Source organism: Plutella xylostella, chromosome 5 (genome assembly GCF_932276165.1).
Source record: "Plutella xylostella chromosome 5, ilPluXylo3.1, whole genome shotgun sequence".
In the NCBI taxonomy this organism is placed as follows: domain Eukaryota; kingdom Metazoa; phylum Arthropoda; class Insecta; order Lepidoptera; family Plutellidae; genus Plutella; species Plutella xylostella.
Window position 1 is genome coordinate 9,850,177 of NC_063985.1, and position 72,089 is coordinate 9,922,265.

At 37.2% G+C, this 72,089-nt stretch overlaps 1 protein-coding gene across 1 annotated transcript; it reads right to left on the minus strand.

Moving 5' to 3' along the window:
* Positions 1–3,234: 3,234 nt before the first annotated feature.
* Positions 3,235–49,437, minus strand: LOC105394925 (lachesin). The gene is made up of 10 exons (XM_038112438.2): positions 49,251–49,437; positions 35,803–35,928; positions 14,223–14,329; positions 13,177–13,362; positions 11,984–12,108; positions 10,888–10,955; positions 8,488–8,616; positions 6,335–6,454; positions 4,647–4,817; positions 3,235–4,143 (listed from the first exon to the last, which is right to left on the minus strand). The coding sequence occupies exons 2-10, from the start codon at positions 35,864–35,866 to the stop codon at positions 3,872–3,874; spliced, it is 1,242 nt and encodes a 413-aa protein (XP_037968366.1). The 5' UTR covers positions 35,867–35,928; positions 49,251–49,437; the 3' UTR covers positions 3,235–3,871.
* Positions 49,438–72,089: the final 22,652 nt, after the last annotated feature.

Sequence of the window (72,089 nt, forward strand, 5' to 3'; positions counted from 1 at the left end):
GCGGCGACACTCACGAGCGGAGCGTCGTCGCTGGCATCCTAATTGATTAATGTAAGCACTACATCTACGACGTCAAATCTATTTATTTGAAGATTAACATCGGTCAATGGTCAGCTTTTTTAATTATACTTATTAACATCGGAATGAAATTTTTGCAGTTGAAACTTTACTCTTGAGGCGCATAAATTGGTAACAGTTATTTCATTATTTATCATCATGCATGGATTACCTGAGTATAATAGTCAGTTAAGTCTTTATAATATTATTAATACTTACCTTTAATAAACTTAAAATTGCTGCTGGAACTTAAGAAAAAAAACGTTAAAACAATAAAAAAATGTTCAGAATTAAGTCCACTGTTCCCCAGCACTCTTGTTTAGAAGTAGTTTAGAACAATAATGAAGCAAATTAATAACTTTATGTAGCGCAGGCAACAATCAATAACTACAAAAAGCCAAGTGAAACTGAAACACATTACACGACCGAAATACCGAAGCAAAATGAATTTTCGATACGAAGTGTTTAATTTAGTTTCGTTCCAACTCATATTTTGTTCGCGCGATTCGATTAAAAGTTTCACAATAACAGACACTCGCTATTTACGCGGCAAGTTCATCCAGGTGGAAACACATCGGCGGCCCTATTCTCGAGCTCTCATGCCAACTGGTACTAGTTGCTATGAAAATTTAGTATCCTTATCACGACCCATCACGTTCCCACTGCTGGGGAACCATTTCCACCGAAAGAAGGCCCTATTTTAGCTTTGATGCCAACTGGTACCTACTAGTTGCTATGAAAATTTTGTATAGGTAAAGGTTTTCTCGATTTGACTGTTTACAAATTTTTGATTTTTGTAGGGGTTATATTAATAAGCATTATGTAAGACACTCGCATTACTGAAAGCTATGGATGGGCTAAGATTGATTTTAAATTCATATTTGTGGTAAGCTAGGTATTAGGTATATATTATGATTTTCAATCGTTCCAAGTTCGATATGACACCGACTCAAACTTAAATTTAATTCTTCAAGCATTAATTATATGAGTTTTATTTCCAGCATTGAAATTCGCAGCAACCGATGGCGGTTGGTAACTGTTGGAAAGTTGGAGAATAGGGGATCTGGTGGAAACGTATCTGACTCAACGTGTTGCAGGTGTTCGGATAAGATACAGCTGCTCTGCTTCGGAAACTCCAGACTAAAACAATCGAGTGCGAACTCAGTTTTGACAATTTATGTATTTTATGTTCGGGTACCTATACATAATGTAGTACAATGTAAGGAGAAACGCTGATGCTCAATTTAATTAACTTACAGTTTTAAAGCTACTATTATATTATTTAGATATGGACTTAATGAATATTGTAAAAACATTATAAATGTTATGAATATGTTTTGATATTATTGATCGTACAGAGGTAAGATTTCACTTAAAATAGACATCAATCAATGAAGATACTCCGGTGTTTATTTATTATCATCTTATAATCACCAATGTTGTTTCGCCAAAAAACATAGCGCGCCCAAATCACCCCAACACACCCATCAAACCTCGCAATACTGTTTGGCTAGCCAATGATTGGAAATTTAAATTCTGCCTCGAATGGCATGCAGTCAATTTAGGCAATTCGCGCGTCACTCGGCGCGTTCTGACGGCAGGACAATGCGCGTCACGGCAAGCCGGCGAGCCGTCACACGCGTTGTGCGCAAACATAATGTTGCCTTTAAAATTGTTGCCGTCCTTTTTTATCGCTGGGTGGTGGTAGTGAAACGGATCGGCGCGTTTTGGCTTCTGTTTTTGGCATAGAACGTGGACTCAGTTGTACTCAATGTTTAGACCCATAACTACTTCTTCAGTCATATTTGATAGGTAGTATATTGAACTGTTTGTCTTTCTGGTATATATTATTATGATGGAAAAGAGCAATGTTATGGATTTTTTTTGCGTGGACATAGTTTTAATGCTGACGGGTCTCCACTCTTAGGCTATCATTAGCTATTGATAGGAATATTTTTTTAGGCGAAGCGATATTTCGTATTGATTGTGGTTCAAATCCTGGATTTAATCCTGGCCTTTAATACTTACATATAGGTATTATTATCACGTGCTCCTCGGTATAGCAGTCGAGAGACACTAACCACAACACCACCCGGTTGTCATCCGTCTATGTATGAACTAAACAAAATTATGTTTCATAAAGGAAGAAAAAAACAAAATTGTAGAGCTGTACCAATTACTTTTATTATTTTAGCGGTCACGCATTTAAATGTACATTCTGAAGAATTTCGTCTATTCTATTTTATTATGAAACGCGGAAAAGTAGTTCGATTTCAGCTTTACTACACCGATGATTATTTTGAAGCTCAATATTCTGTGGCTTTGATAACAGCAATTGTATCGGCACTTACAGCAATACCATGTTTTATTGATACCAGTAAATAATCAAATTAGGTACTTCGTCAGTGTACCTACTACCTATATAACAAACTAAATAGGACATTAGTAGGTAATATAATATTTTAGTACGTCCAAAGTAAATCAACACGTTTATAAGATCCACATGTTAACACAAGTAATAAAAACATTTATTCGCATGAAATATGACCCAAACACTATGTAAAGTTTACGAGAAAACAGAAACGTAGAAGGTCTTTATGACGATAAAAACAGTACTTTTTATGTGTAGTATTGCTGAAAGCGACGAGTTTAGATTAAACATGTTGTAAACATTAATATGATTTATAATTGTAGCAAACAATTAACTAGTATAGTCATCTATAAAGGAACCAACCTTATAAATACATTCATTAATTTTATTTACAATTTAAACATTGACAGTAAAATGTTCATACAATGAGCAGTTGGAAAATTTTCACTCACAATATATTATTATAAGATACTAATAGCAATATACACAGCTTAACATACAATTTAAATTGTAAGTATGTCTATTAAAGTCACAATTATATAGGTACAAGATTATTTACGTACATTGAACTCTAGTTACTCCTTCAAACTGAAATTAATTTCTAAGTATCAGAATATTGTTAATTTTCGGCATGTACCTATCTTGGCACAAAATAAAATTCATTTTTAAGGGACGCGTGATGTAGACATTTTTAAATAAATGGGGTTCACGGTTATAATTAGAGTAAGTGGCATCAAGTGCATGGTTAACAGTGCTAGGAAAATGGTAGTTATCCCCGTTTATATTTGTAAAGATAGGATTATTATTATATACTTAAATATCAAACACAACATCATTCTCATCTAGAATTACGGGAACTACTAGAGTTCAAAGTATGTCCATTTAAACATTACATAAAACGGAAACATATAAAATACTGTCTGTAAATATTCGCTTATAAATTAAACTATACATTTCGTTATTAAACCTAATTATTATCACGTTACATGCTGATTGAGTTGTAATAGCCTCGGTTGTTAATGGTCAGTGAAGTTATGGAAGAGGTAACATCGACGTCAGTTTAATTGCAATGAGTTTTAAAGAGATCCAACTAAAATTTTGGATTGTCGAAAGTCATAAATAAGAACTATCAAAAAATCATATAAGTACTAGGTTAAATTATAAACACCGTTACCTAAAGATAATAAGAAACATTTGCGTTGTTCAGAATCGGCTACAGTTTGTATTTCTTCAAAAATCAATAAAGTTAATAAAAAAAATGGCTGGAGCTTCATTTGAGTCCTGAAAAACGCATTAACTGAAAGTGATATTCTTACTTAGCATTAGGAGTGTGATTGGGCTGTGACGTCGATCGAAAACATTCGTGCGCCCTTCAGTCTCACGAAATGGACAATCAATAAAGAGTGGAAAACACGGAAATCCCGAACGAGGTCCTATTACAATTTAACAACGAAAACTATGGGTTAGAATTTGGATCGCGCGCAGTAACACAATGAATAGAGCCGTCGATGTCGGTATTCTGGATGCGTGGTTGGTACTGAGGACGACTATCTTGCCGTTGTTCGCGTACCACTTGTTGGCGCGATCGGGAACCCTGTTGTTCTTCTCATCCTTATCGTCGCCGGAATCTTCGTACAGTTCTGTGCCGTATTCGTCGTCCAGAATAGGCTTCTCGTCTGGATATTGGTACACGTGGCGATCGTTCCCAGGTATTTCTGCGAAATTATTGTTGCTAAGTTGCTTTATCCTGTTTAGAATATATTATCTGGGCTAACGTTCCTAAGTGTATTTTGGTTTAAAATTTGTTTAACAATGTCAAGATCCTAGAAATAGTAAATTTTCCATATTATTCTATTTAAAGTTATGTTGAAGTTGAGGAAGAATTAATAGGCATGTTGAATTTTACCCTACTTTATCATAAACATGAGGTGTGTTGTTAACACATCATATTTTTATCAGTATCGAGCTCTCAATTTATTGTTCTAAATGTACCTAAATACTTAGTAACTATTCTAAATGCATCAATGTTAAACTGACTATAAAAATTAAAAAATATTTTTACGAAGTTGTATTATTATTAGTCACTTTCCTAACTTTCCTTATTCCATATTTAAATTCTACTTTTAACGTGACATAAATTTCATATTTTGCTTTCAAGATCAGCTATTGAGCAAAATATCTCAATATCTTGAAAGCAAAATATGTTTTTTTGTCTTACCATAAAGTCTAATTTTGCTCTCGACGTCCCCGAGCGAGTTCTTGGCGACGCAGATGTAGCTGCCGAGGTCCTCGCGCCGGATGCTCTTGATGGTCATCGTCATCTCCGCCTCGAATGTGGACTTCTGCCGCACCGCCATCTCGTAGTGCTCCGACGGGATAATCAGCTCGCCTGTGGAACCAACCACACATCATCATCATCACGACCCGTCCCCACTGCTAGGGCACGGGAAGTGCGGCACCTCCGCCCCGACCATTTACGAACACCACCAACATACATATTATACATAACATGCTCACGACTGTAATTCCCGAAGAGGCAGTCAGAGGTGACTCGCGAGAGTCGCGAGTCACCCACTTTTTGTTGTTACAGGTTACGAGCCGTACCGCCGTTTTTGAATTAGTACAATAGGCACATCTATTAGATGTGCAGGTTTCCTCACTATATTTTCCTTCACCGTAAGAGCGATGGTATACATTGTACTTAAATGCTAAAGAACTCATTAGTACATGTCAGCGCCTGGATTCGAACACCCCATGTCTGGCTTGAGAAGCGGGCGCTTACCGGACTGAGCTACCACCGCTCATGTTACTGGAACAGCACCCACTTCAAAATTCAATATTAGCATCCCACACCGCCAAGCGACGAAGTTTTATGAAAAATGTAAAAACTTTCCGCAACCAACGTTTTATGGTTGTCTTATAATTTGTTTCGGGTTTTGAGTAAGTAGGCGAGTCCGTTGCGGTAAGTAGGTCGATCAAAGTCAATCAGGGGAAAGTTTGTGGCTTATGTAAAGGGCGGGAAAGTTGCTGCCCACAGAATGACAGTTCCGGAAAGACTACTTTAGGTAAGGGAAAGAAGTTTAGTGATTCTTCGCTCTTTGCCTTGGGAATGTTTACAAGGTTTATCGGGATGGCGTCACTCACATATTATACAGCTACTATCGAACTAATCTCTCGGTCGTTTGTTTTGGTTTGTTAAATTATTTTCAAATTGAGTTTGTAAAGGGCTTTGATGAATAAAGGTTAATTGGAGTTTCTGAAATTGTTACGGCATAATTCCCTTACCTAGCAATTTTGTACAACTACTATGGTATGAGGAAAGTTATTATATTTTGTGGAATTGGTAATCTTAATGAATATCGTTAATGGATTATTTGTTTTAGAAGTTGGTATTGATTTTATATTATAGTACATTCCATTTATAAATAGCTATGACGTGCGACTGTTGTGAAATTATAATGTCTAATAATGGTTGTATATTTATGTACATAAATAGGAACATACCCGTTAATGCTGGGCAATAGTTACTATATGTAGTTAAAGACTACAGTACATCAGTAAGTACACATTAATGTCCGCTTTCGGTCATGGCGAGATACAAATGGAAATGGTAATTGTCCTTTGACATGAGCTGTCTAATAATTTGCGGATTAACCAATCATGATGGCAAAACGGAACCTGTCAGAACTCCAGTGTTAGCGATACATAAAAATGTACAATAAGCCCCAGTTCAGACTGCATGAAATCTATACTATATCTCAATTTGCGGTAAACACGGAACATTGGAGGAATGTGCATAAACGAGTTTATCTTCGTTGATAAAGATTCTAGAGAGTTACTAAAGTTCATTCTTAAATGGATTTCCTCAAGTGAAAATCTGGGCCTTAGTATCCTTATTTCTCTTACCAGGATCCTTGACCCAGTAGTTGATGGACTTGGGCGAGGACTCGACGTAGCACTCCAGCGTGACGTCGGTGCCGAGCGGCGCGCCCACCAGCTGGTTGGGCACCTGGATCACCGGGTGGACTGCGGGAAACACAATACTATTTATTATGCGCTAAGGATGGACTATGGGACTACTTTGGCGTTGAGTTGAGTGCTTGTCATAACAAGGATCGCTAGGTGGACTGTGCGTACACACGCGTATTTTTTGTATTAATTTTAGTGTTGAAATTGTATCACGAGATGCAACGATGCAAGACGCTTCAGGCTGGTAATTTGAGTGAGTTTAACGTACGAAGCTTGTCTTGTCTTGTCATGTCGTACACGTACCTTTTGCAGTCTGTGCTACACACACAGGCAAGATGTTAGCTTTGTGCCTTTAAGTGGAAAATAATTTTAGTTGATTAAACAAGTCACCGTCTAAAAGGATCTAACTCTGTGTCTATTAAGTACTGTTTGTATGTAGGTAAGTATATCCTGCAGTGAAGTAAACATTTTAAATCGCGTGTATAAATCTCCTTTGGCAGTCATTTGTCCCAAAGGTCTTTTTGATGAGCCCCGCTCTGGGCAACTTATCATTAGGACAGCTTAAACGGTCATGAGCTGACAAAATGACTTAAGTCATTAGGATCGTGTTGTTTACCGATTTCAATTGTCACTTGGACTACGTACGTAATTGTAGTTTGAAGTTTGTTTGCTGTCGATAAGGCTTTTAGTACACAGTTTTAGGGCTGAATTTAGCTAGGCATAGTTATACAGCTGTTTCAATGATAGTGGAAAGTCCCATCAGGCTTACTGATTTCATTTTAATTAGGGCGGATGTTTTGAGTAGATTAACCATATGTTAACCAGTATTTTTCATTCAGATAAAGTTTCCGTGCATGAGTGAATTATTAACCATGCACATTCTTTTATGAATAAGTGGAATCTAATCTTTATAGTGGTCAAAAAATAATTATAAAGTAAGAGTTGCCTTGCATGGAATGCATGGGTAGTTTTTTATTTTAATTACGTTCCTAATAAATCTTAGTACCTATCTATAAAAGCTTTGTAAGATGACTTAGGCCATTTTGTTGTGACGCCAAATTTAGGATAGGAATACCTATAAACACCCTGTATAAAGTGGAACAATTGTAGCATTTCACCGCTATCTACATAATAATATAAAATAAAAATAGGTCTGTAGCGAGACTTCAGCGCGGAATTAATTAAAACAAAATAACCGGAGCTGCATAAGGCACCGTTCCTCCTTTTTTAATGGCGAACCCTAAAAACAATTAACCGGACAGTTACAGAGGGTTCCGAGAAATGAATGAAAACTAAAATACAATGCTTTTAACGATTATTTCTTTGGGTAAATCCCATTCTCTCTTAAATGTACGGTGAATGGCGCTATAAGAGTCTATTTGTGTGTCTGCTTCTAGCAGTGTGAAGTGGACATTACTTCATTACTTTTTCTCAACAGAATGAAGAAAAGAATACACACACACAGTCACACAGGTCAAGTGAAATGTAAGCAAATAATTTTTCAGCTCTAACTTAGGTCGATTAGCCAAATTATTTAGCTGTGGTTGTACTGAAATTCTATTCTGGTGTCGATAGTAAATAATTATCAGTCTGGACTTTAATATCGATAATAAGCTATTCACTATCAAACTATCTGTCCACTACATTAATTATGTTAGCTGAAACTAATTTTGAAACAGCTCATTCGTAAAAAAAATATGTTTCCTGTGTTTTGGTAAACGTCCTAAAACACACTTTCCCATTCAACGAAATATTCTGTGAGCTAACACGATACCCGTTTTCTAAACTACGTGATATATTTACAGTGACCTGTAATTCCCGACGACTTGGTCATAAACTACAGGCACTATACCTTCAGTCAGACGGCAGTCTGACATCAGGGATCCATGGAGCAGTGGATCTAGCCGCTGCAGCATATAGCCACAGTACTCACAACGAGAGTCGCATCGGGGTGGAGAGACCCCTCCTTGATGTCCTGACAGGTGCCGGAGAAGTTGATGGCACGCTCACTTCATCCGGAGCACTCGTGTGTGAGCTAACTGTTTACATTATGTCAATCATGTAAATCCAAGTTTTAAAAAGATGCTCACAATGCACGCTGATGTGTATCCTCTTGCTGACGGTGGGCGGGACTCCGTTGCCGGCGATGCAGAGGTACGTGCCCATCTCTGAACGGGATATCTTGCTGAGCTTCAACACCTCGCCTTGATATGTCAGTACTGTTGACAGAAAAGGTGTTGGTTAAATGAGACTGATGGATAGGTATGCTGTGGTATGTCGCAAAAAAGGTAAAGTAAGGGGGTGATTCGAGGGGCCATTCGCAGCAACTTTTGGAAATTTTCGTAAAGAAATAGCTTCTCCATAGAAAATATGTTGGTCACGTGACTTTTTACTATCGGTACCTAGTAGACATGTTTATAAATACGTAGTAGATTTGTTTACACTCACGGGCAATGAAAAAGTTCCACTCACAAAATGCCGACACCAAACGACCCCAATTTATTCAAACATTTCATTTTAGGTATGAACAAAATATTACTGTTTTTAGATGGTGACATCCTGATGCTCTGATAAATGTACTTCAATGTTACAGAAGGCGTCATCATTAAGCCAGTCTTTTCAGTTTAAGAGTAATTTGGTGCTTTTCTCAGTGGAACTTGGTGGCCTTTTCATTGCCCGTGAGTGTATTATGTGCATAACTAAATATTGCAAAAAGAATGAGCAAATCCAAGGCCGATAAAGAATGTATTTGGGGTCGGATTTTGAATGACATCGGTCGGAAATTGAACTCGGGTCCTTTAGCGCAAGACGCAGGCTTTTTTTAAGTAGGTACAATTAAGCATATGTGTTGGTTATCTCTACCACTTACCATAAAGAATACTCCGCTACGTATTTCTTGACACTGACAATAACTATCATATTTCTAGACTCAGTAGGTACTTAAATCAATTCCTGTGATCCATCCATACAGACTGTCTATATACTGTATGATACAGTATACCTTCTATTATTTACCTTTAGTAAATATCAAACTTAATGAGTTATTGCGTACCTATATTATATTTCGAAATAACATAAACTGTAAATGGATTGTTTGCCCAACAGAAACAAACAATGCTTGTAAATAAATATTTCTCTCAAGTTTCATACTGATATTTTGTTCGTTAACTGATACGGCCTTTATTACGAGATAGCAGGCAGTTCAAATATTTTTGTTATTTATATTATAATAGATGTTTTATAAAGGTACAATAATATTGTTCTATTAATTACCAATTTATTTTCGCAATATTTAAATTTTTGTACATTTGGTAACCATAAACATTTGCACCATTATCTCTCCTTTTCGTAGTATTATAATAAGTACGTGGACAGGCAACTCAAGCAAGACACATGTAGGGACAACGTAAGTATTGTGCCAGTGAAGTGTATTACCTTGAATAAAGTTTGGCGTCCGCGATATAATTCAATGGCCGTCCACACGGAACAATACGCCTGGGGGTCTATTTAAGCGCAGAACTACTAATTACCCGACAAACTTTGAACAATAGTGGAAGCGAATCTCGTCGCGAACAAGAATAGTCCCCTCATTGTTGCACACAAATGCGGTCATATAACCGCGGGTATTATTCCACATTAATTCGAAAAAACAATGCCGTCCTTGCTCGAAAAATAAAGCAAGAAAAATTAATATTTCTGCCAGAGATGCGGCCGCGTCGACTTAAAAGTCAATCTTCAGCTGCTAGCTTTTTAATTGTTTTCAGGAAGACGCAACTTACTGCTGCGATGCAACTTTTCTACGATGAATAAGGAAGTATGAAGTAACGCTATATGTTAGCATTCGCATTCTGAACTATTTAAATTTCAATATTACGTAGGTACGTAACTATATTCTTTCACAGAAAACGAGCTGATTAAATATTCTGGAACACTCTCTCGTACACTTTTTGTACGAGGAGTTTTATACTGCCTGCCTTTATAATGTTTTTACTAATGAGCTTCATTTGGCACTAAAATAGTGGAATAGGCAGTAAGTCCACCAGCGCACTCCTACATCTTAATTTCAGCTGTCAGAGCGTGTGATAAATGTTGTGATTTTTATCCGAGTCACTTTAAAAGACTTTCATTTGTTTTAACTTCTGGAAAGCTATATTTTATTTTGAATAACCTACTACTACCTTATGTGTTTTAGATTAAAATGTTGTTATGCATCATACTATACTGTATAGTATAATGGTAGTGTAAACCTCTAAAGAAATACCTTAACTAGCAAGTACCCTATCCTTACCCAAAAGCCTTAGAGGGCATCTGTCAATATCTGCGGCCCTACCAACCTTACACCTAGGTCAATCGTAAACCGAAACTTCAGAATCGGCCTCGTACCATGTAAATTACATATACTTATGGTGTCAGGTAGAGTAAGTGAGGTGAGTAATCATGATATTTAGTAGGATCCACTTCAAAAAGCCTAGGTAATTTACCAAACGTACCTTTATTCTTAGATCCCGTATGGTCCCTCACCACGATGTCCTGTCCGTCTTCCCGCTTCCACATCACCCTGGCGAAAGAAGAATTAGTTAATTTATGGATTCAAAAAAGTCTTAAACTCATAGTCAAATAAACATAAATAAATATGTGTAACTTAGCAAAACTACTCTTTATTGCGTACCGCATTTGCGTACCGCAATCTCTAGATATTATTAAGATTGCTGTGTTAAACGAACTATTCAAAGTAATAATTTGAGAGCTTGGTAGAGCTTTAATCAAACCAACTTTGAGCCTTATGTACTGTGCATCTACAGGGTGAAATTAAATCAATGAACTATCCAATGGAAGCCGGTATGACAATATTGACCTGCGCTTAGTTTAATTGTAGAACATGATGATGCTAGACAGTGAAGCTGCTGTTATTAATTATAATTTTTCTATAAAAATATATTTTTACGGTGTATTGAATTATTATAATATTAAAAATCTAAAATTTTAAGTAATAAATGAGACGGTATGAAATGGCAGCCTCACTGATCGAAGCAATCTCTATCAGACAACCTTTGGAAGCAATAAAAAGTAATAAACTCGCGAGCAATGAACAAGTTCTAGTAACATACACTCGTAGCACCAATTTACTCGTAAACAGAAAAAACCTGTCTGCAACATTGAGACATTAGATTTAACAGTGCATCAGAATATTACCAACTACAAAGCAAATATTTTGTTTATATAGAGCTTTTTCATTGCGCGTGAGCGTATATTTTTGTTTCATGAGGACTGTCCTTTCCTTTTACCATATTTTCGTATCATAATGTCATCTCACCTATCCTGTTGTAGTATCGTTTAAGAATGATGTGGATACCTATAATGAGGCATACATATCAGTATTTTATAATAAGAAATACCTACCTTTGTATTGTTTTATATGTATGATGTTGGTGTTGCTTAATAAATAAATAAATTTACCCCCTTATTCATAAAAAAGTTACTGGACGGATTAGCTATTGCACTGTACAGGGGTACTGTAGAGGGACAGAACAGTTCAATAGTTAATCCGTTCAGTAACTTTTTTATGAATAAGGGGGTAAGTCTCACCTAGGTGGAGGGATGCCCCGGGCGCGGCACGCCACGCGCGCGGTACCGCCCTCCGGCACCATGGTGTCGCCGGACGTCTCCTCCGGGATGAAATCCGGCGGGATCACCACCTCCAGGTACCCCATCTGAGATAGAGAGAGGATTAGAGAGAGAGATATATACTGGTGCTGACAGGAGCGGCACTGAGAGGAATGGGGAGATTGGAGAGAGATGGTTATGTTGGGGATCACTACCTTCAGGTACCCCATTTGGGGAGAGAGAGAGGGGAGATTAGAGAGATATATATATACTTGTGCTGAAAGGTATCGCAATAAGAGTAGTGCGGTGATTAGAGAGAGATGCTTATGGTGGGGATCACCACCTCCAGGTACCCCATCTGAGAGAGAGAGAGAGAGAGGGGGTTAGGGAGAGATATACATATACCTACTTGTGCCTACAGTGAAGTTACTACCACCGAAGTAATAAAAAATATTTACGGATTGTTAATTGCTAATGTTTGGTGGTGGTACGGTATCTGGTACTGGTGGAGATTAGAGATAGATGGAGATGGTTATGGTGAGGTGCACGAAGGATTCGAAGGAATGTTAAAGGAAGAGTGGCCTATATCAGCTTTATTGTCAAATCAAGGCAATTTGTTACCACCCAAGGTTCAATGTGGCCACAGATTTACAACAACCTAATACTATTAGAATTAATAATTACTAATATACTATTAGAATTAGGTAGGTAGTTAACATTTTTGCTGAATACCTAGTATTTAGAATTCCAGCAAAATATGCAATCACAAATATGTCAGATGTGTAACATGACGGGCAGTACTACCGAAAAATGGGTAATAACGAAATAGTGCGAGGATTTCGGTATTTTTAATATTGAACAACAAAATATTCTAAATACGTAGACTAGTCTGTTTAATGCGACGACGCATTCAGCGTTTAAAACTAAAAGTAAAAAGATACATCGGAAATGGTCCATACGAGTAGAATGGTCCATTCTTCAGAATATATTTAAGATTAAAGTTTTTTTTGACTTTACTCTATATTCATAATTATAACTGTTTCCGTTTGCAGATGGGAAGTGCATAAGAAAGTAATACGTTTATCTAAAATGGTCTGAATTTATATGGCAAACTGCCTTTGCTAATCCTACCATAGTTTCTATATATTACATACAATGCTTAAAAGCAATCTTACCTGGCTCTTCATAGGGTCCGTATTAATCTGGCACATGTACTGGCCCCGGTCTTCTTCCTGAACGCTCTTGATGTGCAGGTACCAGGTGGAGTGGTCGCTGTGAGAGACCGACACCCGCGGGTTGTGAGTGATCACATGTTCGTGAATCGCTTGGATCGCCTTCGTGTCCGCCTTCACCCAGCCTACCTGTTGTGCACGGGAATTTGGACTGTATTAGCGTATGTTATTTTTTTTAAAGCGTGAATCAGAGATGACGTTTTGGCGAGTATAGATGAGGATTGTAGACATTGTAGTACGGTATTCAATTTTATATACAGGGTGTTGCAAAATTGGTATACTAAGCCGAAACCTACATGTGCAGCATGGTATATCTAAGCCCGAAACTGAAATCAGAATTTGGAAATTCGCGAAAATAATATTTAATTTTCCGTAGTAAAAAGTCACGTGACCAACAAAGTTTCTATGGAAAATGTAATTTTTTTTCGCGAATTTTCAAATTCTGATTTCAGTTTCGGGCTTAGATATACCATGCTGCACATGTAGGTTTCGGCTTGGTATACCCTTTTTGCAACACCCTGTATATAATAAGCAAAAAATACAAAGTAAAAACATGTAATGCGTTAAATTTAAACTTTTCATGATTCAATGGGCTTAAAATATTTAAATTTTATACAAGTACATTCATAGTCTCCCACTCGACAGCTGACTATCGCGTACCCGACCGATGTAGGTACATAGCAGAGCAGATATAGGTAACTTTAGAAAAATATAGTGGAGTGAATGCATTACACTCGCGTGCAATGAAAAAGTTCCCCTTATCCCATATGGACACTGGACAGTCAATGGCAGGTACGTTTTTATTGCTGCCTTCGGCTTAGCAGTCAGTGCCAGTTTCAATAACCCTATCTCTATCTACCTATCACTGGTAGTTATTTTCATACTATTATGACACAATTAAAGTTACAAACTGTAAAATACGATGAAAGTAACTACCAGTCATCGGTAGATAGAGTTATTGAAACTGGCAGTAAGAGGTCGTGACTTACCCTATAGTTTCCGAGGTTGGTGACAATACACTTGAAAGTGGCGTCGCGGCCGAGAGGCACCGTCAGGTTGGTGATCGGCTCACCGAACTCTGGCGCTTCTACCCCGCCTGCGGACAACATAGGTGCATCATTAGTTATTAGGTTGCCTGGAAGAAATAGTTTTTAGCGATAAGGCCACATATTTTATGATAATCTAGTTCTATGACCGAATGTTATGTTAAGAATATTCTTATTTACAATAAAGCTACACTACTGCTGTAGCCCAAACTCTCTAAAACCTGCAAAATATGTCCGATATAAATTAACATAAAACTTTCTAGAAGTTTTCAACTCAAACGTGAAAAGTAATTAATATTTTGAACATGTAGCATCCATCAGTTAATTTGTACCGTATATACGTATACATGAATGTAGATATAAATATATGTAGATTGTACATATAAATGCTCGTCGAAAGTTGTGCCTCGATGCAACGGTTTAAATTAAATAATACCTGTCCTGTGAATATATATGGATAAAGTTTGGTGGGATAACGAATTTAAAGTTGTGTTTCCGAAACATGCCACTAACTAAGGGCTATTCACGTACCGAACAGTACCACTGCCGCTGACCGGATTTTAACAAGTCATGGTGCCGCGCCAGTGGAAACTTTCTCTGTTTGTCTACCTACGAGTTTACAATACATACAGTAACTATCATTGTTTTCATTCTGGCAATTCAGTGATCCAAAGCGAACTTATATTATTATAATAGAGGTTTCCATATATTATTAATATCGTTGTTTTCTGGAAGAGACTCGACGGATCCAATTCTCAAGCTACTTTCTAAGCATCCATTGTGTATTGGTCACCGTTGGATCAATAATTTGTACTTATATAAATAACGGGGCTCTAGATGTGAATTGATCAAGGCTATCTCCGTTCTGCCTGCCATTATACACAATCTGCCGGCCAAAGAGATTATGACAATATACCTAGTTGTTGTTTTTCGATCTTAGACGTGTCCCATATCCTACGGTGGACTGATCACGAGCGATATAATATTATGTCAATAATAAATTTCATTTTTGTTTTATCAAAAACATTTTATTTAACAACTTTATCAATTAAACGAGATACCAGGAACGAGCTACTAAAGCTCTTTTTACTAACTTCAACATTTCAATCCCTAATTATTTCCAAGAAACAAGCTAATCCGAAACGTAATTCCCGGAAAACGAACAACAATTTTCGGATGCCGTAAAAACACCGTCGATATCAAGTCGCTCAAGTTATAACGTCTCTCTTAGCTAGACAGTCAAAGTTTCGCTTGTAGAAGGTACGACGATACCAATACTTCCGAGAACAGTCGCAAGTGGTCCCAGCGGATGCACTGCAGGAATAGTTCTCAAGACAGCGTTTAAACTCCGCACCAAGTAGAATGATGGGCGTGAAGTTAGTTTTAGCGCAGATAGTTTGTGGGTCGTGTGGCCGGCTTATCGCGGGGAAGTTTGCCGCGCGATGCGATACTGTCAGAGAGTGATGTCAGCGGTGTCGCGCTCACACCTCACAAGTGTCAGCTAGCGGAGCGCGGGGACGTTATTATTCCGAGGTCACACATAATTTCTTGCAACAACATTCGGTAGTTGATGCACTTAATCTTGTCAACTTTTGTATGTTAGGGGTTTCAAAAGTGATATTAAAAGCCTTGAGCTATAGGAGTCACATAAGTGGAATTTGCGATAAAATTTTGTATCGTATGACTTTTGAAAGTAACTATATTGTACCATCTCTTTGGAAACACTCTGTAGATTGTAAGAATATTGTTGCAGCATAGACACTCATATACTTCAAGAAGAGCAAGTCAAAACTACCATTCCCTGCGGCTACTACACGGGTTCGTTATCGACGTCGATTTACTCGTTTAATGCGCGTTTAAAAGCGCCGTAGGTATTTATCGAATTTAATGAATCTTATACAATATAGTATATATATGAAGTTAATGTACCTACGTCGATAACGAACCCGTGTAAACATACAGGCTAATTAAGAATTACTAGCGTGGGGGACTAGGCCTAAACCCCTTCCTTCATTGGAAGGAGATCCGTGCCCCAGCAGAGGGGACATAATGGGTCATGGTTAAAAAAATAGCGTGTAGCAGAGTTATTGAATCATTGAAAGACAAATAAATGAAATCACATTAATTTGTAAGTTACGGACTATCTCGTTGTATTAAACGTACCAATTGAAAAGCAAAAAAGAAACATTTATTTGACACACTGAAGAATAAAAAGAGAAACAAGAAATAAATAAATAATAAATAAATATGTGGGGACATCTCACACACGGCTATCCGACCCCAAGCTAGGCAGAACCTGTGTTATGGGTGTCGGACAGCTGATATATCTACACAAATACATAGATAGATAGATACTAAATATAAATATCAACACCCAAGACCCGAGTACAAATATCTGTATTTAAAAAAATATCTGCCCCAGCCGGGAATCGAACCCGGGACCTTCGGCATAGCAGTCAGGGCCACTAACCACTACGCCATTCCACCGTCAATAAATAAAAAGAATACTACAAAAAAAACAAGAAAATAATACAATACAATACATCGCAATACAATACAATACAAACAGCTCTCAATTGCATAACAGCTCTCATTCGTTCGGTTTTGTCAAGCTAGAGTGACCTTTCAGGACTAGGTAAGTATGAGTCTTTTGTCCGAAATGTACTACTTACAATCAACATGTTAAGTATCTCTACTGATCTTATCTGTGCTGTGTCGTAAGCATTGTTCCATAGCTCGAAATGCTACCAAAACTTGGAGCACTCTCTTGCATAATTTTAAAGCTTCAAGTTGCTACTTCGTCGCGTCGCCGTTGACTGATTGTGTAATTGCATAGAAATATAATTTAGTTCCAGTCTTTATTTTAAGTTAAATTGTTTGCAAGGTGGGTGGTAATTTATTACGTTTTTTGTGATAAAAAATAAGAAAAACCGTAAATGATTCCTAATATTAACAGAATAATATTTAGGGTTTTGAAAAGGGTATATTAAGCCGAAGGTTTTTCAATTCACGCAGGATAGAATCACAGGAATATAGAATAATTATGTAAAATGTATCTCTATCCGCGAAAGCTTAGTTGATGCCAGTCCTTGCTGTACTCCGTTTTGACATAGGTAGATAAACTTTACTAATAATACCTTTATCGGGACTCGCGCTAAAAAACACGCCGATATGATTGGTGGAACGCACGTTAAACGAATTTAACGGATCCGTGCCGCGGGACCTGAGATATTTCAGATAAATTTCATTACGTATCAACATATTTTTATTTTAAATCACGCAAACTAACATTCGATTAGGTAGGCAGAAATTTTATGATCTGTAAATAAACTTTTCTTAAGTTTTATCAATAACAGACTGGTAAAGTAATTAGAAACAAAATTATTACTTTGATTGACATACCTAACATTAAATTCATAATAATTATATCGGTGTTTCATTTCCAAAATACCTATAAAGTCATTTAATTAAAATAAATTACAAGCTGGTTTAAGGTACCTACCGTAAATACATTATATCAAATTCATTTTACGAATAATTAACGGATAGCTATAATTATACAGGGTGTTGTGTATGTATTGGAAACTGGATAATTTGTATGTTTTATTGCATTCAGTAGAAAGATACATCTCGAATCTATGTAACATACGTCTTAAAGTACCTATTAATTTAGATAAATAACGGTAAGATTCTCAAGCTAAAACTTTTGATACAATTTCAATGAAAGCAGCTGGCTTTAAGCTGTTATAACATTCTACATTAATTTATATTGCTTCAAAAGTTTCGTATTCTAATGAGATTCCGCATATCTTGTTAAGACCTGGTGTAGTATTTTGTTAATGATTAAACTTCTTCTATGGCGCGGTTAACCTTCAAACTAAAAAGAGGGGAATTATAATGTGTGGCTACGAGTACCTGCCGTACTCCTAACCTAACTTATAAATGGGTATATACAGTGAGTCCTTCGTAGGTCTCGAAAAAAATATCTACCTACTCCCCATACACAGTGTCACGTAAACAACCATTTTTTGTATGGAGAAGCATCTTTTTTTTGTTATATCTTAAGGTCATTATAACAAAAGTTGTTCAGAATGAAGAGCTCTGTAACATACTTACGGATATGCACCTACGAAAGACTCACTCTGTATAATTATAAGAAAATAACTTCCATGGCTTTTAACCTAGAGAGTAAGAAACAAAATCCTTGCACTTTACGGTTTAACTTACTGGAAATGTCCTTCTTGGCTTCGAAGCAATATTTCTTCACCAAAGATGTAGCAGGTGGGGTTAGAATGCATTCACAATACCCTGTCCTCTAGTACCGACTGAAGTAGACTCTATGAACATGACACTATGGACATTGTCTATCTGGATTCAGAGGACATGGTCACTGAATAATGGCAGTAGCTAGAGAACAAGATTTGACTTTTTGTCACTTTTATGACTTGGAGAATGGAAACGGTTGGTCAAACCCCGGAGTCCGCGCGTTGTTATATGGGTAAAACATTCATTGCCTTTAAAAAAATGTTGTCTATATTATACGGTATGTTTTTATACAAGATTTTCCGTGTGCGTCCCATAATATCACCTTTAAAGGGTTTCCATGTGAAGTTCTGGATAGCAAGTTTCTTGTGCCACTCGGGGACAATAAAGCAATTAAAAAGTATAAGCATCTTAGAAAGCGATCAGTAGTTAATGTAATAAAATCGTGTTGTGACAAATATAGTAGGTATCTGCTGTTTTCACAAGAGCTTAGTACAATTATTTAGTTTCCAAATATATTTTTTATTGGATAAGTTCAAAACTACTAATATCATAAAAATATAAAATCCCTACCCTGTAACAGCCACTACAGCTGCATAACGACATGGTGGTGGAGGCTGTAAAACAGCTATTTTGCTACGAAGCGGTCACCATAATGTCACAGGCTGTTACATAGTAAAACGTTCGTTCACAAAAGATTGTGCTCACAACAGTTGTAACACAATATTTTTAGTGTTTTTTGGATGATAGCACCTTTTCAGTTCCTACCCAAATATGAAATATATTTTAGAGTATGTTTCCCTTATTATAAAATGACGACTAACAAGTCTAAAAACATACCACTCCGCTAGCCCCGATAGCTGGTGGACAGGCAGCAGGCCAGCTCTTAACCAGAACTATGTTTAGTCTACGTTTACAATAACTGGCAGTGGTTTTTAGAAACGTAATACCATACAATAAATGATAAATTTAATTTATAGGTGTGGGCTTCAGCCATGATCCGTCCCGTAAGTAAAATACGGTCTCGAGCTAATTGCAGCTGATGATTCGCTTGTTTAATTCAAATTGAAACAAAATGAAAGTTCCGCCGGTGGCCATTTATCACGGCCCGCGCTGCAGTTTGCTTTTATTAATATTTCCACAGAGATTCCCAGCTTTATTAGTAAACAGCCGTCATACGGCTGATAAATTATTTATGTGGTTAACGCCGTTTTATTTTTCATCTTATGTTTCGAGTTTCAACTAAAGCTGTTATTCATTCTGATATTCGTTGCAGCTGGCTAGTGGTAGTTATAAGTAGGTACCACGCGCAATACAGGCGTGCAGTGCTAGTAACTTTTTGTTTTCTATTGTTATTAATTTAAGATGTTCTTGTGAATTTAGAATTATCTTTTCTACGGTGAAACCTTTTTTTCAGGATACGTGTGTAATTTTATTCAACGGCAAATAATCACAATCACGATCATAAAATCAGAAAAGAAGCTTGTTTGATTAGCTAATTACAAAAAGGGAACCAGTTCACAACTGTTTGTGATGGGATATCGGTACTCATGTATGAATTTAAAATACTTCGCTTAGAAATTCTGTATTAAATGTTAAAAACTTTACCAAATTTGTATCCCTGAACTTTTATCCTTATGTTTTTATTGAGTAAGGAGTTAGTTAATCAATCACATTCATATCAGAATACTATAGCAAATAATCCAATCACAGTGTAAGTTTTTTCATGGTTTTCAATTCAAAATATCACAATTACTCGTATAGTCAAGTAATAGTTAGGTACTTATAATTTCCTATTGAAAAAATTCAGAGCGTGCTAGACGCCTGTGCTGACGCTTAGCGGGTGCGTGTCTTCTGAACACGGCCTTAAAAAAGAAAAGACGCAAAATTTTAAAAAAATACAGCCCTGGGTGTATTTGATCTCGTGAGAAGAGACGTGAATATTCTTGAGTGTTTATATTAAATTTAGGCGCGTTTCTTGCGTTTCGTGGGCAGAATGCTCAGATAAAGAGAGCCGCACGTACGACTCAGTGATATCACGTCGCCGGCTCATCAGCGACGGCACGTGACGATTTCAACACAAACAGATTTCACACAAAGACCACTTACAAGTGGCCTCCACCTCCTTAAGCCGGCGGCCGTTTACTATTTACGAGACAACAGGCGCGGAGAGCGACGGGGGTCAAATTAAATTGGCAATCTTGTACGCAAAAGAGCGGCGCGGTTCTGCAAAAGTTTCCTGCAGACTAACTTTATTAGGCCATTAGGAGTTTGCGTGAATGGAATCGCGCTTTTTGCGGCTATATCTTGACATCTGTATCGAGGACGCAACTTTTTATCTATCTTGTGCAAATTTTTATGTTGCTTTCGTTTTCTGCAATTAATATTATTTTTTATAATACCTACTTAATTGCTTTTTATGTTTTGCAAAGATTAACACGTCCGTGCATGTATCTAATCATAAATTATGTCATAATTTTAATTTATAATTCTCTCCGCGTTCATTAAACTGGTATTGTTGATCGTGATCAACACAATATTTCAAGTTATAAGAAGAAAATTTGATCAGGATGGCCCACTGAGAAACTCATATTCGGTTTACTATACCATTGTGACAACTCCCTGTACAAATAAACACAAATATTGATATTATTATGTACTTCATTTAGAACTCAGTAAAATAAATATGGCGTATATTAGCAGCGCACGACTGAAGCAGACGAAAGCTAATGAATAATTAAACACCACAAATTCACTTGCCTACACCAGGAGGTAAGTTATCGCTTCTGAAACCTATAGAAAAAAACTTATTATATATTACCTATATGGTATGAGCTTCATCAAATTCAAATAAAATATAGATTTTAAAAAGGTTTTCCAAACTTTTATATCCAACTGCATTATCTGATGACAAAATTATTGACGGTCGAATGGCGTAGTGGTTAGTGGCCCTGACTGCTATGCCGAAGGTCCCGGGTTCGATTCCCGGCTGGGGCAGATATTTGTTTAAAGACAAATATTTGTACTCAGGTCTTGGGTGTTGATATTTATATTTAATATGTATCTATCTATGTATTTGTGTAGATATTTCAGCTGTCCAATACCCATAACACAGGCTCTGCCTAGCTTGGGGTCGGATGGCCGTGTGTGAGATGTCCCTACATATTATTATTATTATGTTGTGTCGTTACCGTCTCGGGACCATGGGGTCCCGGGCATTTGGAAGGCTTGCATGGGGCCGAAGCCCTCACGTAGAGGCCCGTTTGACAACATTAATCTATATGAAATGTGACACCAACCGACGATTTTCCCTGTGTAAACTATAGAAGTAAACCCAAGGAAAACCCCCGGTTAGTGCAGGACTATTGTAGGATATGGAGAAAACTAATACAGGGTTATGGAATGGGGTGCTAAATGGACTGGGTAACTGGGACTATGGAAGGACTATGGCCCCTGCCTGACCTATATGTTTCACACACGGATAAAAAGGCAGGGGGTGACTCGCACACACATTAAATGGGCCCCCCAAAACAGTCGCTAGCACATTACAGTGACGTAGCAACAAGAGGACAACATGGCATGAGGTGCTAAGGAAGCAGAGGTATTCCACGGCTCTCAGGACAATCGCGTTATCGGTCAAGATCCCTACAAGCACCTTACTGGGTAATACATCCTTCCTCGAGCATTTCTGCTCTAGCGGTACACCACTCAAGCCAGCCAATGAAGGCAAGCAAGAGGTGGGAGATCCTGTTCCTCTTCAGTGTTCACTCTGGACAGCCAATAAAGGCAAGCCAGAGATGAGGAACAGGGGTTCTCCCCGGCATCGGGTGGGTTGGGTCGCTAATGCCCAACAGCTCGCCACAAGCTGCCCTGCCGCTTTATTATTATTATTATTATGTTGTTGTTTTTCCATCTCGGGACCATGGGGTCCCGGACATTTGGAAGGCGTGCATGGGGCCGAAACCAACATGTAGAGGCCTTTTTGACAACATTAATCTATATGAAATGTGACACTAACCGACGCTTTTCCCTGTGAAAACTATAGAAGTAAACCCAAGGAAAACCCCCGGTTAGTGCAAGACTATTTTAGGATATGGAGAAAACTAATACAGGGTTATGGAGTGGGGTGCTAAATGGACTGGGTAACTGGGACTATGGAAGGACTATGGCCCCTGCCTGACCTATATGTTTCACACATGGATAAAAAGGCAGGGGGTAACTCGCACACACATTAAATGGGCCCCCCAAAACAGTCGCTAGCACATTACAGTGACGTAGCAACAAGGGGGCAACATGGCATGAGGTGCTGAGGATGGAGAGGTATACCAAGGCTCTCAGAGCAATCGCGGATGCCGGTCAAGACCCCTACAAGCACTTACTGGATATACTTCCTTCATCCGAGCATATCTGCTCTAGCGGTACACCACTCAAGCCAGCCAATGAAGGCAAGCAAGAGGTGGGAGATCCTGTTCCTCGTCAGTGTTCACTCTGGACAACCAATAAAGGCAAGCCAGAGATGAGGAACAGGGGTTCTCCCCGGCATCGGGTGGGTGGGGTCGCTAATGCCCAACAGCTCGCCACAAGCTGCCCTGCCGCTTTATTATTTTTATTATTATGACATGTCACATAGAGATTTATAGATGAGTTGAAAATTTCGACAACTTTTCGTTTTTATAATGGGTATTGTTTAAAGTTGCTTTTTTAAATTACCTACAATTCTGACATCCGGACATGGCTAAAATATTCCTGACCTGTTTATTGCACTGTCTGTAAATTCATATCTAGGAGCTAAATGGATTTTTCCTGTTTTCTGTTCAGTTAAATATCTCTGGACAGTAAAGTTCTTTAAGCACAGCTTTTAATAGCATCCCATCAGATTTCTGGGAATATGATGTATTGATAAGTATTTTTTTTGTAATTATCTAAATTATATACCGTTGCAAGAAAACTCTTTAGAATAAAAAAAAAAAAAACACGCACTCATGCCTTGTACTAATGTACTCCCTTGCGGGGTAGGCAGAGGTGCATTGCTGCACCCACTTTTCGCCAGAGTGTTATGTTAGTCCCAATGTAATAGGGGGCGGGCCTATTGCCATTTTACGGGCACATCCAAGACCCGAGAACAAATATCTGTGTTTAAACAAATATCTGCCCCAGCCGGGAATCGAACCCGGGACCATCGGCTCAGTAGTCAGGGTCACTAACCACTACGCCATTCGGTCGTCTCTTTAGAATAATAAAAATAAAAATTATAATAAGTTCATACGTAACGTGCCCTAGAACTCTTTACTATTCTTCTCGTACGTTACCTATTTCTTACAAATTTCCGAATCTAAATATCGTATTTTACCAAGTAAGAGTAACCCCCTGACCTACCTATCAGACATTTAATTATCTTAACTCACTTGACCACTTCCTAAACACCAAATTATAGCCTAATTTCTCACTTGAGTAAATCTAGCTAAGCATGTAAAATTGTACATAAGTCATCAGCTACAATTCAACCAATCACAACGCTACATTCAATACAAAAGTTGCACTTATCTTTAAAACTCTCAAGTGCGCAACTGGGCATGAATCAGCCACCGGCATAAATTACTCGTATTCGTATATCGCTATTTAATGAAATGCAAGTTGTTGACGTCTCTTTGCGAATGGGATTTCTAGCTGTCACGGCGTTCGCGTAGCACGTCGGTTGTACGTCAAACTTGGAGTTACGAGCCGTTGCATTGTTGAGTTGTGGACTACGCTGATGTACGGGGCCGCGGTATAATCAACGCACTAGTTTTAATTTATAAACTAGCTCGTATATAGTGTGTCCAACCAAAAGTGATCAATAAAACAGACTTACAACTTAACCCTTGAACTGGTAGAAAAGTATAATATTTATTTCACATTGACTATAAGTTAGCACAACGAACAAAATTATACTAACCATATTTCATTATTTTTTATAAGTCTATAGCAGTCCACTCCACTGCTCGACGTAGGACTCTCCCAAAGCACACCACTTGATGCGATCTGTAGCTTTCCGCATCCAAACATTACCAGCCACCTTTCGTAAGTCGTCTCCCCATGCATATATTTTATTCTTCGACAAATGTGACCAGTCCACAGCCACTAAGCTTACTAACTTTACTCAGTGTACTAAGCCGGTGACTTTAGTCATCTGTCAGATCAGATTCATAATATTTTATTCACTACTGGCTGTGCCAATCACGAATATTGTCGAATATACTCGATAGGTAATTCGATAGTAATTTCACATGATATACACATGTTTGTCGGCAACGTTAGAAACTAATAAAACATATGCAAACTCCAAATAACCCCTATCAAATTACTATCGACTAGAGTCGACAATATTCGTGATTCGCAAACTGGCGATAGGGTTAAATCCCATCGGTTTAATAATGTCGCTGTCCAATATCAAAGTCGTTGAAAGCGCCTCTTCTATTTGTGAATAAACAGTCCGAACCCAGACTATAGATCATCAGTGTAACTTCCGCCGTCTAATTGCTGGATGCCCCTCGACCGGAAGTGAAAGGATTGCAGTCGGACACTAAAGTCTGTCCACCAGAGCGGAGCAGGAACGGAGCGGTGTGTGAGGCAATAATCGACCAATAAAATTGCATGAGCGGTTTTTAAGCAATTTAATTGGTAGATTTTTAACACGCACACCGCTCCGCTAGCCCGCTCCGCTCTGGTGCACAGACAGCCTAATAGAAGTCTGTTTCACACAGTCACATAGCAGGTTTTATTGTAAATGTAAATTATGGAAGATGACCTCGGGTTTTTCTAGGTAGCTGTATACTATGGCACATGTTTGGGAACTGAAATTACGTTTACGCGAATCTCAAAATCTGTACTATTCCTGCCTATTAGCGGCGACAAAATACCTATCCTTATTAAAAGCACAAAGAAGTCTATGTACATGATACCAACACAACACATAATATTTGTTTGCTGCATAAGTTCCAACTCTTATTAAATAGGTAAAACAACATTGCAAAGTAATTAAATAGTATTTATATTAAATTTTAAAACTAATTATAACTTTGTTACACCTACGCTGGATGTTAAAACGTATGAAGTAGGTATTAAGTTAAAGGAAAAAGGATTACAAACTTTTTATTTTTGCTAGCGTATAATAATAAAAAATACCTCCTGTAGAGAATTGGTCAAATATCTCACAATAAATAGAAATGATCTTCCTTCAATAGCTTTTATTATTGATCTCAAAGTTTGTTATTTTATATGTCAAAATGTCATGTTACTTGTCACCGTACTTTCTTTTCATAAATCAAAAAAGGATCATCAATATTCTCCCGGCCAAAAAAAATACATAAATTTAAAAAGATACAAAATAAAATTAAAGGTACAAAATAAATTCATTCAGAGCTACCTAACACTATTAATTTAGTTAGTGGTCGCCGCAATATGCCGCCCGACGTCCGAATGTCCGCTACTCTACATAAACCGTCGGGCCCAGGGAAAACTTTAACAACCACTCCTCTAAGCCAAACATTCCTAGGTAGAGATGGATCCGCCACCAAAACCAAAGACCCCTCGACTAACAAACAATCCTGTACTCGAGACGGTCGAGGAACCAATGTGATGGAATCTGTCCAAAAAAAACGATCCACAATATTCAGGTCATGCTCCCTTTGAACAGTGGCGCCTAGTCGAGCACCCATGAGAGCCGCTTGAAGCTCTAGACGAGGTATGGTAATCAATTTCAATGGCGCGACTCTACATTTTCCAGCTGCAAAGGCTACCTCACCGTTGTGTCTACGCAAGTAAGCTACTGCCGAAAATGCTTGTTCTGAGGCATCCACAAAAACATGCAGTTGAAACTGATCGAAAGCACTGAAACCATAACAACGAGGTACCATAAACTCTTCACACAACTTTAAATCTATCAGGAATTCACTCCAGGTTCGTGTAAAGGTATCACCTATTAACTCGTCCCATTTCACGCCGCTTCGCCAAAGTTGCTGCAACAAAATTTTGCCTCGAATTAACAGTGGACCAAGGAAACCTAAAGGATCGAAAACAGACATTATGACTTTAAGCATTTGACGTTTAGTGGGTTTTTGTGATCCGTCGACAATGTCTGCTTCCAACTTCTTAAAACTCAGGTCGAACCCAAGAGCATCTTTCCGTGGCTTCCATATCATTCCCAAGGTGCGCTGAGAGCTCTCCGTTTGCAATAAGCTAACCGACGGCGTCTCTGTTGGCTCAGGAAGACATTCAGGTTTATTCGATACGAAGCCTCTTATCTCGAATCCACCAGCATGGTGAATCGCAGTGACGTCGGCTACTAGTTGCTTCATCTCTTCAACTGTGTCCACGCTATCACAATAGTCATCTACATAGTGTCTTCTTTTAATAGCTATCACGGCGCGCGGATGAGATTCAGCATATTGGTCAGCATTCTTTCTAATAATGTACGTAGCAGTACACGGGGATGATTTCGCGCCAAAAATCATCGAAGTCATTTTGTACGTACGGGGAGGTTGATCTCTATTCATTCCACGCCACAAAAATAGTTGCGATTTCTGATCCTCTTCGTTTATTTTGACACGCATAAACATTTCTTTGATATCTCCCGTAACTGCTACCGCCCTCTCTCGGAAACGGAACAAAACACCAACTAATGAATTAAGAAGGTCAGGGCCTGCTAGCAACTCCGTATTCAGAGAAATGCCTTTTGTTTCTGCTCTCGCATCATGCACTAGGCGAAGCTTTCCCGGTTTAGACGGATTGCGTACTCCGAAATGTGGCAAGTACCAAAGTCTCGGGCCGGCCAAAGTTTCATGGACTTCTTCTGCATAATGTTTTTCCAGTAAATTATCCACCTGCTTCGAATAGTCAATCGAGAAAGCGGGGTCAACGTCCATCATCCTCTCTATCACCTTCAGTCGCTGCACTGCGCTCCCTTTATTCTCCGGCAGAGCGACGTCATCCGATCTCCACAGCAGCCCGGTCTCCCATCTGTCACCGATCTTCCTGGTCTTCGCGTCGAGAATACTCATAGCTCGCTGTTCACCTGGTGAAAACTTATCATTCTTCTCCTCATGTTTTACACCAAGGCTATCGACACGAAAATAATCCTTAACCAAGTCATGTCATTCGACGTCAGCTTCAGAGTGATGGAGATGGTTTGTGAATTCTTTGTTTACCTTACAACTAGATGATACGAATCCGTGAAGTACCCAGCCTAGGTTAGTCCGCGAAGCAACAGGCGCGTTCGCTCGTCCTTCTCGGTTCTCTCTTATCAATATCAGCTGTAAATAATCCTGGCCAATTAGAATCTCCGGATAGCCATCATACTCCTCTAGCGGCACATCCTGTAAATGTAGACAACTTTCTATTAATTTTCTATCGACCTTTTGTGTGGGCAAGCGGAGTGAGTCTACAGTACGTATTTTCGGCAAATAAAAGGAACCCGTAGAAGTGTGTAACGTCACGGCAACTGCAAGGCTATCGTTCTCTCTTTTCGTTTCGCCGACAGCGCCCTGCAAATTAAGGTTCACGCGAGGACCCTCTGCACCAATTTTTTCAGCTAGGCGGGAGTCTATCAAGCTTATGGTAGACCCCCCGTCTATCATGACACACGTGCGAACGCTACCAGCAGGACCCTCCACATTGACAGGTAAGACTCCTACATACCTCCGCCCCTCTTGTTCGGGTTTAGTCCATAAGTTGGCCGTAGTCTCAGTCGTTTTATCATTATCGCCATTAGACTGCTTACTTTTGGTCCAATTTAGCCAGTCTTCGCGATGAAGCAATGTGTGGTGCCCACGACTACACGTGGCACATTGACGTCTGGACCTGCAGCGCTCACGTCGATGTTTGGGGCTGAAACATTTGAAACACAGCTTCTTATTACAAATCCAGTCCCATCTCTCGTCCACAGACCTAGAACTAAATGGAGAACAGCTGTCCAAGTCGTGACCATCTTTCTCGCAGAAGGGACAGTATGGTCGTGTTGTGTCGGTCTGCCCACCGCGCTTCTGAAAGGAAACTGCATTGATCGAAGCCATATTATTCGCATTGGTCGCACCGGAATCGGAATAATCATCGACCATCGCGAGCACAGGATGACGGCCAAAACCTGAGGAAAAAGTCTTAGTCTTTAGTTGCGGCTCCATTACCCCAGCCCTACACACTAGTTCGGCCTCACGCATCAAATAATCGGATAATGCGGCTAATTTCGGACGGCGGGCGGCATCTTGGGTAACGCTATAATCTATCCACCTATAAACTAAGTTCTCAGTTAATTTATTTACAATTTCCATTACCAAATCCGGGCTGTATAAATAATCTGAACAGTTGGTCGCTGCGATTGCAGCTAAACAATTCGAAACTTTAGTCGCGAGCGTCACTAACTCCGTCCTAGAGCCACTTAGCTTCGGTATTTTCTTTATTTCTCCAATAATCTTCTGCACTATAAGATCTGGTCTTCCAAAGCGCATTTCGAGGGTCTTCATGATCTCTTGGGCCGAGGACACGGTGATGATGCGGGCCGCTACCGTCTCCCACGCCTCTCCACGCAGGCATCTCTGTAGGCGGGCTACGTTTTCGTCTTCCGAGTACTGGCCTATTCTCGTTGTCGACTCGAAGGCGTGTTTGAAGCGCAGCCATTCGAGTGCATCGCCAGAGAACGTAGGCAGGTCTCTGGCTGACAGGCGGCCTAGCAATTTATCACTTCGATTCGCTTCAGACTTGGGCGGGTGATTTTGATTAAGCCAATGTACCACTCGTGAAAGCGAGGCACGACTTGAGGCCTTCTCCACCTCCTCGACTTCTAATTGGGCCTTTTCCTCCTCTAGTCCAGCCTCTATCCTTGCGCGCTCAGCCTCCAGGCGCCGTTGCTCCAACTGTCGTTGCTCTTCCAGGCGCCGTTGTTCAATTTCCAGCCGTCTCTCCTCCAGCTCGGCAAGCTCTCGAGCCGCTCGAGCCTCCGCCAGCCGGCGCATGGTCGCGGCGCTGGAGCGCGTGCTCGATGATCGATCGGAGCACGGCACCCTCGGCTGTTGGTCGTCAGGCCTACTTTCTTGGTCAGCACTTACTTCATTTTTGTTTAATCTAGCACTACGGCGTAGTGGTCGATCCATGCCGGACTCGATTGGACCACAAATGTAGAGAATTGGTCAAATATCTCACAATAAATAGAAATGATCTTCCTTCAATAGCTTTTATTATTGATCTCAAAGTTTGTTATTTTATATGTCAAAATGTCATGTTACTTGTCACCGTACTTTCTTTTCATAAATCAAAAAAGGATCATCAATACCTCCTTTTATAAAACGGTTATCAAACCTAGTATCTACTAACAACTACACTCACGGGCAATGAAAAAGTTCCACTCACAAAATTCCGACACCAAACAACACAATTTTTTTCAAACATTTCATTTAAAATATGAACAAAATGTTACTGTTTTTCGTTGGTAATATCATGATGCTCTGTTAAATGTACTTCAATGTTGCAGAAGGCGTTATTAAGCTAGCCTTTTCCGTTTAGGAGTAATTTGGTTCTTTTCTCAGTGGAAACCTTTCATTGCCCGTGAGTGTATTTATTTAATGAAATCAACGGTTAAACGGACTTAAAATTATAAATAATGACTACTTATAACCACAACCAGAGAACAACCAGAGTGTACAAATTTGCAGCAATACGACATATTTTCGCCTGTACTCCTCACGCAATATTGTTAAGAATAGACTTTGTGAGAGAGCCTGTGGCCTGTAAGGTGATTTTTTCTGCTACATAGAAGGAGCCGTATTAATTAATTTGGTCATCAATCATTTTTGGCCCGACGTCGGACGTCATTCGCATTGTTCCAAAGAAGCGATCTCAGAATAATAACATTTCTTTCACGCGTTTGGCTCTTGGCTCTCCCGCAGAATAAGCTTTGAGCAACGAGGCAATGAGCCTCGTTATGCTTTCGATATTTACTAAGAATAATTTTAATTATGTAATGGTATCTGAGCTGTTTGTTTAAAATAAAGGGTGTTTGTTAGTATTTTGATTATGCTTATAGGTAATTTATTTAAATCCATTTGAAAATGATAGTGAGTATTTACTATGAGTAGGTACATCGTTGGCGGTAAGTAGTATGTAATCGCTTTTCTCATCACAATGATGCATCCATCAAAATTGAGAAATTGTACAAATGAAAGCGGAAGTCTCAATTAAGTTAATAAATAGACTCTATTTACATCTGGAAAGAAACGCCAAGTGCATTTAATCTAGCAGAGCGGGCCGGGCGTTGCAAGTTTAAATATCTCTCGTCGTTCCAAAAGAAAAAGTGGTGAAATTAAACAAGGCTGGGCGCCATTACTATCCACCCAATGCCATATTTCTTAACCCTTTTTCTCGCAGCTCCCAAAGTTTTAATTAGTGCCAGAGGACATTACTCGGTATTCTTGGGCGTCTGTCGCGAATACTTTTCGTCCCGCGGAAACATTCGATTCCACTTTTAATGTCTGTCCATTTGTTTCTTATAATTTCGTGGAATGCAAAACGGCCGTTTGCGGATTTTGAAAATGATTTGAAGCGGGATAATGGTATGATTTGTATAATAGATAACTATATCAAATGTTGGCAATTTTTTTAAATCTGTATTTTTATAAAAAAGTTTTTTTCTAATATTTTTTACATTTTTAAGGTAATTGTAAAATAAAAGTTGTTTATTAACCTTCTAAAAATCCACAGAAACTGATAAGTAGGCAAGTAAATATTGAAAATTTCAGGCAAATCCGCCATACGGCTGCCTGAAGCCAAGAGTTGAAATTCGAGCCCAATGTACTAGGCAAGCAGAAGTCGGCCAGAAGATGCGTCCTCGTTTCGCTTAATCCTCAGCCTCGCTTGAATAGACATAATTTTCTGCACTTGACACTGCGTCATTGTGCAGCGAGAGTGCTGGCAACATTTTTTTTATTTTTAAACTATCTACTGCTGCTGTAATCTGTGCGCCTGGTAGCGACGGATGTCAGCGGATACAGATGGGTCAGTCTGATTCGGGTTTTTATTTACTAACTGACCTACTATATACGAATTCACTTGAGTCTCAGGAGTCAGGCCCATTAAAACCTCGTCGTTGTAGCTATATTATTATGGGATCTGTTAGATTTCAGCACAGTCAGAAATATAGATAGAATACAAATTATATTTAAAATAGTCACAGTATACCTAAGTTATAGTTGAATAACAATCGCGCGTTCGATGCATTCAACATCTCTTTATGGCATTTCCTGCAAAAATGCTTCAGAACTCTAAAACCACATTTAATTAATTATATTGCGTGCTTATGGCCTGCATGTGCATTTATTGTTTTCTCTGCTCAATGGCGGTTAACCACTATTTTATTAACCCTATTCACAGTCCGCGAAATTGAGACGTGACTTTTTCATTCGCTTCCACATGCATTTTGAAAACAATTTAGAGTCAGCTTCATTTCCTCCGTGCAAATTGCAGGTACATTCATTTAATTCCTCTTTTCAATGTATGAATAGGCACAATTTGCTACTCTTGACATAGTTTGGATGCCGAAGAGGACACGGATTAAATAAATAGCTCGGATTGGAAGCGTGGGTTCATGAGGACGAGATATTCGCAAACTATTGAAATCAGGGATATCCAACCCACGTGCTAGTCGACATTCTTGTATTTTAAACCAAATATTATTAAAATAAAACTTAATGTTCTTGTACACATTTTTCTTCTCACCCGAGAACATTGATCATTGCACTTTCCGAACATCAGGCGATGAGACTTATCCTAAACAAAACTAGTAACTAGTAGTAATATTTAGAAAAAACAGATTGATATTCTAAACCTGGGATCTAACACGGGTTCTCCACAAAATGCAAAACATCTACCACTGAACCACAAAGGCAGTTGAGAGAAAATATTGGTAAAACGAGGTAGCCATTGTTTCATTCATCATTTGCAAATTGGCTTATGAAAGCAGTTCAAATTTATTAGAGATTTCATTTACATAACGAGCGATTTGTACATTTAAAAGATTAAACGTCCACCGGGAATACCGTATTTCGCTGGCCCCGTCTCCATTTGCCTTTAAAGAAGACGTAGTTATTTGAAGAGAGGGTTTCTGCAAACGGGCCGGATTCGGTTACGTTGATTCAATAGAGATTTGAGTTGGAATGTGCAGTCTATGGGCTTCGCTTTCAATTTGATGAACTGTAGGTACGTTGCCCTTGTCTTTTACTCAACTATTTTAAATCCATATCTTTGTCTGTGCGTTATGGTACGAGATATCTAAGTTAAGTACGCGAAGTTATATATTTTTGTTTGTTTGTCGGTGATACTTTGTATGGAACATAAACGAGCATAAATCATTCCTACACTCATATCCATAAAATATTCATAAATATCTTTGATATTATTCAAATAAAGAGCTTGAAAAAGACAATCTGACTGGCGAGTTTCACGGAAAACTTTTGTGGAAAAAATAGGTGTAAAACTTCTCCTGACTTTTATGAAGATAAAAAACTCCAATTTAATATAACTCTATCAAGGTGGAAGCCGTTTTCCCTCAGCCCATTCATAAAGATTCCCGAGGTTTAGTGTTGGAACAATCATTGTGTGTGCCAAAAGGATGATGTACGGATCCTTGGCATTAGGATTTCACAGATTTTTCCGAGGTTTCGATTTTTGGATGTGAGTAATAATGGGTGTACCTACCAGAATCCAGTCCAAGATAGTAGGGTTATTGATGAGCGATCGCTTTTTGAATTTTGTAACATTCATTATTATAAACCCTAATCTAAAAAGAGGAGTTAATACACGTTTAAAAAGAGCATCTTGTATCTCTCAGAATGTAAATAGCGATTTAGCTGTGTGAAATGTGGTTGTTTTACTTTATTTATATTGTTTAGAAATTCCAGTTTAAAAGAGACATGTATACCTATAAAATTCAGCTGGTACGTATACAGCAAGCCTCAAGGCATGAATTTTACAGGATCATAATATACTATACTAACCCCACAGAATTTCATGGTCCAGCAATCAATAGTACTAAGTACACCTGTGGTAGCACAGAAGGCAACAAACCACTAGAGAGCGAGAGCAAACACCTTTATGCGTCTAAGCAAATGTATGTTCAAGTCGGTAGTTCAAATAAATGACCTTCCGCAGAAGAGGAGAATCACTAACTACCACTGGTTGACTGTATGTCCAAAGACCAGATAGATACATACAGGGTGTTGTGTGTTTTTTGCGAATTTTGAAATTTTGATATAATTTTCGGGCATAGATATAACATGATGCAAATGTAGGTTTCGGCTTATACCCTTTTTGCAACACCTGTAGAATCTTCTTTATTTGTGCACACACAAAAACAGAAGTTACAAAGCTCTAACACATAAGTATAATTGGCGGTCTTATCGCTGAAAGCTATTTCTTCGAGACAACCTTTAAACTTTACCTTTAAGTATTTACATTATATTAATTTCATTTAAATTAATTGACGCGATTTTTGCTCCAATTCGGAGCTAATTCAACCAGAATACGAGGATTCGGTCGGATCACGATGCACTCCATGAATTGATGAACGATATTGCATTATTAATTCACTTATCCGATCCATTGAATATACGTAGTACCCTTTTGTTCGTGGTATGTGTGTAATTCCGTGATAAAATCAGCGGTATCGCAACTCTGATGGTTTGTGATATAAGGATTCAATAAAAAAAAACTACTAGCATAAAATAAAGCTTTAAAAGGAATTTTAGACCACAAGTATTCCCATGATGGTAATATTCAGAGGTATCATGGTGAGATGCACACCTGCCACACCCTATCGGTAGATAGTTTAACCCTTTGTTTTTAGACTTAAAGTAAATTGAATCAGTTCTATGGATTACTTAATACTAATAGACATAGAGTGATATGAAACTTATAACACCCTGGAAGCACCCACTAAAGCCAAAATCAATTTAATCGAGACATTCCGCAAGTCGAAGTAGGCTTAGCTCGTCACCCGTTTATGTGTCTTTCGGATAGACAAAACCTGTCGCTATGTATGTTATTTCATAAAGTAAATATTTATGAGGGAAATGTGTTTTTCCCTCACGTCTCAGATAAGCCGATGATCCCACAAACATAACCTTCCCCGGGTTCGATTCCAAGTTCACAAACACAGCTACGCCGACTCTTTTACCTTTTATTTTCTTACGATGAATATTGTTTATTTGAAGGAATAGAGATTATGCCCGGGCTTTGCTGAGGGTAGACATGTTGTTGTATAGGGGTTTTGACTTACAATAATAGTGGATGTTTTGCGTATGGATGGAGAAATCTCCATATTAGGTAAATTATAACGTGTATCTATGTATAAGGTTTATGTTTCTAATCTGAATCTATTTATCTGTACGTATACGGCGACGAAGTCCGAGTATGAGTGACCGGCCGTTGGGACCAACTTGTAAAGATCTTATGTGATTAAATACTAAAACCTCTCGTTTAAACAGTTAAGTTACAACTGTTTTTTTTAACTTGATGATTTTTTTTGTTACAGTTTAAATTATCCGAACTCTATTACCTATGTTGAGAATTTAATAACCGGACGCCTACCAAACTATAAAAGAAAACTTTTCAAGAAATCCCTAATAGCGATTCAGCTGCAGAACAACGTAAAAAACCTATAAACCAGAAGAAGTATCCACCGAACAAAATGAGTTAGGGACAGAGCCACCGGGCGCGACGGGCCAAAGGTAAAAAGAAAACAAGCGAAATTGAACACGAGGCGCGAAGGTTTATGTAAATTTAGAGCTGAAATTGTTCTAACTTTCCAAGTTTTGTGTTATTATTGTTTGTGAAGAACAACAGGGGGTGAGCGTGACGCGTCTGCCGCCTCATGGGAGTGTAAACTCTTATTTGTTGAAAATAATTAAAGTGTGGTAATGGCATAAAGGAATTAAAAGAAACATTTTGTTGTTAATTTTATACTATCAAAAGGAGCTTGCTAAGGTTTTTCGTGACCATGACGAGAATATAGAGAAGTTAATTAGGTAGGTAGGTAGGTAGGTACGTGTCTTCGTACGTGGGTTGGTCTGTGGTTGGCCAGCACGGTATTAATACGTACCAGGACTGCACAAGATATCAGAAGGTCAGAAGAAGTTCATACAAGGGTTTTAACTTATAATCAGGTTACCATGGATACTGCAGAACCAAGTAGTGAGTACCAGGGCACCATACAATAGGAGGAAGTGAATAGTTTACTTACCTATGAGCTTGCCAGGGTTGGCCATGGCCAGCGCGGCGCTAAGTAGGAGGAGATGTGGCAGCATGCTCCCCCCCCTCGCCTCGCCTTTCCAACATCGAGCCTGAGCCCCTAGGACCACGAACAAATCTGAAAAAAGATACGAGACAAACGTTACAGTAAGTTACTTTTTAAATATGTACAAGTATTTTTTTAATTAGTAGAGCTCAATGATTTTCATATCATGGAAACTACTCTATTGTTTAGTCAGAGTCTATCCAAATTACATCTTTTATCGTTGCTAAGGTGGCTATTATGAATACTTGAATAAGTATTCACTATTTATTGGTTGAAGTTAGACAGTTTGTCCATTCCAATTTATGTCTTGATATAGGTAAGTATACATATTGCATGTTGATTCAGATACGGTGTTCTCTCCTTCTACTTTGGAGTACTTCAGCGAAATAATCGTAATAAGAACTTTGAGGAGTGGCAGACAGTTTGCGCTAAGAAATAAAATTCAATTCTAGCCTCGAAGCAGCGGAGCGGTTTGAATAACAACTCTTTAATTGAAAGTTTAGCAATTTGGTGTCCCGAATGGACCCGAGCAGCGAGGGGCAACTTTCATCTACCGCGTTTCAAAATTGAGGGTAGGCAGATGCGCTTAATTACCGCACCAGCTGCCCCGCTCGTCTCGAGGTACCGACATAACCCTCGGAGGCCGAGCGGTCCGCCTCGAAAGATGCTCCTTTTTCTTAACCTAATTCGTATGCCAGCAGCACCACCAATTACGAATTTAATTGGAGATAAAGTTAGTAACAGACTCTTGAATATCGCCCGTCTTTTTCGTAAGTGTTTGCTAGACAAGAGAACATCTCGTGAATCGCGCAAGACGGCTGGAGTTTTCCAATAACGTTGCTCTAAGTACCCTCCAGCCTGGTGATATGAGGCGTAGTCAAATAGAGCGATCGGTCGGTATGAGATGTCGTTACGGAGCGGTGCGACCTCCGTGCGGTGTCACCGGAGTGAATGAAACTTCCCTCTACATTTTATCTAACTGCAAGGGCGGTTCAGTTTATGTTCCTCGCCCTAGTTGATTTAGTTTTGATGGCTGAGGGGAGCAGCTTTTAGATAAATGATTCTCAGCCGCCCGCTCCGTAACTACCAAGTGATTTCGGCCTTCGGATTTGCAACAATGTTTTAGTTTATCGTTTCTCCAATTTCACTTAGGGGTCTGATGCAGTGCTTAGGGATGAGTGATGAGATGGGTTTTCAACTGTTAAGTGAGGGTTCAGTGCTAATAAAACTAACGTTACTGGTTAAATTATACCTACGCTTTAAAGTATGGGTACTTTATTTATAGATAATTCAAATATTCACGACACTGTATCATGCGGAAAAGACAGAATCTTAGTAGACTTGATAGATGGTAAGAGCGTTGACTGTAGCGCATCTCCAAACTAAAGACTCTAAGTATAATTTGCAAAGTTTCCAAGTGTTCATCTGAAAGCAACAATTAATCTCCATTACGTATCCAGACTGGAGTTTGCATGTGGTTTACTTAATAGTAGTTGTCGGGACATCAACACATTCCCGCCCGGGGTGATCCACGAAGACAAGGGGGTGTTGTTGCACCGACTAGTCGCCGGTGGATACATGGGGGGAGTGTACCTACGCTTGTATACGTTGTCAGTGTGTACAGGTATCTTGTAAACATAATCCAAATACGTGTAGGGTGACCACGACCGAACAATAGCAAATAACCATCCTAAAGCAGCGTCGCTCGCTAGTCAAATCTGACGGATGTATGACAGATGAGCAACGCTCATGGATTCTTAGCCCCTTCTCCCACTACGCGACTCTCAAACGACGCGACTGCGACGCAACCCTTGGTCGGTTTGTCGGTATTTGCTGAGTCAACGACGACGCGTCAAAGACCAGTTTTTATAGTCGATCATGGGTTGTGTCAACGTTGCGTCGCTTGAGAGTCCCGTAGTGAGAGAAGAGGCTTAATTGCTAATGTGTCGGTCGGTGGTAGTATAGTAGCTGGTCAAAATTCAAAAGTACCTACCTAGTATTCAATATATAAAACTAACTTTTTAATTTTGAAGTGAATTTTTTGTACGACAATCGTCCAACAACATTTTATTTGAATAAACTTAAGCAAGATGGTAAAGGTAACTGAATTAAAAATGAAATTTGAAAAGCAGATTGAGAACGCATGAGAAATATTATCTTCCACCCGATTTATGCTATATGCGAGCATTTTTTGTGTGTCGCGGCCTGAATATTATTTACACCCAATTTCATCGCAAAAACTCAACGCATTTCCAAGAGATGTGTAATGAATGCGAAATTAATGCAAAGTGGAGGGAGCGATAAATCTTTAGAGTTTTTTTGGTAATAAAACAAAAATGGAGAATACCAATTTCATGAAAACAGAAACTTTTTGCCCCCATAGGACACATGCGTACATTTTAAGCCGATGAGAACAGAAAGCCTCTTGATTTCGAACGATTGATGTGGCGGTTCTTAGAATCCTATTGAAAGAATTTACCTATATGTAGATAAGATAGGAGTTGGTGTGTTTTGAAGGCAAGCGTATAGGTACCTACCGGAAAAAAATACTAAGTAGATATGTAAACGTATAAATAACACACATATTTTATATGGTTCATTTGTATGGCGTTTCTGATATATTTTCTACGCTGTGAAACAGCTCTGTATATATTCTATCCCCCTTATTCATAGAGAAGTTACAATACGTTTTAACTAATAAACTGTTTTGTCCCTCTCCGACAAAGAACAATTTGTTTCTTGACAGAGAGGGACAAAACAGTTTATTAGTTAAAACGTATTGTAACTTTTCTATGAATAAGGGGGTATATCTACAAAACACTGCGATACCGTCGTATAGGTGTCACCTTTCTGTACAACGACGTACGTAAAATTTTACGACGACTATATTTTGCAAAATAAAGTAACGTTAAGGTTTCGTTCAGTCTACGTAATAACCGTTCTCGATGTTTCTTTAATGTTCTTCACTGATTATAATTTAGATTAGAATCTGGCTATTTGCTGATGACTTTTATGTTACGTCTACAACGTCTAGCGTTAACTGGGCGAAAATACTTTAAGCATTAAGTCCACACTCTGTACAATAAAATAAAATATATAAAATACATGTAAGTAATAATGTAGATTCTCGAAATAGGTTCTTTAAAGTAATTAAATTACAGGTATGGTCATACATTATGTTTACCACTAAATAATTAAGCTATTCCCAATACATAGAAATGTTAATTTTTTTTAACAAGGTACATTATTTTGAATTATGTACCTTATACTTACTATATAGAGCTATTAAATAAAGTATCAAGTGAATTTACTAACGTGATACCTACTCACTTTATTTATACCCGATATCATCCTCGTTACACGTACTTGTCAATACATACCTAATATACACCATTTCCCCTTGAGCATTTGCGCTCGTAGTACATAGACAGCTCGGTACCCGGCAAATGCACTCGCACACATAAACGTACATAAATCATATCTCCAAACGACTGTACTAAAACTGAGAAGTCAGAAAAATCCACAAATGAAATCTTGGTGCAACTGAGATCATAAAGCAGAATGACATTTTTCAATCATAGCCAAGAAGGCCTTTTATCGCGCGTACTTGTTTATAATAAGTGCGCAGTATTGTAGGGCCATTTGCCCTGCTATAAACATGAATGGTGCCAAAACGTCTCTCTTATCTCGGGCATTTCTCGAGGGGCGGAAGAGGGGCCCAAAGGCAGGGCTCCTCAAGTGTGCCCCGAAAGGGCCCGGAATAAGCGCCCCAGCCGTTCCCACTGCGATCCTGAAGCAAATGGATTGCAAAGAAAGTCTCGCGCGATACAGATATTGGTTTTTATTTAGTCGATAGCGCTGAAGTCGGAGCCCTAATCTCGGGGACAATTTTTGAGACTGTTGCCTTATTTATGAAGTTACTTTTTTTCTTTTGAGGATAAGGATTTTTTTGTTTTGGTTTACCAGTTATATTAGGAGTCAGATAACTGTCACTTCAATTGTGTTTGCTTCAGTTTTTATCCCTGCTATTACAGCGCGAAGCATTAATAGGCGAGTAAGCATCAGAAAGTTGTTTTTCTGAGAATAATAGCCATTCATGTCAGCTTAGACGGTGTTTTTAGCTTAAAGAATAATGATGACGATAATGGATTTCCCGTGCGTTAGATAAACTATAAATAAATATATATATAATCATCTATTAGCACTGCCCTCTTTCCATTCTGGTTTTATGTCTAACTCCTTCGCTGTCACCGCCGTTCGCCTATGGAATAATCTTCCCGAGAATATTAGAGAAGCCCCTTCTCGCCACATCTTCAAGCGACTAACCCGCGCTCATTATCTCAGCAACTTAAATAAATAGCATTTTCGTGTACCTGTCTGGATATTATATTATTATATGTTTGTATATATTATAGTTATGTATCCTAATATTATATGTATATTATTATTATCTTTTATAAATTTATATAATTATTTGAATGTATTGTTATTATATATTAAGATAATTATTAAGTGACTATTTAGTTTTTAGTTCTTTCATCTTACATTTTTCCTTTTTTTTTTTTTTTTTTTGCACATTTTTGTACCTGTATTCCTGCACCTCCTGTAGGTTGGCTGGTAGAAAATGCTCTTAGCATTAAGCCCACCTTTTGTACATGTATTTTTATATTTGTGCAATAAAGAATTAAATAAATAAAATAAATAAATATAGTAATTATGTTCATTTGCATTCTTATTGCAGATTACTAAAGGATACATAGATTTGATTCGATCAAAATATTCAATAATGATGTGTTATTACGTTACACATAATTATAGAATACCGTACATTTAATTTATCGAGTTTAAAGTCATTGGTTTGATTTAGTAGCTCTAAGTTCGCAAGGGTAATCGAGTATCGTTCACTTATAACTTTAATTCAGTAATTATGCTGAATAATTACATACATGAACAGCGAAGCAAATCATTACTATTTGGGTGCTTGTATGTGAATAATTTGCGTAGCCAAGTGTAAAACTATTTATGGTAAGTTTACTATTAAGTAAACGAGTTTATGTGTTTTGGATAAACATAGAACAATACGGTGTGTTTAAATGACTACGTTTAATCATGAAAGGTAAGGTACCTTTATGCAATGTTTTATCTACAGGGTGTTGCAAAAAGGGTATACTAAGCCGAACCTACATGTTCAGCATGTTATATCTAAGTCTAAACTGAAATCAGAATTAAAAAATTCGCGATTTTATTTTTTTATTTTCCATAGAAACTTTGTTGGTCACGTGACTTTTTACTATGGAAAATGATATTTTTTTTCGCGAATTTCCAAATTCTGATTTCAGTTTCGGTCTTAGATATACCATGCTGCACATGTAGGTTTCGGCTTAGTATACCAATTTTGCAACACCCTGTATATAAATATCCAATACACAGTGTTATCTCAGTGTTTTACTATAATTAGGTATATGAAAATTCATATATGGTACAGGTACTGAGGGCAATCTTATCATTTAAATTTTTTTCTGTTATTAATAAAGACAGATTATTATGTTTTTGACAAAAAAAATATGGATCTAACTGATTCGATGAGATTCGGTCTACACTAGTCATATTTGTTATGGTCACAACGAGAACTAAACCCGAAAATTTTGACTCTTTGTTTAATTGGAAGATTACAAGAAAATTATTCGAAATCGTGTATTTTTAATAAGCTTATTCCTGACATCCACAGTGGGTCGCAATAAAACTTTTTAATGGTCCATTAAGAACCGTCTTGTGTCTTCCTCCTTACCATTAAAAAATCTCGCACATTTATTTGCCTAAAAGCCTTGGAGAGAATAACGATAACTAATTAATGTGTTTTCATAATTTAAACGGGTAGGTACAAATTAATTAAAATACTAATTTGTTCTTAATTTTCTTTTCACAGTGACGTTTTCAAGTATACAATATCATTTTCGTTCTTCTTACTAGCCATTCGATACAGTCCTTGCATTTTTTTAATTTCAGTAGTATACTTAGTTTTTAAACCGTCTAATTTTTTAAATTTATTTTGTTTTGGTCTGTTCATTCCCATACTAAGAATTAAAAGAGCAACGCATAGACCACAATACGTCTTAAAAGCAAAATAAATCGTCGACAATAATTCACTTAAACATTATGTTAAGTAGGCTTGTAAAATTCAGTGTGCTGGTTCGAGCTTGTTAGTTAAGACATAACGAAAATTCGCTCTCGGTTTTACTGGCTTATAAATATTAATATTTCCTATCTCAGCCGTTAATTACCGACAACTAGGGATGAACATCACCCTGTATTCATAAGGGCAACCTAATTATGAGGCAAACAAACATGGTTCGAGCGAAGATTGAATACGCAGGAATACATAAGCATAAAATACATTGAAGAGTTTCTATGATATATTGAAATGCTCACTGATGTGAATAATATGTGAGTGTGTCTGCTTTTACTTATATTAAGTGTACTCAGATGTAGGTATGTATAACTGTTGTTTAATGTAAAATTTACAGATTCATCTTAATCTACAAATAATTTATGATTTCTTCGTGCGTTGTTATATAGAGGTTGTTAGATAAGGTATGTATTATGTTTCAAGAATGGGTGACCCAATGAGTCACCTTTTCTTACAAGGCTGTTGAAAATGGTTGAACAAGTTGTAGAAAAAACGCACTTCATACAAGTAATAGGCTACTATAACTGCGTTTTTTCTAAAAGTTTTACATCTTGTGTTTTTGATATGGATCTCCTCACCGGCTATCTTAATAATAATATATTTAAATGTTTTATTTAAATAGAATTCCTGTATATATTCCATTAACATAATAACATAAGGACTATATGTTTTCACCGGAAACAAACGTCCCTACTTTGCCCCATAAAAAGTATTCAAAGGTACGCCAGGGTTGTCGCTATCAGATTGTCAGACTCCACTATTTCAATAAGTCACGGCGCCCGCGGTCTAGGGTTGGCACACGCAACATATTCGACCAACTAATCTACCATTAGAGCAAAAAGCTCTCCGCTATCTGCCACATCTGGACGATGTTTATATTTGGAGGGCCAACGACTACCTCTATAACGACTGGCGCTTATCGTCCGCCGCATGTCTTGTAATCTGAAACCCGGACGCCGTAAAACAACCCGTACCGCCGCAGCCATAAGATCTACAGTGACACATGAGCACTTGCCATTTACACAAGCACCTGCCTTTAATTCCTGACTGGAGACAAGCGACATTAAAATGTACTGCCACTATGATAGGGTCCGCTTTGCCGTTCTGCTGAACTGAAGGCAGTCGCTTTGGAAAGGTAAACTTGGTGTGGTCGTCGGACAGTGCATTTTCCTTTGCGTTTATTAAGCTGTGTCTCTCCTAGCCAAATATAGAGCGAGCGTTTCTACACATCAAACATGGTCCTGTTTAATGTCGGGCCCGTCTGTAGAATTTACAATTTTAACCCTTCTTTGACATGTCTGAAAAGACTTCTGCGCGGGATAATATTGTTTTGTGACGGGGTAGGGTCAAGGTATGTACTCGACCACTTTTATTTTATAGAGCTCGCTCTGATTGTTAGGGTGATTCAATAGAGGTTGATGTGAAGAGAATTTCCAAGAATATGATTGGATTGGACGACCGCCGTATAATTCCAGTAACTTTTAATTTACTATGACAAGACATAACATAGAGTTTTATATTGGTGAATTACAATACAAATAGTAATAGTAATAGTAATATGTTTATTGCAACTATGTAAGTTTTACACTGATCTTAAAATTATGGACATAATGGTTCTTAACATAGTGCCCTGTAGGGCATAGCAAGTTTAATCTTAATCTAGGTAATATTATCCTAAGTAAGTAATAGAAAGTAACAAATTTGTATGTATTGGCTTACATAATAAAGATATAAAATCTACATTAAATTTTAACATTCATAATAAACTATAATATTTAACATAGAGTAGTTAATAATATAAATATTTGGTTCATAATAACAAAGATAGGTGTTTATAGTAAGTTATTTTAGTTATCAACTAGGTATTCATTTACTGTGTAATAGCATTTCTGTGTTAGTAGAGTTTTTAATTTGGAAAGAAATTTACTATAGTTTAATTCGGATTTAATAATGGTTGGAAGTTTATTGTAGATTTTTATGCATTTAAAGTATAGGCTATTGTTAAAAATTTGCATATTAGATTGTGGCACTGATAGTTGGTTTTTGTTCCTAGTGTTAATTTTATGGACTTCGTTTACCTGTTTAAATAACTCCATATTGTTCCTTACAAACTTGGCTATTTCGAAAATGTATAATGAAGGTAGTGAAAGTATTTTATGTTTGATGAAAAATGGTTTACAGCTAGTTGTGTTTTTCTACTGGAATTAATATTTGCTGGTATTTAAATTTTATTTAACTTAAAAGCAATTACGGGATGAAAATTGAACTTAAATTACTTACTGCACATGTAAGTAATTTAAGTTCAATTACCGGTTTAAAACCGGTAAATTGTTATCAGAATTGCACATAGGTAATTCGTTTATGTTTTAAAATATTGGCTGATTAAAATCCTAACTAACTAGGTACGAACATTGCGGCGCAGCAAGCAAGCAAGCGAAAACAGCATGTGTGAACAACATTTTCATTTGCAAAGACGAATTTCTCGAGCCCCCGGCATCGAACCAAGTCGACCGTAGCAGAGTTTATCATATGAAGTTTGACGTGTTTTATTTATTCCTTTAGCCAAGCAGCGGGGTAATGGCGCACGAAACGGTAATGTGTGGCCATAAATTAAACGATAATAAGCTGGGACAACAACGACGTCCGTTAATGACTCTGGCTCAGGAGATAAACTGAATTTTTCGATAGAGGGCGTGCTCTTTAATGAAATGAGGAAAAAAACATAATTATATTGTTCATGGAGAACCAACATCATCTCCATGTACAACATAATTATAAAGTTTATCAAAAATCCGAATGGACATAATATTATTATGTGAAAATTGAATATTAGGCTTGAATCGAAGTTTAGGTTGTGTTCTGATTAAATGAGAGTTGATGTAAAAATTAATATGATTTTTATAGTATTGTAAAAAATTTAACGTTCTTCATCAGAAGTCGTCCACTACTGGGCACAGGCCTACCAAGGAGCGCCACAACACAACGCTCTGCCCTGGGCCTTCCCCACCCAGTTACTAGATGCTTGTCAAGGTTCAGATCATAGACATCCATATGATTTCGTAGAGTTTTGTAAATTTATGAGGATTGAAATAGGTAAGGGTTTCAGTGTGGATAAAACTGCCAAATAAGACAAACCAATCTGTGTATGTAGTTAAAAGATGAAGATAAAAAACAACCAAACTCTCACAATATATTGATCTCTCAAAAAGGCACGGACATAATGACTGTGGAGTGATAATAAAATCTTTAAAAAAAAAAAAAAAACATTTTAAATTTCAATTTAATGTGTAATAAATATAATCCTGGTCAGTAACCTTTGAATAGCTTTAACAAGGGATCAAGTGTACTCTTGATGATAATCCTATCAAGTTGAGTAAATCGCCCGTGTACAATTGAGTAACACTTAACTCCAGTCGGAGATAACAGACGTCTTTGTACCTACTTGTAAGTTTTCGTTTCGACACAGTTAGTAAGTATTTGCGACCAGTAACCAGTCTTTGAATATTCATAAAATTTGAAATAAATATTACCTATGTATTTTATAATACATATTTACAGTTACACGTACTAGTAAGTACCTATTTGGTGAAGGATTCCGGAAATGTAATAATTTAAGTTAAGATAATAATCTCTAATCAGAAAATTGGGATCAAATTTGCTGTGCACTATTTGTAGGTTGAAAAAAAAAAGATATAAACTAGTTAGGTACTTATGTTTTTATATTTAATCGATTTCTTGAAACATTCAACTGTCTTTAAGTCGTGATCGAAGATTGCATACTGTTATACATACTACTTAAAGTACACAGTTTTAACCCTCAACAGCTGTCAAGAGTAAAGACGTGGGTACATGGTACATCTCTTGGAGTAAGATAAAAGTAAGTATACATATTATGTTTTACATCATCATCATCATCATCAGCCAATAATCATCCACTGCTGGACATAGGCCTCTCCCAAGTAGCGCCACAACACTCGGTCCTCGGCCTTCCTCATACAACCACTACCCGCCACCCGCCTAAGGTCGTCAGTCCAGCGGGCAGGAGGGCGTCCCACGCTGCGTTTGCCTGTTCGTGGTCTCCACTCGAGAACTCGTCTACCCCAACGGTTATCGGTTCTTCGGCAGATATGACCAGCCCACTGCCACTTCAGCTTGCATGTTTTACATAATATGTTTAAATACTATTGTGATATTATAGTTGAAAAATATTAGGTATACTAAAACTGACAAACTGTTTACAATATTATGGATGAATAATATAATGTATATGTGATTTTTACTACCTGCCTTTATATTTATCACTAACCGATTGATAAACCCCCAACAAATAAAGTAAGCGTAGGTATTAATCTTTTACTACTTCAGCTATAAGAATAGCTCAGGATATTTGGTTTTAGCAACGAGCGCAAAACTTAAGTTGGAAAATATTTATTTGCCATTATTTTTATTACTATTAAGGTACACACGGAAAATCTGGCAATAATAATCTGCCGATACACCACTGAGGCAGTTAAATACAAAATAAAAGCCAGGATGATATTGAGCTCATAACTCAATTGATTATTGCCAATTTAATTGAAATAAAGCACGTTTATACAATCATGGACGCACTCAAAGTGCATAAATACCGACGTATGCTTTAAGTGAGGCGATTCAATGATAAAGGAGAATGGCCATTTCTCTATGGCGCCATGACCCGCCAGAGCAGCCATTGATGAAACATATATTATACTGATGTGTAGCCCATGACTACAGTAGATCCTGGTGTAAACTTTATTATGAGGCATGGGAGAACGAAGATATAGGTGCTGAAAGATCAAGTCTTTGTACTGTATTAGATGTTTCTCTCAAGCAAAGGGTTTTAAAAAAAAAGTGGTTTATTTCTCTTTTATATTTTTCCCTGATTGAGAACATCTTTATCACTGAATAAAAATAGGTTTGGTTAGTGGCTGCAAAGCGGGTCAGATTTGGCCATTCTCTTTTATATTTATAATAGTTACTTCCTGTTTTCATAGAACAAAATGTCATTGAATCGCCTAAGCACATATTGCACCTATAGTATCATAGAGTCATAGCTTAAGGTTGTGTTCCGGTAGAGGCTATTTGAGGGCGTCGGTCCACTGCCAACGTTAACGCTATATCACTAAGGCCCTGTTTCACAATGTCTGTTTAGTGACTACCTGTGAAATAAAATACACATACTGTAACTGTCAAAAAAACAATACCAGAGAGTGACAGCATGTATTTTATCTTACAGGTAGCCACTAACCAGACATTGTGAAACAAGGCGTAAGAGTCACGTGACGACAACTAAAAGCGATAGAAAATGGGCACCTGTCCCACTGTCCATCTCACATCGTCAACCGTATTCTAATGCTTAAGGGTTTACTCCCTACTACGCTATGAGTCACTTGGATAATATAAACTTTGTGTAGATATATTCTTACGATTTAAATTATCTTACCTCCTTCGCTCCCTTAATTTTTCACCTTGCTCGTTCGTCGATTTTTAGCTGCTGTTGGACACATTCCCTAAGTCTAGTGCATGTATTATCGCATCGCTGACGTAGCTGATTAGGTGTAATATGTATAAATAAAATAAAATAAAATAAGAATTGTGTGCTTAAGATAAGCGTCCATCTTTCAGTATCGTACGAACGGACGCATCGAATTAAGTATTCTTTGCATAGAAATTCACACCAGTGCGTCCACTTCATCGGCATTGCCGACGCTGTTTCTCCATACATTTATAAAAAATCCTCTGATCCGATACGTACGATACCGATATGTGGAAGCTTATACGGAAGCTGCTAATGTAAAGTAAAACTCCAAGAGCAATGTTAGATGACCATAGTACGCTTAGCACGGGAGGCAAGACACGTACGGCAAGACATAATATAAGTTTTACCTCACGTTCACTCTCGAAGCTGCGCGATGTGAGCGAGCGAGTTTCCAAATATTTTATCATGAGCATCGTTAAATTTATCCGGGCTAAATAATGTGTATTGAATGTTTTCTGATCATACCTACTTGAAAACTACAAATAAGAAACATAGATTTATTGTCCTATCCGAGAATAAAACGTGGGACCACTGACCATAGATTCTACCTCTCTACTACGCCATAGAGGCACTTAACTAGAAAGAAAGGAAACTCAAAGTATACACCATGAGACCTAATAAAGCTAGCCCTGGACCAGGCACCTTTCGGTGGAGAAGTGGCTGAGTAACTAAATCAGTTCTTAATCAAAATTACAACAACATTGGTTTATTTAGCGTTAATTAAATTCTAAAGGTCTCACCATTCACTAAAGAGTGTTGTCATCAAAGCCAATTATTTTTCCTTTTATCTTTACTGCTTCAAAGCGATTCCGCTGAAGATAGAAGCTTTACAAAAACAAAAGCAATATGAATTTGAAGAACATCGATAAAATTCTATATTCTTTGGTACAGAATGAACAACGACTTAGATCGCACGTTTTGAAATCCGGACGGAAAAAGAAGGGGTAGTCAAGTTTGGTGTGGGTATCTGGGTGTCTATTTATAGGTGCATACCAATAGATGGGTCAGTAATGAATGTGTATTTTTTTTGTTTGCTAATTTACTCATTTATAAAGAAAAAGTATTTATTAAAGTATGTTTTATTTATTAAATATTTTCAATTTAATTACATAATTATAAGATATTCACTACTTAGATGCGTTTAAGTTACTTATTATGATTAAGTACCTAAATAAAACAATATTCCCATTAATTAATGACCATTGACCTCATGTACCTACCTATATAAATAAATACAGTTTTTTGTTGTTGTAAAAACGGCATGATTGCAGGTCACCTCCGACCGACTGCCCCCTCTGGAAGTGCATAATAAGGTAAGCCTCTTCGTATCGGTATCGGATCAAACGCATTTTCATAAATTTGTGGGAAAACGGCGTCGACAATGCCGATGAAGTGGACGCGCTTGTGTGAATTTCTATATAAATAATACTGACTGCGTCCCTTACGTACGATTCCGAAACGTGGACGCTTACATCAACAGTGAATTTAGGTAAAATATTATGCAAGTACTTAGCACTTTCGATTATGACGCGTTATAATTAATCACGAGTTTCACGGCCCGCACGATCCGAACTCCAATTCATCAATCACCCATACATCACGAAGGTAAACATTAGTCAACAATAAAAACGAAACTTCAATACTCACGAATGCTTTCCGAACTAAGTGCACAACACGAGCGATCGGTCCACCAATCAGTTTTACAACCGACCAAACATACAAAATCTTCAACTTATTCAATCCTACAACAGTTGATTTTTACAAAAGTTTCGTAGCGCACGTCTTTGCTACGAGCGTCGTAGCCGTTGCGCGTAGCACGTCCGTAGCGGATCGAGCCTCACCGTACACTGGCCGGCGACTACAGTTAAGGGTGTGCACACAACGGCCCGCATTTGGAAAATACCAAGTGATATTATGAGAGTAACGGCAAGATAACTGGAGCTCTGTCTTCCCTTTGCGTCTCTCGTGTCATCGCTAATTGGTGTTCGCTTGTTGAACGAACGATAAAAGAGATATTGTTATTTGGCGATGATTGGAGTTGTCCCCTGATTGGGCGCTGTTTGCTTACGAGTTACCGGCTTTGTTTTGAATGAAGAATGGTTTATTTTGGGTAAATAAAATACAGGTATTGGTTCCTGTCTGAGTACTGTGAATGAAAATATCTTTACGTCATCGTCATATCCAAAAATATTAATATGCAGTTTGCGTTACAATGGAGCGTTGACGTTATTTAATATGTATAAATATTATCTCTATGATATTACCTATTATTAAATGACAATATTTTGCCAATGATGTATGAATCATGAGCTAATGTTAATATTGTCTTTTAGTTACCTCTGATATTTATTTAAGCATTAATTAATATTGGTGAAATTAAGCATAGTTCGTCATAATCATAACATAACCATCTTTCTTATAAAAGCCCTCCCGGTTTGAATACCACGAAAAATAAATTCTTAACACCAAGATAGATCAGCATGGTTTTGAACCATGAAGAAGTTTTACATAAGAGATTATAAGGCCGTACCTATACACAAGGCAATCAGAATAGAACATAATAAAGTGCATCTGACATAGGTACATGTGCTGTAATAAAGGCCTATTTATTCAAATATTCAATCACCGGCACGTTCATAGGATTTTGTCAGATTTGAACTTTATGTATATGGTATATGTCAAAATATTATTATATCGGTAGATATAGATAGGCCGGGATTACACTATTGATTAGTGCAAGCTTCGATATGATCGAAGAGTACAAGTAACAAGTAGAAGTACACTACTGGGCATGTATGATATCAGCAAAAATGCTAAAAGAAACCCATAAATATTTCCACTTCTACTTAAAATAAGCTAAGCATTAACAAGGTACTAAGCTCGTTTGAACTATACATTATTAAAACCGGCAGCAACAAGACATGTGTGATACCAGTAGCTAGAACGGAAGCAAATCACAAAACAAGATAACATTCACCGAGATTTTTTCTCCAGAATCTCATTTTCAATATGTTTTTATAACTTTCAGAAGGAAATGAGGTGGCGCCCCCGGCATTTCGCGCCCCTATTGTCATCATAAACCAGCCGAGGACTCCCTTATAAATCCGCTACAAATGTACTTTGGTACGCATTACGCTGTAACACCAAACATTTTTTCAGCGAACAATGCTTTTAGGTACGTTACTGTGAAAGCGTTTCCAGTGTGCGGTTCGTTTTTGAATTATGTTCTTTAATGACCTCATTTGTTTTGGGGAGATTTTAATAATATTTCCGTGGTTACATTAAATTGAAGTACGAAAATACATCTGTAATGGGAATAATGTAATAAGTATTTTTTTTCGTAATTATAGGAATTGTATTCTATTTTAACTCAGACACCTTCTCGGTAAGTGTCTAAGGACAAAAAAGATGTAGGTAAGTATATCGACATTTAAAGAAAACACGCTTCAGATTTCTTGCAAAACAAATTGTGATTGTGTCTATAAGATAGAAGTTTGCTTGTGCTCTTACGCGTGAAATGAAGCCGATGAGTTCCCGAGCACCCGACCCGGTGTCAGCAACAATGAACCTTCAGTTATTATACTGTAGGTTCTTGGGTGGTTGTTTTCATATATACAAACAATTTATGCATTTCTTATTATCCATATGGTTAGAAAGGCACCGGCACTTATAAAATTGAGGCCATTTGGCGCTGGTATGTTGTGAGTGAAACTATTGAATTGCTTGCGAGTGTTAAATTAACAGTTAGGTTTATTATTATTGCTTGCTGTGCTATGGAATTATTGCTTGTTTAATCTTGCCATCTCTTCCACTACTTGCATAATAATGATACATAGAATTTATAGTCTCACAGTAATTAAAATGGCTCCGACTCTGTGACATTTCCTCCACATTCGGTTAGAGCATAATAAGGTAATAGGTATTAAATTATTGCTTGACTTTTGACACATCTGTCAAGAATTTTATATGGAGATGACGTATAATTGATCAACCTTTCCCTGGTTACGATTTAACCGACTATTGTGAAATTGGAGATTAGCTCGTCTGTGTAGATTAACGAACGTTATTTAGAATACGTTACTTTTTAATTTAGTATCTATCTATCTATGTATTTGTGTAGATATATCAGCTGTCCGACACCCATAATACAGGTTCTGCCTAGCTTGGGGTCGGATGGCCGTGTGTGAGATGTCCCCACATATCACATATATATATTTAGAGCTACGATCGAGTAGTTCCACAGAATACTGTAAACGTTGTTTCATAAAAGCGCTTGGAAACGTTCATCTCAAGCGCACGGATTATCCATATTATCCCGAAATCTCCGAACAGAGCACCTCACTCATAAAAACTATAGAGCGGCCTGCGTCTTTCTGGAAATATTGAATCGATATTATAAAATAATGAAACAGTTTGTAAAATAGTGACGTTCAAAAAAATATTTAAGTAGAAATAATATGCTAAATTGGCTAAAGTATGATGCAAAAAACCATTTTGATTTAGACTGTGACATTGAATCGAGTTTCAAAAAAAGTATCGTCTCTTTTTGTTAACGAGGTTCAAGTATTTTAAATCCTACACCTGTAAAATAACCTCATGTTGTAATACTTTCTACAAAAAAACTTACTCATATATTATTAAAATAGAAAGGGTCAGCAAGAATCATTGCGAATCCCATCTTCGTTTATTGCTTACTAGGTTTATAGTAAAATATTAATTAGACCATTTTATAACTTAAATAACGGATTCATTGAAAAAGAATATTTTTTGAAATTAAATGAATCTTTGATTTTCCGATGAATCGATGTCAAACGCCATCCCTAAAACTATGAACGGTAGAGGTACTTACGAAGTTCATATACAATGACTCCAATTTGAGACCGTTACTTTTTAATCCCCACTTTAGCGTAGAATAATTACTTCGTTCGTTCTATTTTCTTTGGCGTCTTTTCTTGCCAAGGCGTTTTATTAAAATTTGCTTTTCGATGAAAATGAACTGTTTTGGAAAAATAAGAACTTTTCCGTTATTTTGTTCTTTAAAAGTTTCCGCTATTGCTTTCTTGAGAAATATTGCGTACTTAATTACGGTGCTGTTTCATTCAATGTTTCTGTAGCAAACGTTTTTTCTAGCTTTCATAAGAAGGATTCGTACTTAAAATCTTTAGTAGGTAGGTATAGATTTTTCTTCTTAGGGTGTCGACAAACTAACAAATTCGCTAAATAATACGCTCCCAGAATTGGGTTGGGCACCATCAGGCAATCTGAAGAACAATTTTATAATTATAATAAAAATACATTATATTGTGCACAAAATCACAGTGATCATAGATCACGATGTGACGATTTTAAACAAGGAGTTACGAGTAAAAGGTTTTAAATGTGGAATAGTTTCGTTTTTTACCAAATGGAAGTTCTTTGTCCGATTGGCGCGGGAAAACCGGCACGACTTCAAAGAGGATTAGTGATATCGAGCATTCTGGCTCACCGTGCGTTCTCAGCTAGTAGGCTACGTACTGAGGTCTCCGTGCTTTGTCACACAGATTTAGCAGTTAACCTTCTAAATATGGAAAGGTAATCGTTACCGATTATCGATGAAATGCATAACAGTTCCGATTCAATAGGATTCTTAGTCGAATGATTCGTCTTAGATATAGATACATTATACTTTATTGCATCGGAAATCAATAAATTGCATACTACAAATAAACATAGCGTACGGTCATGAGTAGAGAAACCTGACCCCCTTCTCATAGTAACAATGCTTCTGAGAGGGATCAGATTTCTCTGCCTTCTACTGTACCATCATTATCCTTGCTACTTTGTAAACAGTACATTAAAGTTATTGCTAATTATCCATTATACCATGTAATTATACAACATTCATCGGTTTTTGGCTCACATACATATTTCTGACTCTCTTCATCATATTATTACGGCCATACTAATACGGTGAACGCATACGAGGCAAACGCCCATAAAACAAAGGGTTCGATCTAAATCCCCCTCCATGGGGAAGCAATACTGGCCGATACAAAATAAAGACCGTTTGCTCCGACCGATAAGGACTAGGCCGAAATACCGACGGACATCGAAGGCTTAGATGCACTCTGGGCCCAGGGGGTCACTCTAACGTATACCTAAGTTTTGGAACGCTGCTGCGCGAACCATGACTCTACCTCGTTGTATTAAACGAGCCGATTTCACAACTCTCGTTCGTTTGTATTTCGTCAGTGTAGAGTAACCGTCCTGGGCCCAGTCTATCTACAGGATGTTGCGAAATGGATACGAACAAAACTCCGACTAAAATACTTAACAGTCCGACTAAATTTTAAATCCAATTATGCAAAAATACTTATTTAACTTAAGTGTTTTGTAAGGTCACATTATTTTTCCTTGGATATTATCCATGATATAAAATATAGTTTAGTTTTTGTAATTTTATTGGCAAGACGACCAGCAGAGGGTTCACCATTTAGCTGTATGTTACTTAGATAGGTAGACCTTGTGTGGCGGTCAAGTTGGTCCCCGCCTGTGAAATTGCGTGGCTTTAACATTTTCGCATCATTCTGTATGTGGACTATAAAAATAGGTTAGTATCAAAATCGGATTTGTGTGGAGAGTATTAGCTAATTGAATCGCAATATTGTGGATTGAGTCAATAACTCACATGTTGTCAAGATCGAATGTTGACAATCGGCTTGATCGCTTGGAATCGTTTATAGTATAATTTGTAATACAAACAAGTCTAGTGCAATTATAATTGTAGGGTTATTGTAAGAAAAAAATTATAACAAATTTATTTAAAAAACATTTGAGTACTGTCTGAACCTAATTTATTTTGATTAGGAAAATGAGATCAGCAATCATAAATTAGAATTTTACGTTTCACGTGTAATGTTTTGAAATATAGCTTAATTCAACATTTTTACGCCTTGAGAATTGATTTACCTAAGAAGTAAGGTCAACCGGGGCCATTGCGCCACAATACTTTGAATTTCATATTCATTTGAACATAACAAACAGACTATACGCCCTATTAAGCTATAACTTGTGATACATATTAGTAAATTTTATCTAGTTTCATATGTTGATGCAATTTTGTAGAATTTTAAATATCTTCTACGTGTAAACGACGTTTCTACAAAAAATTGGATTTTTAGGCGCAATAACCCCTAGTGGGGCTAATGCCTCTTTCACTAGTTTTGTGTGCTTGGAAGAGCTTTTTACAAGTTTAAGTTGATATAATGTATAGATTTACTATTAACGTAGCTAATTATTAGCTTGTAAACTAAATGCTGCGCTTAGTTAAGGAGAATTAGTTGATCAAAAATTTTCGGGGCTATGGCGCCTACACACCCGAATTTCTTGTAGTGGCATTTACCCCATCCAAGATTCCAGGGGTGCTCAACATTTTATTTATGAATACTTTATTGGACTTAAAAAAGTATAAATACTTACATGACACATACAAATAAAGTATAAAAGCATACAAGGGCATATTTTTTTATAATTTGCAATCAAACCCCAACTTTAAATTAGTAAGTATACCATTTTTAGAGTCTGACGGAATTTAAATCATTACAAAACTATTTAAAGTTTTAAAAACAAGTGGGATCATTCAGTTAATATGACTATTTTTTATTTATTATTTATGATATGATTATTTTCTATATACTGTGTTAACAACCTTATAATGTCGACACCAAATGACGCAAATTTTTTAAAACATTTAGTTTAATTCATATTCAAATTATTTACGTTTTAGTTGGATTACCAATCTAAGAATGTTAATTCTGATACGCTGTTAAATGTTCTTCAATATTGCAGAAGGCGTCATTAACCTACTATTTTTCGTTTAGGAGTAATTTGGTGATAATGTCTCTGGAACTTTTTCATTGCTCGTGAGTGTATAAAATACATTTATCATAACATAAAATGTTTAGAACCTCTGGAAATGGGGCTATTGCGCCGCAATAGAGGCAATAACCCCATATGCCCAGAGGCATTTACCCCAAAAAAAAAGCTGAAAATGAAAAAAAAATGAAAATGAAAATGAAAAAATGTTTATTTAACCAAAAAATTTACACAGGTTATCTTAATAAATATTATGAATATAAAACAGTTATAAATTATTTGGACCAGATTAAAAAAACTATGGTAGCTAGGGTTCTCACACTAGGCTAAGCCTGTGCCGTGAGTAACCAGTAGGCAGACTGTAACATTTGAGAACAGGTGGCTTGTTGTCAACATTTTGAGTAAGATTAGGGTGAAAGTAGTATAGTATATTGGTTAGCATTTAAGATACAAATCATACGGTAGAAAATGAATAGTAAGTAAAAAACAAACTAAAATAACTTAAATAACTAAGTAAAATAAAATTTAAACATAACATAAAATCCGTCAATGGTTAACAAAAACAATGTAATTTTATATAATAGTATAAAATACCTATACGTATGTAGATCCTATGAAATAGGTAGAATATAAATTTCTTTGTAAAATAGTGTAGTGTTGAAATAGATACTAAGTAGAAAAATGAAAATATACATAAAATCAGTATATAGGTACATATACTATTAATAAATAAGTTGAAAATGTTCAAATACAATAATATATTCTTATGTAGGTAACTATTTAGGGATGCATAGAATGTTTTCTGTTTCTTCGTAATCTAGAGTAAGTAGCCAGTTAAAAATAGTTATTTTTGCTTCTTTCTTATTGAGGTCTTTCAGGTTGCACTGTTTATATATTTTGTTGTATATATAGGGATGTAGGAAAGGTGCGAATCTTTGAGCGAAGACTGTTCTAGCGGTGATAGGAACTAATCTAAATACTCTTTGGCTTGTCATCTGGCTGTAGGTTGGCAAGTTCATAATTTGTTGGTGTTGGGAAAGTGATACTTGGAAGATAAATAGTTTTCTGATAGTTAGGACATTGATTTCTTTGTAAAGGGCTGTGGTAGGGTATCGAAAAGGTTTCTTAAGCATTACTTTTAAAATTGATCTTTGCGCTCTTTCTAACGCAATCATGTTAGTTCTATGTGAACCTCCCCAGCATCTAATGCAATATGAGAGTATTGATTGGCATAAACTGGTATATACTAGCTGCAAGGTATCTTTAGTCGCCGAATTCCTAAGTAAGCGCATGATGTTTATAAGTCTGCGTCCTCTGCCAGAGAGACTTTGAATGTGTTTTTGAAATGAAAGTCTGTCATCAATCATGATTCCTAAATATTTAATGGATTCAGCTTTATCTATGGTTGGACAAGAACAAGAGGTTGAGAGAGGTGAGACGTGATCACAGTTATGAATATGGATTGGGATGTTAAGGTCAAGTTGAGAAGCAGCAGTTTTATGAAAGCAAAGATATTTGGTTTTGTCAGTGTTGAGGGTAAGCAAATTTTTAGAGAGCCATTTAGATATTTTGGATAATCCTGTTGAAGTTCGTGTTAAAGCAGACTTCCAAGAAACACCGTTAAATATGATTGCAGTATCGTCTGCATAGCAAATGATGTCGGCCTCAACATTTGAAGGAAGAGCTGTCGAAATATCATTGAGATAGACTAGAAAGAGTATTGGACCCAGTATACTGCCCTGTGGTACTCCGTATTTAATTTCCATGGGATTGCTGATAACTTCACCAATTTTCGTGACTTGTTCTCTGTCAGATAAATAGCTCGAAAACCAGTCTAAGGCCACGCCTCTGATACCAACATTCTGAAGTTTTTGTAGAAGAATTTTACTAGAAACGGTATCAAAAGCTTTGGCCAAGTCAAGGAAGGCTCCTACGCAGCAGTTTCCTTTATCTAGATGTTGGGAGACAGAATTAATTAGGAGAGATACCGCATCTTCGGTTGATTTTCCATGACGGAAACCAAACTGAGTGTGAGAGAGAATATTGTGAGATTCCAAATATTTTACAAGTCTAAAGTTAACGATTTTTTCGAGTAGTTTTGATAGAACAGAGAGCAAAGAAATAGGCCTATAGTTAGAAGGGTTTTCTTTATTACCAGTTTTATGTATTTGTGTAACAGCTGCCATTTTCCAGATCTTTGGGAATATTCCAGTTGAAAGGCTAAGATTGCAGATGTGTGCAAAGGGTTTCAATATGTAAGGGGCTAAATGTTTTATTAATGTGTTTTTGTGACCGTCAAGACCAGGTGCACTGTCATTTTTAAGTTGTCTGATGTAGTCTAAGATTTCAGTTTCATCAGTAGGGAGCATGAAGAAGGAATGTGATGGTGTAATGTGTGATTTGGCTAAATTAGCTAGGTTAATTTCGGTTTCATTTTGTTTTTCTAGGATGTCGTTTGCTAACTTAGCCCCTATAGTAGTGAAGTACTCATTACATTTATTAGCTGACTCTTTAGGGGTTGGGCAAGAGTTAAGTAGTTCGGTTGAAGAGGTGGCTTTGGATTTCGAGAAGTCACAAACTTCACGAATAGCATTCCAGAGTTTCTTTGTATCGTTCTTACCTTCTGATAATATTTTGTTTTCGTATTCTGTTTTAACTTTGTGTAAAATGTTAATGCAAAAATTCCGGTATCTATTATAAACGAGGCGCGTTTCAGTATCTTTCGGATACCGTCGACATTTAAGATGGAGTTTATCCCTATGCTTCATGCATCTTATTAAGCCAGGTGTGATCCAGGGTTTCATGGTGTGTTGTGATTTAGCCATTGTTATTTTTTGTGTGTGTTTAGTGATGGAATCGTTAAGTGTTGTTGTAAATATGTTGAGAGCCGCAGTTACATCTGTTTGTGATATCACTTCAGACCAATCAGTATTTTTAAGATCGGCTGCAACTTCAGAATAATTTACTTTACTTATTTGCCTTTGTTGTGGTTTGGTACGGGACAGGGTCTTAAGAGCTACTAAACAAAGATCATGATCTGTTACAGATGTTTTACAGACAATTCCTACAGTTTCGTATTTTGTTTTTAAACAAATATGATCAAGACATGACTTTTGTCTAGTAGGTAGTGTTATAGCCGGAACAAGGCCGTGCTCAGCAAGTGTACACAGGTATTCGTCTTTACGGTTATCATCTGATTCTGCTAAAATATTTATGTTAATATCTCCCGCTATAACAATATTCGGTGTACTTTTGCATATATTTAGGATTCGTTCTAGATATTGAAGAAAATTATTAACATTAGTATTAGAAGGAGAGCGATACATTGCAATGACATCAATAAAATTTGAAATCTTAATTAACAGAACGTTAGCGTCTATAAATTCTGGTTCGGTGACTGTGGCACTAAGGGTGTTTTTAACATACACGATTACTCCACCGTTTTGGTTTGTGTATTTAGTGGTGTGGTAGTGTTGGTAACCCTGAAGAGATCTTATAACCGGATTTAAACCTAAACGGCATTCAGTAAGTATGATTATATCACAAGTGACATCCATTCGTTCTAATAGTATCATGAAATTATCAAAATTACAACTATGACTTCTAATATTGAAAGTAATAATTTTTAGATCGTAGCTTTTATCTATAGATTTTGAAAATAGTTCAGGGGAGTCTATTGCGTGACAGGGGATTGCTATAGTGTTATCAATATCTTCAGTGATATTATCTAAGATGGCCATTTGGTATATTTTTTTTCGCTGGGGTGAGTTTCTTTATATGTGCTGTCACGCATTTTGATATAATTATTTTGGTTTGTTGAAGAAAAAACTAAACCTATATATTTATAATTGCATATTGTGTCCGTATCTTACGTTATTTCAATAAAATAATCAAAACAATATGTAAACCAACAAAACAATAACAGTATTTACAGTTAGGAAACATAGATTCTTTTAAACAAACACACATTTGGAACGATTCAAAAAAACGTGTCAGGAAACCGGAGGTGGCCAAAAGAGGTGAAAAAATTAAAATGGCAAATTATTTAAGAAAATTGCTTCGGATACGACATATATTGGTCAGTGGTAAAAGTTTGAGTTCCAAAGATAAATAGCAGATGACTCCAGTAGTTCTAAAGTATGAGGTTCGGAAGATAAATGGATTCGAGGCATTAGCCCCGTAGGCGACTTGGCCCCGGTTGACCTTAATTAACAAATAGAATGATGAAAAATCAAGATAAGCCTGCTTAGTTGATAAACGCCGTAGTACATATTGTTCATTTAAAGGATACAAGCGGAATGCATACTTTTCATCATCTATGTAATAATGATCAGTGAATATAGCTATGAAACATCGGGTAGGAAAATACTGTAGGATTTCCGGCTGATCAGACCTGTTGGGAACGAAAGACTTGTTTCCGTATTGGCTCCAGTATATCGTATAAATAATTTATGGCTTTAATAAGCCGATCACGGGAAGTTTATCCGGTTATCCTACGTAGGTACTTATTTTCTGCTTGAAAATCTTCCGAGAATACTGCATTGTGAATTATTGACCATAAAATGCCGTAACAGTGATGCTGTTATTGAATAAAGCAAAAATTTCTAGACGGATATGGGAGGAAAAGAGTCAGGTATAATTTATCAAGTCGTCTCTCTCGCTCGTTTCAGGAAGGGTGAGGCTCCATTGGTGCGTTGCGTAGCGTCGTCCTAATGGCACAGTCGTCCAAACGTCCCAAAATATATAGCAGTGACGAAGCACCGCGTCAATGGAGCCTCACCCTAACTCAGCAGCGTGTCATGCAGTTATTTGAGGCAATAATTTAGGTGACGAGTAAAACTTTTCTTGTGTGCAAAAGAGAAAGAACGCTTTAAGTCTGAAGTTCTTAGTGTTTTGGCTGCCGTCGGGCGGTAAATGGGTTAATGAAGTGGAAAATGACGTCATCCATCTTACTTGGATTTCTCTTAGCATCGCCGCGGCACGCCCCTTCTTCTTAATTCACTTCATTATTGCAGCGTCCTTCATTTCTTTTCTCTGCATTCTTAATTTAAAAACCATAACTGGTATGCCGTTTGCCGTATGCCAGATGCACTGTATGGTTGGGCGCTGTGTCAGAATCAATTTAATTTTCGAATGTATCACCAAAATGTTACTACTTGCCTTACGAATGTAATTGTGGCAGTAATGTATACTCTAGTTCATGATACCGTTAAGCATATTTTTCAGGAATACGTAATAGATTGGGTAAATTATCCTTCATTTTCGTAAATAGGGGTAAAATATATAACTTAAGTGGGAAATTATAACGATTATCCTCACGATTTACACGTTACCTAAATTATATTAAATAAAAACTAAATGTTTATTTAAAAAGTGAATATTGTGTTAAGGCAATTTTTACAATAGTAAGTATATCCTTAATATACAAAAAACACAATATAATGGCTGTTTCCGCCACCAGTACTAAGATTGATCTGATGCATTCATAAAAAAATAAACAACTAAAAATGTAGGTACCTAGTCAAAAACCGCAAATGCTGGCAGCCGAGTACCAGGCACACATGAATGGATATGGCTATATGAGGAGGTCGAGGGCAATACAGCTGAGATGCGCCTTTTACTAGCGAAGCGTATCAAGAGCACTTACCCCGAAGTGCTGTCCGATTTGGGAAATCGTGTTAGGGCGACCACGGGGCGGGAAAATGGTAGGGAATCGTGCCGGAATCACTGAACGAGTTGAGTTGTATTATAAAGGTATAGGTCAAAAAATATCTCCTATAATGAGTATATAACCGTGCTTTTTCGTCTATCCGTATACAAAAAATCTGATACTGTCTTTATCTGTCTGAAACTAAAATAAGTATAATAATATGATGTATTTATGTACCACAATGACGTATATGCATGTATCGTATTGAACGATCGTTATGTTCCTTCTACTTTACAAGAATTAATTCAAACTTGATAAAACATCAACGGAAACCTGCTTCAATCATGGACTCCCTATTCCGGAAATCACGTTAGGGCACTAACCCACTGAACGTGTGGTCACTCTAGCATTAAGTTCAGTTTCCAAAGATCGATCTGAAATGTTTATGAGTCGCACATACTCGTACATTCATACATATTTTAAAATATACAGGGTGTTTTTAAAGTCGTAGCCCAAAAGTTGTTTACTACCCCTTAGTCGCCCCCTTTTGGCTTAATATGCTTTTTTTGAAACAGTTTTATGAGTTAATTGCAATTTTGTAATATTATTTTAAAACCTGTGTCGCAGTCCTCATAAAATTTTCATCCAAGTTTCTTCAAACTATCTGCCTAAAGTCCTTGGCCCCACATTGCGAAATGACAAAAAATACATTCAACCATGGCAAAGGCGTCCCACGCCATGTTTGACTGTATTTCTTTGTTATTTTTTTTCGGAAAATATAACTATACTACCATTGAAATATGAAATTACTCCTAGAAAATAGATTGGGGTACACGACTTCACGAATCGACAACGAACAGCCACACAAAGTACGTAACAATAATGAGCTTATGAATAATTTCCCTCACATTAAACGCTACAGGGTGGTATATTAATGATATTGTCAATATCAGGCGTTTCCTCTTGCTCCTGACTGACGGTCCAGACAAGAGTGCTCGAGCTGTAGAGAGCGTCTGACGGTCAGAATGGTTTAAGGGTCTTCCCACATTCGGGCTTTCAGAGTTCCGCCTACATGTACGCGCGATTACTTTCAGTGTTTTCTTTTAATCTTTGTAGGGTCTGCTTTGTAAACAGTGCAGTACAATAGTGTAAATATATTTTGATGAGATTATCTTGAACAAATAATTTCCTTAAATCTTTATTGTTATTAACTATTATTCATTTAATTAATATACCTAATTAACTTAAGCCTATGTTACAAACTAAACTACCTATGCATATATTCTAAAAACTAAACGTATGTAGATAATTAATTTTTTATAACAATTATGTGTACCTACTGTGTGTATAGCATATTTATATTGCATAAAATATTGAGTTTGAGGGTTGATTTTAGCCCGATGCTCTACTAAACTTAACATCGACCAACGACCATCTTATTCATAATTGCCTTTGTCACATTTTAGAAATAATTCATAATCTTAGTAGTTTAACATTGATGTTCCTATTTCTGGTGAGTGTGGTAGGACCCATAACTTGCTCACGTGTCGATAGCCTCTCAAGAGAACGCGTTGCTGCTCATTCGTCCGCCATAAAAGGTAAGGTTCAGCTTTTGGATGTCAATTGATGTGAATTTACGTGAATTAAATTCGGGTAAAGACGTTTGTCTGAAAATTACACTCAGGTCAGGGTCAAGTGGTAGGGTGTTCCACATAAGAAGTCCCCTGATAGGATCCTTATCGTACTGTATTTAAAATCTAAAATCACTTGTCATGTGGGACTTGATAAATTGAACAAGGCACCTATAAAATCAATGTTCGGATTTAAAGCTTTTGGATCCTTGGTTTTCTGTTCAATACGTTTACACTTCGGACTTCCTTGTAGATACAATACTTTTTCCTTTACTAAAATTGGTAATTTTCTATAGCCTTTTAGGTGTGACATGTCGCAATCCACCGCGGCTATAGAAACCAATGTTTTGTCACTAACAACATGTATAACAACATCTTATGAACAAGCATGTCCACTTACGTCTCCGCCTACTCGGCCCAGAACCTCCCACTGGTGGGGACCGGAGCTGGAGAGACTGAGACGTAAGATTAAGAAGCTGTTTAATAGGGCCAAAAACACTAGACACTATGCTGACTGGGAGCTATATAAAGAAGCTCAAAAACATTACAAAAAACGAATAAGAATCCGCCAAGGAGACTCATGGCGTCGATTTTGCGAAAACATTGAATCCAACAACGAAGCAGCTAGAGTCCGAAAAATCTTAGACTGCGGTCAAAATAAAAACCTTGGCTGCCTAAAAAAAGCCAATAAAACCTATACTAACAACGATAAAGAAACGTGCCAAGTACTCCTTGAAACGCATTTCCCAGACTGCCGCCTCGTTGATGATCTGACCTGGGATAATAGCGAGCACTCGAACCCGTCAATATCTGATTGGATAACCGCCCAAGAATTAGTAACCGTTGAAAAAATTGAATGGGCCATAACCAGCTTTCTACCTTTTAAATCAGCTGGTTTGGATGGTATATTCCCCGCGCTCCTAGTGTGGGGACAACAGGTTATCGTGCAAAGCTTAGCGAATATTTTTAAGGCTTGCTTAGCACATAACTACATTCCTAAACAGTGGAGAGAGGTGAAAGCAACCTTTATTCCTAAATCAGGAAAAAGTGACTACACGGATCCAAAGTCCTACAGACCTATTAGTTTAACGTCGTTTCTACTAAAGACCCTAGAAAGACTTTGTGACAGACACATACGAGATAATAATCTCAAACAAAAACCATTACATAACAGCCAACATGCCTATACCGCTGGCAAATCGACCGAAACAGCACTCCATAGCGTAGTGAACAAAATTGAGTGTGCGCTAACAAACAAAGAATCAACACTAAGTGCCTTTATAGACATAGAAGGGGCCTTTGATAAAACAAACTTCGATAGTATCAACATTGCCTTAACCAAATATAATGTTAATCCTACTCTACGGGGTTGGATAAATAATATGTTAAAGTTAAGAGCAGTACAACTCAACCTAAACGGGACAACCAGATGCATTGTAGCTAAAGGCTGCCCTCAAGGCGGGGTCCTTTCACCTCTACTGTGGAATCTGGTAGTTGACGACCTCCTTAGACGACTCAACAGCAGCGGCTTCTATACAGTCGGCTATGCAGATGACCTCACCATCCTCATTAGTGGGAAATTCGAGAACCTTCATTGTAGCGTTATGCAGGCCGCAATGAAGATTGTCGAGCAATGGTGCAGGGAGTATCGACTAAAAGTCAATCCCAGTAAAACAGAATTAGTCCTATTCACTAACAAGAGAAAACTCAATAATATGAGCTTGCCTACATTATTTGGTACTCAACTAACACTTTCAACTGAAGTGAAATATCTTGGCATAACGCTAGATAACAAGTTGAACTGGAATAAACATCTCGATAACAAAATAAAACAGGCTACGATCGCTTTCTGGCAGTGTAAGCGAATGTTAGGAAAAACCTGGGGCCTTAAACCAAAATTAACATTATGGCTGTACAAAGCTGTCATACGACCTACCATAACTTACGGTTCTGTAGTCTGGTGGCCCAGAACAGAACTTAGCTCAGTAAAAAACAAGCTGCAAAAGCTACAAAGGCTTGCATGTGTAGCCATCACAGGATGCATGAAATCAACACCCACGGCCGCACTCGAGGTACTTCTCGACCTTCCACCATTACATCTCGTGGTGAAACAGGAAGCAGCTGCCGCCGCTTTTAGACTAAGAGCAGCTGGCCTCTGGGCAAATAACTCAACAGCGTCACACACATCCATTATGTTGGAAGCCATAAAACATCAACCAATGATGGCAGCGATTGTTGATCGAATACCGCTTATCCATATATTTAATAGGCACTACAACATTCAATTGCATGAAGAACCAAGAGATCAGTCCAGTATATATGAACTGAGAATATACACTGATGGATCCAAAAAAACGTCAGGTACGGGTGCTGGTGTCCACTCGGATGACCTAAACATTCATTTTTCACTGGCACTAGGCAAATACAACACAATCTTTCAGGCTGAATGTGTTGCTATTACACGGGCCGCTAACGCAGTCAAATCTAGAAAGGTTACGAATCAACGTATTCGTATCCTATCTGATAGTGCTGCAGTTCTGCTAGCTTTGTCTAGCAAAACTATAACTTCGGGGCTAGTACTAGAGTGTCACTCAGCTCTAGAATCGCTTGCCTCACAAAACAATAACATAACCCTCCAGTGGATAAAAGGGCACAGCGGGTCGCTGGGGAACGACGCTGCTGATGAACTTGCACGAAAGGGATCTGACACTGCACCAATAGGCCCAGAGCCGATAGTACCGATCCCTTTCAACCAAATTCGCTCTTGGTTACGTTCCCGAACGACAGAATGCCACACCAATCTCTGGAGTAACAGTGCCGAGTGCAAACAAACAAAAGCTTTTGTACCACTAATTAATACTAAACTAACACGCAAATTATTATGCTTGGACAGAGCAAACTTACGTGTCGTGATAAGTACCATAACAGGCCACTGCCGGTTAAATAAACACCTATATCGCATGAAAATCTCCACCACTCCTCTTTGCTGAAGTTGCATGGAGGAAGATGAAACAGCTTCACATGTCTTGTTACATTGCAAAGGCGTGGAGACACTACGATCAAAAATCCTCGGATCTCCGGGGTCCCTCCGGGAAGCCATGAGCAACCTAGGTCGTCTACTGGCTTTCTGGCGTGAGCTTGGGTGGCTTAATAGCTAGTCACCCCATAGGTATTTCACGCATAATGGCCCACCTTGGAGGCTAAATGCGGAAAATCAGCTCGCCATGATAGATAGATAGATAGCCTTTTAGGTGAAATTTGACAAAAATTATAAAGTAGTATGTTGTCGTAGGGTCTGTAATGTTTATCAAGATAAGGCTAATATATTTTGTTTAAAGTTTTACGTAAACAAAGAAAGACCTTTCATGGTTTAAAAAAAACATTACCTACATCTTACTTTTACGCAATGTGTATATCTCAGTTTTCTTGTAAATCGCCATCCATCACACATTTTATCAATAGCAAGCTGCAATAATTTAATAATTTCTCGTTGACGTAATTAATTCGGCCCAGCGCTATGAGGGATAATCTGAATCCACTTTACTAACTACTGCATCGTGAGTCAACCGAGTAATCCTTTTTGATTTAATTCAATTTCTCTACCAACTAGCTTCAGAAGTATCTCAGTTTTCCACTTACAGCGTCATCAGAATAATGCGCCCACGTGAAAGCAAGCACGGCATTCGCGCAAGTGATCTTTGAATAAAAGATTCGGAATGGCCCACGACTACACTCTCAGAGAGAGCCGAAACCAAGTTTTACTTTAAGTGTAGTGTACTGCTTAAAGTGTTTTATTGTGCGAAACTTGAGTAAAATACTTTGAAATATACCTAGTTACTAGTTAGGTTACGTACAGGGTCACAGACAGTTCAAAGAACAGAATTGAATAGCTTTTTATTTAAGCATTATGATGTAATAATATTGTTAACTGTGTTAACAATATATTAGCGCCATCTATAAATTAGAAGGTTTAACTACTTAGTTTCCTATGTAAACACAGCGTTATCTCGCAGGCTACTTGCATAGATCGATTATTAAGCATTACTACACTATTAAGTTCCTATACATCCTGCTAGATGGCGCAGTGTCGGAGGTGGTGGTAGCATATAAGCCGCTACAGGCGGAGTCTCGGCCTCTTTCCACGGGACCTCGCTGTACAAGCAACAATAAACTAGTATCCAGTATTACCAACACGCGGTTTCCTTCACATCCACGAGTCAACCCCTTCAAATATTGAATGTTGAATAAATATAGGATCGAGATTATTATTACAAGGAGCTTCCCAAAAATAAGGAGAAGCACAGACAATAACCGTATCGCCTAAAACTTCAATAAATATGATACCTAAAGCTAAAATAACTATATACCTCTAGGTAAAATCTGTTTTCTCTCAGGGCCCATTCAGGTTTCCTTTATTAACCTCAACTCATAATGTAAAGTTTTCTGTTTATATTTACCACAGAATACGTTATTTTGTTAGCGAAGTTATAAGTTAGTTATTTACCCTCTGGGATGTTGATTATGATTCATTTCATACTCTACAGTCTAGAGTCTACACAATTGTGTTTCATTGAGCTTACTGTTGTTTCTGAGGAGTTTTATTAAATTTATCATGAGTATATGTGGTGTGTCTGTCTGTATATAAATACCTATAATATTTCCTATGTTTTAAAATTATATTATGCAAAATAAATAGTGTAGGTTACACAGAATACACAGTTGAATAAGAATAACGCGCATTATATTATCGTTACAAATTAACGTTCAGGATTTCACATTCTGAACCAACTTTTTTGTACATAAACATTATCGTTATTTTTTATATTAATATCAATAAGCTGTTCATACCGAGTTCCTTATTCATTCCTTTTCTTCGTCCTATACCACTTTTTCAACACCCTATACAGATTACTTCACATTCACGATGATTGTGCCGGCTAAGATATCTAAGCAAAACAAAACTTTACTTTAATTATTCCTTTAGAATTCTTTAGTACACTTGACCCCTCTTTGATCATAAATATCCTTCCACCCTAAGGTTGTCTTGAAAAAATCGCTCTAAGCGATAAGGCCGCCATTTTTGTACATATATGTGTTAGAATTTAAGTTATGTAAGTTTATTTCATGTGTGTGTGCAAATAAAGAATATTCTATCTATCTATCTAAGCACATGTAAAACCATATTATTATATTGAACTATCATATATTTCGCCGAGAACCAACTCTCTTGTAAGGAAACTGGAGGTCAATGTATCCTCAACACATGAAATATTTCATGAAAATGGCGGTGTCCTCTCCCTGGTCCATATAATACGGTGTTGGTGCATTGCGCTATCATTGGAACGAGTGTGCACAGTTGCAGCAGACTGCTGACGTCGATTCATCTTTACCAGTGAAGAAGATAATATTTTATACGTGGATGTATAGAATACACCTATGATCGACTTGCGACTTCATTATTAAGGACTAGCTGTGCCGCGAGCTTCGCTTTACCTTAAAAAGTTTTCTCGTGAGAATTCCGGGATAAAAGGTAGCCTATGTTCTTTGTCAGGGTCTAGACCATATGTGTACCAAATTTAATTTAAATCCGTCCATTAGTTTTGGCGTGAAAGAGTAACAGACAGACAGATAGACAGACACAGTTACTTTCGCAGTTATAATATTAGTTAGGAAGGATTAGGGTTTTTAATACCAGGTGAAATCATCGATAGTGAATGGAATTAGTTTGCGGTGGGGAGAACCAAAAAAGCTTCCTTGTGACGTATCACACATGTTCCATTATAATTATAATTTCAGCGCACCCTGGGCAGTCACGACTGGTGATAATCTGACTGCCCAATTATTTCGCCGCGGTGATAAACCCGAGTGTAGCTCTTGTGTTGGCCACCGACACGCTAAGAAAGAGAAGGTAGAGAGAGGTGTTAAAGTATGGAGCTCGCTCCTTCCGCATTTAAATAAATATACTTTACTTCTTGTGGACGATGTTGCAAGCAGTGCAATACTCGTATTTATGACTGTTCAGTCATAGGATAAAATGTGGCTCTCGAAGCCCACAGCCGCTGTAACATACATCTATCAAGATGCAGTGGCCAATGATGATGCCCACTTTATATTATAAATAGTAAAGTATATGCAATAAAAGTAGTCGCGGAAATAATATGTTTTTCAGATATTATGAATGTTTATGTACCAGGAATGCTTTATATCACTCTAATACTAGGTAATTCCACTTACTACTAGCTGTCTTTGCAATCCGACGAGACCCGGGTTGTTTGCGATACTGAACAAACTGGGACACCGTTCACCTTGCAATGGATTGCTCTCTCCTGATTCAAAGATATATTTCTGTTACATAACTGCCTTATAAAGTCCGTGAATAAAGAAAATAAAATAAAATAAAATGGCGGATGGACTATTTCTTTCACGCATCGTTTCTTTATTGACGGAATTATAAGGGTGCACTTATTTTTTCAAAATCCTAACTAATATTATAAATGCGAAAGTAACTGTGTCTGTCTGTCTGTCTGTCTGTCTGTCTGTTACTCTGATTTGAATAAAATTTGGTATACATATGGTCTAGACCGTGAGAAAGAACATAGGCTACTTTTTATCCCGGATTTCCCACGGGAAAACTTTTTAAGGCGAAGCGAAGCTCGCGGGAACTGCTAGTTACATATAAAATTAACAGAAATATAAGGGAGCAAAAGGTGAACTGAGTCATCGATAATTTCAAATTAATTTACGATAAGAGGGTAACACAAGTTTGTATCATCAGTACGTAACTCAAAGCAAAACGGTAGAGCTTGCTACTCGTATAATAAAAAGTTTCTTCAATTCAATACTGGATATACATAATATATCAATATACATTCCTTTCTGGGTATTATGAGCATATTTCAAAACCAGATTAGCAGTTATCCTCATTATGAACCCTATCGACCAGCTTATTAGAAGAGCTTTAGCACGTTGCAACTACAAAAATAAACATTGAGACCAAAAGCGCAGTGAAAAAGCGGTCCTACAGTTTTTTTATAACAAAACATGCAATAAAAATCGGTGCTTTGCTCTTAAAACGAGTAATACCGAGCAATATGGCAGTGTGCGATACCGATTGTTTAGCGAAACAACCGCCCAGCTGGATGGTATTAAAGTAATAAATATTCATTATTAACCTGCTTTAATTCCACGCTACTATTTTACTATTTCACTAATTTAAGCTTAACGAGAGCTAACATGGTCTAGTATTTTGGTATTCTCTGCAATTCTAAGCGCGTAAACGTTGTTTATTGGTGAACTGGTAGCTGGCTACTTAATGAGCTGTAAATTTTACTTTCAAAGGTTTTAGAGTTATGAAGTAATGAATTATGTAGTTAAGAACTTTCAATTCTTTTACTTAAGTACTTAATAAAAATAAAAAAATCTGCTGCCACGCCATCAGGCTGAGTTTTATAATCAGTTGTAAAAAGTATTGTTATTTCTCTCTTAGATGTTTTTATACTTAACTGGTTTCCGGCATGGATTTTTAACTGAAAAATTAACGGCCAAAAGGAAATTGGCCATTTATTACACAGTTGGTTAGATAGGCACAAAATGTGATGCAATATTAAAATTATATATTATAGGTTTTATATTATAATGTACTGTAAAAAGTTGTTCATATTTAACTATTTATTGTAATGATGCGCGCTTTTCTCTGAAAATGAGCTGAAACGTCATTAACTTTAAATTTGATATATGAAAATTACCTGTAAGTACATCGATCGTTTTGCTACCTATAATAATACATTTCCATTATGGATAATTAACAATAATTCGATAAATGTCCCAATTTGGGACAGGAAATGAACTAAAAAGTATGTATTATAATTAATGACTGATTTCTTTGGTCACAGATACTATCTTATTTAAAAGTAAATTGTAAGTAAGAACGTTAGAAATAGAAATAATATTAAGTACTTCATTATATAAAAAAGCATGCAAAACCACTAAAATAATTTATAAGGTAACGGGTCCATATTCCGAGGTAAATAACAACATTTGAAAGTAAGTAAGAAAAATAAGCATTTGTAACCATCAATATTGATGTGAAATATTGTCTTCTGTAAGAATATACGTTAAATTTTATATTTCTTAACACAGATTCATTGATAACACATTAATTATACTTAAAAAAATATAATTTATTACACATGTCGATTTGCCCTTATACCGAGGTAGGATTATGGTTTCTTCCATATACCGAGGTAGCCTGTTCCATATTCCGAGTTAGTCCTGTCAGTGGCTCCATGAGTGTGGCCATGAACATAAGGAAATTACAATCTAAAATATCGATATACTTTTTTAACCCTAAAGTACTCCAAATAAATTTAATTATTCTAAATAGTAGTTGAAAATAATGAAAAGAATTAAATACTCTCCATTTATATTGGTTTTCGTGATAATTTCTATTATTTATGTAACATTTTCATAATTCATTATTGCAACTGGTAACATTGGCTAGAAAAAATATTCATAATGCTTCTATGATGTTCTATGGACTTTTCCAAGCGATTAAAAAAAAATAGAGTAGAGATGGGGTAAATTGATGAAATAGTGACAGTAATCGAATATAATCGATTATTGAACTCGAATGATTTAAACATTTTTTACTATAGTTTTTATCTAAGTAAGGTCTAAAATTTTTCCACGATATTTTATGTTCTTACTTAAATGTTTAAAAGTTGATGATACGTAATAAAAGTAGATGTGTAAGGGATGAGGAAAAGTATCGAATACTTACAAAAGCCAAATACCTTATCAGTACTAATTTCCGATGAGTACCTAATGTATTTACCATAAACGAATATGATTATAATAAAAGTATCTTCCCAGGAATCGATCCAGCATCGATTATTTTTTCATTCAAGCATAGGTCGGAAGCAAGGAACATTGCACTAGGTACATCTCTATGGCGCATGCGCGCTGGACTGGAGGCGCGCCGGCGCCATGTTCAATTTTCCGCCGAAAAGTTTGCCGCTATTCTTTGAAAGTATTTTTGTTAAGTCTTTACATTAGAAAACAAACATCTTTTATTAAATTATTATGTTTGTATTTGCAATATGCAATTGGAAAATCGATAAGGTAAGCTTGTGTGCGAATTATTTTAGGAAATTACGTAAAATGGAAATATTTTTATGTTTTTATCAGTAATTTGGCATCAGTTTAGTTACTTACCTAGGATTTTGTTCTAGCGTTTTCGTTTCTAAACTCACTAAGTTTTGTGAAAATGGGTACCAACTTATAAGGATAAGCTTAATTCTGTCAACTATCCATACAATTTACCTACTTACTTTATTTTTCAGTGACAACAAC

Bases quoted from the DNA above. Each gene is read 5' to 3' on its own strand.
- LOC105394925 (XM_038112438.2), bottom strand. From the start codon at position 35,866: ATGCTGCCACATCTCCTCCTACTTAGCGCCGCGCTGGCCATGGCCAAC. The intron at 10,956-11,983 runs GTGAGACTTACC...TTCTTTCGCCAG, and splicing joins CGGGGCATCCCTCCACCTAG to GGTGATGTGGAAGCGGGAAG. The intron at 4,144-4,646 runs GTAAGACAAAAA...ATAATTTCGCAG, and splicing joins GAGCAAAATTAGACTTTATG to AAATACCTGGGAACGATCGC.